The sequence below is a fragment of the Lethenteron reissneri genome, chromosome 30 (assembly GCF_015708825.2).
Source record: "Lethenteron reissneri isolate LAM-NWPU_2019-01 chromosome 30, ASM1570882v1, whole genome shotgun sequence".
Lineage (NCBI taxonomy): Eukaryota > Metazoa > Chordata > Hyperoartia > Petromyzontiformes > Petromyzontidae > Lethenteron > Lethenteron reissneri.
Genome location: NC_083808.1, coordinates 3,708,102 through 3,780,190, shown reverse-complemented (window position 1 = coordinate 3,780,190; position 72,089 = coordinate 3,708,102). Strand labels below are relative to the sequence as shown.

At 47.2% G+C, this 72,089-nt stretch overlaps 1 protein-coding gene across 4 annotated transcripts; it reads left to right on the top strand.

Moving 5' to 3' along the window:
• Window positions 1-15,006: 15,006 nt before the first annotated feature.
• Window positions 15,007-71,453, top strand: LOC133349419 (transcription cofactor vestigial-like protein 4). 4 transcript variants are annotated; one of them, XM_061562831.1, is made up of 6 exons: window positions 15,007-15,374; window positions 18,731-18,796; window positions 48,850-49,219; window positions 59,694-59,937; window positions 60,829-60,952; window positions 66,991-71,453. In XM_061562831.1, the coding sequence occupies exons 2-6, from the start codon at window positions 18,739-18,741 to the stop codon at window positions 67,467-67,469; spliced, it is 1,275 nt and encodes a 424-aa protein (XP_061418815.1). In that variant the 5' UTR covers window positions 15,007-15,374; window positions 18,731-18,738; the 3' UTR covers window positions 67,470-71,453. The 4 variants fall into 4 exon arrangements, with proteins under 4 accessions (XP_061418815.1, XP_061418814.1, XP_061418810.1 ...); XM_061562830.1 differs by having other exon boundaries at window positions 15,008-15,374; window positions 48,847-49,219; XM_061562826.1 differs by lacking the exons at window positions 15,007-15,374; window positions 18,731-18,796 and adding an exon at window positions 44,695-45,701 and having other exon boundaries at window positions 48,847-49,219.
• The last annotated feature ends 636 nt before the right edge of the window (window positions 71,454-72,089 follow it).

Here is a 72,089-nt window from a genome sequence, read left to right as displayed (position 1 = left end):
GAGAATTAAAAAATAAATGGAACGTTTCGCGGACAGGCTCTGGGTGGGTGGGTGTGGAGCGTGTGCGGAGATTGTTTATGCAAAGAAATCGCCGGAGCGGGGAGCGGGTTAAAAAATTAACCCGTAAAAACAAAGTTTTTCACTATAAATCCTTTATATGCGTGGCATCGGTTTTATTTTATTATTCATTTCTGTTTTACTTGAGTAAGAGTTTCATTTTTATCACATTGGTATTTTAAATTAAATATGAAATTTCTTTTTTTCCTAAAAAGTGGAAAATTTTGGAATTTTTTTCACGAAAATAAATTGTCACGCACAACGAGTCTGTGTTCAAAATGTCAGCTCGATTGGATCACGGGAAGTGGGTTAAAAACGACCGAAAAATTTGCACGGTCGTAAGCGCGCAAGCAAGCAAGTGAACTTAATATAAAGGATTTAAAAAGCCTCCCGACTCTGTCCGAACGAGCGAACCGAACATCAGCAAAGCTCTGCTGCGTGTGAACCTGCGTCTCTCTGCCGGGGAGGGAGGGGTGGGGTGCCTTTTCATCTCGATTCTGCTTTTCATATTTTGCTGGCCACCGAGCGCGTTTTGTTTGCATAGTTCGCACTTCGCGATGCGAGGACATCCGCAGCTGCGCCCTCCTAGCAGGACCGCGGCGCCACCTGTGCCCTTCTCTGTGGACGTTGAAGCCAGCTCAACATCATCCTCCTCCTCCTCCGGCACCTCCTCCTCCTCCTCCATCGCCGCCAGCCTCGTCGTGTCAACACGCGGCTCTCTCTTCGACATCTAAACATCCTCGACAAAAGTGCATTCCGAATAGCGATAAATTAAAGACGGCGAGGAGGGTCGCTGACACGTGCTTCCCGGGCAGCGTAGGCAAGAAGAGCAGTGGCAGCAGGAGCAGCATAAGCAGCAGCATCAGCAACATCGCTCTGTAAATTGCGTACAACGTTATGGGTCTACGTGCGTATATGTGGGGAGTGGTGGCGCATTGGTTAGCGCGCTGCGCTACGAACCCGGCGAACCGTGTTCGATTCCCTTTCACGGCCAACATCGGGGACGAGTGTCTGAACCGGTTCTGGGCCTCACCTAGGTTGACTCAGCCTTCATTCAAATGTTGCGAGGCAAAGGTGGCCAGGTGCGGTGCTGGCCACCCACCCACTTGATGGGTTGCACTTGCCCCAACAGTCTATTAAAGGCTATGCGGGGAATCTTTGTTTTTGTTATATATACGTGGGAGAGAGAAGCCCTTCAGGTGGGACAAGCCTTCTTCATCACAGTACTTTCTGTCAGTGTTAACCATGGTGAGACCAGGGTCGGATTACGTTTGGTGGCGTGTCCACGGCTGTTCGAGATATGAGAAGCCCTCCCTCGATTCAGCTCCTTCCTTCGGCCCATGCCCTAAGAGCCAACAACTGCATCGGCTATTTCAGTCGTGGCTTTTAAATGCGACATACGAATTGTAAAGCTGAATCGACGGTCAAGATGAACAAAACTCTGAGAATGTCGCCACGTAACTGGTGGTAATACACAGAGAGTGATGTCATAGGCTTTCATCACCCAATTATCAACAGATGATCTGTCGGATTAATCAGTGTTGCAGGCACATCCTTGCAACTCCCTAGGAACCAGATGGCTGTCACCAGGAGCCCTTTTCGAACTCATTCAAGGCGGCGGGGGGTGGATTGTTACATCGCAGGAGCGTGAGAGATGGTGGCTGCAGGGGGAGGTCTTCCTCCTGCAGTGGATAGACAAAGGGTTGCAGATAAACAACAATTACAAATCACACGCATTGATCAGTCATGAATAATGCCTGCAGACATGCTCCTCTACGCTGTGGGAGGCGATTAGATAGGTCATTGACGTCCCTTTAAATAGTCCACAATGACCTGTCCCCGAAGCACAATTATATTGTCTATAGAGACTGCTGTGAACAGACGAGGAATAAACGGAATGTGTGAAACTCCCAGAGCCGCTGTGCTGCTAGGTGACCAGCAGATGGCGGTAGAACAAGCGGGATCTTGAACCTGTCTGTACGGACCTACGAGTGTGATGATCGAGTTTTCTTCGGATATTCGGCAATTCCTCCGAAAACAATGAATTACTAAATGTGAGATTGGCCAAACATCCCATTGCGGGACCCTCCGGATTTTTATTATTTTATTATCAAACCCCGATGAAGCTTTCATGATAAATAACGCAGTCGAATACGACGTCGTACATAATGTATATTAAATGCACCACGATGTAATATTTAGCATACAATGTATATTACATGCATTCGAATCCGTTACGTAGCATACAAAGTGCAGGCTATTTTAAACGTGACGGTGTTGAGCAGCGCGCACATCTTTCTGAGCGTGCAACCCCCCCCGCTCCTGAATCCGCTTCAAACAAACACCGCTCGCAGATGTCACCGCCGAGCTGACGGCAGAAACAACTGTCGTGTTTACATGTCAACTCCTCCGCCGTGATCCCACCGGACACCAAGCCAGGCACCGGGGGGGGGGGGGGGTCCCTGGATGAAGTGGAAAGGCACCGGACCTCAACCCCTATCGCCACACCCCCCCCACCTCCTGAAAGGTGACCACGGGACAGGAAACAGCAGGTGGCCACTGGGATGCGGTCCCAGCGTGTGAGGTGACACGCTGCCTTACTCTCACAACTTTTTGACCGTCTCTTCAATTAAACGAAACTCTGTGTTACGTTTGCTGAACTTCTTTCGCACCGCACGTAGCCGACGGCGGTATACATCATACATGTATACATCATACATACATCATACATGTATACATCATACATACATACATCATGCATACATACATTATACATACATCATACATACATACATCATACAAACATCATTCATGCATCATACATCACACATACATCATACATACATCATACATGTATACATCATACATCACACATACATCATACATAAATCAATCATACATACATCATACATATATACATACATCATACATACATCATACATACATACATCATACATCACACATACATCATACATAAATACATCATACATACATCATACATGCATACATCATACATACATCATACATACATCATACATACATCATACATGCAGGATGCTGCTGTGGTGTAATGGTCAGCAGACTGGATTCGCAATCCGCGGGTCACTGGTTCTCTTCCGATCTCCTGGCGCGGCAGTTGTGTCTGCTGCTTCTTCTTCTTCCCACTTCATCTTTCGCCTGTGAACTCGCCAGTATAAACGGGAATACCAGTTGGGCGATCGGAAGACCCTGTGGTGGGGGCAAAGTGTGGGTAGTCCCATCTCTGCAAACGGATATCGTCAAAGAGTGCAGTCTGATGAAGTATGGACACATAACCTCCACGCCCCGCAGAACGTGAAGAGGGCCTCATCCAGCAGTAGATTGACAAAAAAACACTCTGTATAGTACTGTACATGTGTAAGACAAGTTTTTTTTTGTATTTCCATGTCTAGCTGTCCGCCTGATCATGCTAGTTGTAATTACTGGCGAAACATCGTACTCAGATTGTAAATGTTGTGGATTTGCTCTCCAATACACCGGTTTGCTGTACTAGTGAAGTGACGCATATTGAGTCACACCGGCGTTAAGCGCCAGCTACTGTAAGAATAGTGCAACTGTGCGTCTTAGAGCCTATCTCTGGCACCAGAGTGTGTATGGCACGGAAGGGGGCCCTAGAGGGCATGCTTCTGGTGAATGTCAGAGAGAGGGCAGTTGAGGACGTGGCAGTCTGGGTGAACCAGAGAGGGCACGTGACCAGGACAGGATAATGAGAGGGACACGTGGTGTATAGCCCAGAACCTTCAAGTAGGATCTAGAAGGAGGCGTGGCCGAGGGCGGAGCCAGACCAAGCTCAGGGGCATAAAAGGGAGGTCCCGAGAGCCGATCGAGGCTGTCTTCTGGAATCAACCCGTCGGTGCTACGTCTCTTCTTTCCTCGGTCTTCGGTCTTTACGCTCGGCATCGTGGGTCAGGCAGTGTGTTACTGACTGACCCGGTTATGTAGTTACCCCGTTGTGGTCGAGTTAACCTGTTGTACGTTCATGTAGTTACCCTGTTGGGGTGTGAGAATAAACATGTTGCCTCCAAGTTCCAGTGTGTGCCTGCGTGGAACCCACTACACGAGTAACGAATTGGCACGTTCTGTTTACGTGACAAACCTTACTAATTGGCTGTGTCGTGTGGTGGCGGATTTAACGACATTTATATTTACGAGATCTCACCCAAAAAAAACTTGTACTATGGATGATCTTGGTCGGGAAAGCCTACGAGTTAAACTGTATATGTAATTACATATACTGTATCACCATATCCTGACAATAACGTGAGGAATCTCACGTGAGGTTTTAGGGCAGTGAGTATTGTTTAAAATATGTTAATTTTACTAGGTATTTGTAGTGCCGGATTATCTTAGTAGCAAAAGTAGCTACATATGCTACGGGCCCCACACTTTCAAGGGCCCAGCGCTTTCAAGATATAAATTCCGGTTCAGTGATTCTGCACTTGCTCTATTACTATAGTACTATACTTACTTAAACATTTTTTTGAACGACTGGGTGTTTAATGTTAGCGATTTGTCGTATTATCTGGCTGTATAGCAAATTTTAAAAATACAATTACTTTACTATGCAAATAAAAATTGTCTTTTAATATTTACGTGTTTTATTTATTTATTTAGGGTCCCTTGATAACATGCTACAGGCCCCGCACTAGCTTCATCCGGCACTGGGCATTTGGTAGGTGGGGGGGGGGGCTACTGAAACGCACGGATCCTGGAGAAATCTAACGAGTGCGAGAGGAGAACGCTCAAAACTCAGCGGTAAACCAATTTGCTGTACTGCCACCTACCGGCACAGTACCATGCATGTAGAACTTCCTTAGCACCGTACGTAGCCAACCGCGCTAATCTCGATGCACAGCAGGTAATCAACCTGGCGATGCATTCCGGACTTGCTTGCCTTATCCATCCACCCTCTGGCCGCGTATACGGAGAAGCGCGTGTTGTCGCTCCACTGCTGGATGTGAGGGTCTTCCAGACGCCTCGTGTGATATTTTGACCATACTTCACCACGTTGGTCCAGTGAAGGTTGAGGGAGGAGTTGGGGGGGGAGTTCAGAACAATAGAGATGTTGTTGCACTGCTGGATGTGAGGGTATTCCAGACGCCTCGCGTGATATATTGACCATGCTTCACCACGTTGGTCCAGTGAAGGTTGAGGGAGGAGTGGGGGGGTCAGGACAATGGAGATGATGCTGCACTGCACCCCTCTACCAGCATCTATTTATAGCCACATCAATGAGCTATCTACTGTGTAGAGTTTGCATTATTAATGATCCGTTAAAACCCGCGATGTACGCGTTCATCTATTTGCGGCCCCCTTTTTCACTCCGTTGCTGGAGGAAGGCCTCTTTCCCGCAAGCACTTGACCTGCGTGGCGAAGTATGGTCAAAGAACCACCCACGACCCGCCTCGGGGTGGGGTGGTGCTCATCCAGCAGTGGATTAACAAAGGTCTTGTACAGGAATATTAACGCGGCACAATCAATAATTCTCAATGGTGTGTTGCATACACTACTTACATAACATACTGTCAGCCCGATATTGATTAATGCAGAAACTTAACACGTAGGCTTTCGCGACCCATATCAAGTTTCAAGTTCAAGTTTCAAGTTTATGTATTAGGCATAGCCCTGTGAGCCATCCGGCTCTTGAATCGGGTGCAACCGCAACAAAAAAAAAACAAAAACATGAACAAGAAAACATCTTAAAGTGACTATGTGCAAACAGAAAATCCAAGAAAAGACAGTCAAATATTGCAGAAATAGCACCGTACACCAATACGACCCATATCATCAATAATAGAGGTATTTAGGGTAAGATCGCTTAAATATGCGATCTAACCCCCAAAAACTCTATTATGAATGCAGAAACTGACTGTCGTCTCGTATCCAAGTCAAGTAAATGTTCGTCTTCTTGTTTCATTGTTATTATTATTCTGTGACTGTTTACATGGACAACAGAATCAGTTCTAGGCCCTAGTGGGGGTGACGAGTCGGAAAGGGCTTACATCGAGTCAAGAGGCTCTTAACAGCACAGCGACATCGAAAGCCAAAGAGAAGATGGTTTTGCGTTATCTTCACAACTGGTTCATGGGCCATAACAGAAATTGGTACCACATTAGGTGGAACATATTTAGCCGCAAGTATTTATTTACGTGGCTAATTATAGTTATTAATTTGATAACCAACGAATATCAAATGGTTATCACATACTCTTTGTTTTTTTCGGTAAAGTCACGTAGGTAAAAAATAAAATTAATTAAAAATGAAAACAACTCAATTAAATCACGACGTTTCGGGCGTCCGTCTTCAGGTGGGGACAACGCAGCGAAAGCACAACCGTTTAAGCAGCATCCCTTGGCATGCCAGGGGACGGCTGCCATGCCCACGGGTGAGGGATTTCAATAATCATCACCAATTCTAAAAACATTACGGAATTTAAGTTCCCCGTAGCCTTGAAATTCTGGTGTTCTGGAACTGTAGATAACTCAACAAACGTAAGCCTACTGTAGGTATCTTCTACCCGTTACGACTTCACAATGTATAATAGCTTATAACGCATGTTGCCAGCAATTACCGCCACGCGGTCGAAAGCACTAATGGATAAAATCAAATGTATTCGGAACAAATATTATTTCGTAAATGTGACCAGGAAAATCTTGAAAACGAAAATGAACAAAACAATCGTCATCACACGAGAAAATAAGATGAAACAAACGATAATCATCATATCACGATATTTTGCGCAAATAACGATACGATTCGTATCGTTATTGCGATATATCGTATCTCATTATTGTGGCAAAGCAACGACCAATGCTTTTGTGAACGAATGTTTGCCGTTTCAGTTTGTACCACCAGGTGTCACCGCAGCCTCGGATTTGAAAATATTTGAAAATTCATCGGAACATTTTTACTTCTGTGAACATGTATGATTTACACGATTGGAACCTCATTTGCCAGTAAAAATATGATAATTGTTTTTTTACCCTTCTATCTGGCAACAAAACTGACACCTTTTTTTACAAGGAGTCATGGTTACATAGACCACAATACCTGCAGTCATAATGCAAACAAAAAACATAACTCTGATAATGTGCATTGTCCTTGAAGTTGATTGTCTCGGGTGTGGACCAATCAACTTCAAGGACAGTGCACATGATCAGAGTTATGTTTTTTGTTTGCATTATGACTGCAGGTATTGTGGTCTATGTAAACATGACTCCTTGTAAAAAAGGTGTCAGTTTTGTTGCCAGATAGAAGGGTAAAAAACCAATTATCAATTAACATGTATGATGTTAATAATATGGGATTGTTTTGGGGTTAGATCGCGTGAATTTAAATGTGTCGTTAAACTCGTCACCACCCGACATAGCCAATCAGTGAGGTTTGTCACGTAAACAGAACATGCCAATTCGTTATCCCAAACATATCCACAGAATGTCTATTGGTTAGCTAACTCTGAATGGATTTAGACCGTCTGGGTCCCATTAGTCGAGCCAGGCTTATTAGATGCTGCTGGATTTACACCAAGCCTCACTGCTTACCAGACTCAGAGGGTGGGTCGAAGCCACTTCAGAGTTTACTTGCCAAAACAAATACTGCTGGCTAACAGTTATTCAAGAGTACGAATATAAATATTCGAAGACTAATATGCTGATGGACGAAAACGTGTTATTTTCGTGTAGAGAAGAACGACAACCTTAGAACTTAACGGCATCGCTATGTCGGATGGTGGAAGGTTTTACGACACGAAAAACGGTCAGATCAGCCAAATGGCCTCACCTCATATACATATGATGAATTAGAGCACGCATGCAGAACACATCAACTGTTGAGAATGGGCAAATTTGCACTCACGGAAAGTGGAGGACAATATTTAATAAATTGGTACCACATTAGGTCGTGATAATTATTTTATTATGTTTTATTTTTATTATTTTATTATTTCTATTCTACGTGACTTTACCGAAAGAACCAAGAGGATGAATCCCTGCAGTCACGAAAGCTTTAAATCGAAATCTTTAATAAGCGTAAGTAACCGAAGTAAAAGTACCACGATGGAGCATAGTGCACGTATCATCAGGTGACTCTTACAAAATAGGGGTTGCTGACAACAACGACCGCTAAACCGGTAACCGTTTTCACAACAGATTTCCGCTTCCAAAGGTCAAACAACGGCGACCGTTTTCAGCGGAATGACCGGCACGAAGGCGTCTATCGGCACGTGCTAAACCCTCAAACGGAACGGCGCCCTAAACCACCTCGTGGTACCCCCTCCCCCCACTTTATAAGTTAAAACAAAGACACAAAGATCCCCCGCTGAGTTAAAGCAGTTTAAACGGCGTCCACAACCCCGCAAGCTTCGCTAGAGGGAGCTCTTAGGGGCTAAGTTTGGTCCAATCTTCAACGTTGATCTGACGTCTTGGAAGAGGTGGGAGTATGGGGCCGTCCATAAATAACGTCACGCACCTAGGGGGGTGGGGGGGGGGTCAGACATTTGTGACGATGTGTGACGAGGGGGGGGGGGGTTTGAGAAATGTGACGTCACATCAAAATGCGCAACTTTAAATAAATATAGACAACACGTTCTACTTAATTAAATAGACTTTTTAATAAATGTTTTCTCCTACAACATCACAGTGCAGCGCCACATTAAATACGCACTACAATGACAATAGTTTAAAGCGATTTGAAGCATGTTTTTTTTTGGGGGGGGGGGGCAGAGCTTTGTGACGTCATATTTGAGGGGGGGTCTGACTTTTTGTGGCGCCCTGTGACGAGGAAGAGGGGGGGGGGGGTCAAAAATCGTCCAAAATCGCGTGACGTCATTTATGGACGGCCCCTACCCACATTTTTACCAATTGACGAACTACGGCGCACTCATTCAAACTGTTGGGTGGAACAGAGGCGGGAGGGAGGGAGGGGGATGATTTCAGAAACATGCCTCATTGTTTCAGCTGCCGTGCCAGGAGTTGGATCAAACCCGGGTCGCAATGGCAGCATGAGGCCCGCGCGTGTGCGCGTGTGCGTGTGTGTGTGCGTGTGTGTGTGTGTGGACTCTATCCGTTGCAACCACTTATGGAAAGCTCCCTTCGTTTCTCAATTTTAAAGGCTGAAACCGCTACGTTTATTGCCGGACATTCTTGTACGTGCAGCAAACCGGTAACCGTTTTTCTCTCTCTCACCATGACGTCGTGGTTACCGGTAATACAAAAAAGCTAATCGATGTTAACAATTCTAGATTTGAAGTTTTCGTGACTGCAAGGATTCATACTGTTTGGTTTTTTCGGTAAAGTGACGTAGGTAAAATTAGTTGTTTTCATTTTTTTTATTTTTTACCTACGTGACTTTACCGAAAAAACCAAAGAGTACGATGTTAACGCAAATGTAGTTTATCTGGTTAAATAAATACATTAAAGGAAAGTAATACTAATCTTGTGCTCGAGTCATATTGCAATGCAGCCATTTGTCAACACCAATCTACTACAATCATTACCGTAAAGTGCTTCACATGTATTCCATATAGTTGTAGATTCTCTGCAGTTAACATGAACAATGAGGTGGGTTATGATTCACCGCTCACCGTTACCTCGCAACGTTTTCGTCTGACGCCAATAGACCCTGTGGATATCACGAACATTATTATCGAGTTATGGATTGTTATGTGACTGCGTAGATGATAAGCCGCTGGGGAGTGGGGAGTGCCGGGTGTAACAATGGGGGTGCCTATGATTCACCGCGCACACAAACTTGTTTTCGCAATGCTGAACGACGTCTTTGGCCCCACGGTGCGACCACGCTGAAGGGAACTGCTAAATTGCCCTTCTCGAGAACACTTAGCAAGTTGAACCTGGGACATCCTTGGGGCGGGAAGGTCGAATTTGAACAGCGCGAGTAAACATCACACGCGTGTCCTCCCCACATGCACAGTGACACACCGGGCCGTTAGGTAATCACAACACAATGAAGACAGCACAGTTAGATGGGCATAGTGGCGACGAACCACCGTCGAAACGCCGCATAGATAAAAGAATGTGTTTATTTAGAGAGAGGCAGTTAGTCGTAGGCAGAAGGAAGGAACTCGTCACTATCGAGCCAGGACCTGAACAGAGACGGGGATTTGACAGCATTGACGGCTGGGGGAAGTTGTTTCAGACCAGGGGGTCAACAACCAATATCACAAGAAGAGACGCATTTTGCGAATAACGTCACCAAGTAGCCTTTGAAGAGACGCATGCGGCTCTGGAATAGCAGGCTGCCAACCTCTGCTCCAGACCATGGGCGCAGCATTGGAGAATGAGTGATGTGTAGAATATGTACTCATCGTTCAAGTCCATTTGACAACTTTACAAGGTTTGTGCATTTAGCCCTGTCCGTTTGTCTACGTGTCCCACTATCCTTTTGTCTGTGTCGCCCAATAGAAAGCTGGCGAGATATTAATGAGAGAGAGAAAAAAAAACGATCACCCAATTGATCAAAGAGTTCATACTCTTTGGTTTTTTCGGTAAAGTCACGTAGGTAAAAAATAAAATAAATGAAAACAACTCAGTTTAATCACGACGTTTCGGGCGCAACAAAAGCGTCCTTATTTTTTACCTACGTGACTTTACCGAAAAAACCAAAGAGTATGAATCCTTGCAGTCACGAAAGCTTCAAATCTAGAATTGATCAAAGAGTCACACACAAAAAAATTTGGCGAGAATAAAACCAGAGCTAAAAGGATCGCCCTGCCGGTCGAGGCGATGACCTCATTACGTGTGACATCTTGCGAATTCCCACGTGGTGAGACGACAGTACAGTCTATCACGGCCGTGCTTCTCGGGGGGTAACAGCATCGATAATAATCATAATTATTACAGACGCCGCAAGTACAAGTACGTGCTGAAAGCTTTCTATGCACAGAATCCATGGACATGCATTCGTTTTCTCTCTTGCCTGCTTGTTTTATCCATCCCATTAGCCATCGCATGTGTTGGGTAAGCAGTGCAAAGGAAACATAGCCACTGTATATGACTTTGTGACATCCCAAAGTCCACGAACGGGGACCTCAAACCAGCTTGGACTTGTTGTAGTGGTGGGTGTGTCAAGGGAGTTAACATAGGCAGCCTTTTTTTAACACCTCTAGAACTCCCATCACCTTCCAAATCTGCAGGATCTCGGAAGCTACGCAGGTTTGAGCCTGGGTAAAAACTTGGACAAGAGCCTGGCTGGGAATCCCACTTATTGTCGGCTTGGACTGCCAGGTGGCCAGTGGATGGAAGCACAGCAGATAATGATTGAACGTCCCTGTGCGCACTTTGAGTGCGATCTTCCTGTAAATGTAGATTTTCTCCAGATACTCCCATTTCTCTCCCACACGCAAAACACTCATTACTGGAAGTGGACAAATATCCTATTGCAGGACCTTCTTGAAAAATATTTTTAAGCCTCGGGAATTCCTGAACGAATGACATTATGAGTGTTACGAATCATGCATCACAGCACTTAAGATCGCAAAGCTGCCCAGCCAATCACAGATGTTTTTATTTATTATGTCATTAGCAATGAGTGAAACTACCTAATGGGTAATGTATTATGGATAATGTATTATTACTTTTTACAAGTGGGCATCATCTATCAGAGTCCTGGAATCCCGATACAAACGTCAAACAAATGATTACAGTGGTACTTTTAATTGATGCAATAAAAATTAAACGGTCATGTTGTGACGTTGGCAAACGTAACAGTTTTAATTTTTTTATCGATGTTTATATTCTCTTATCAGGTTGACTTTTTCCCGTGTGCTCTACTAAAGCGAGTTCCCTCTTTGAGAATGTACACGAAGATCTATTCTGTCATTCCACTGCTGGATGCGGGGGTCTACCCCGTGAGATAAAATGACCACCACCACGCTGATGATCAGTGCGGGGTTGTGGAAGGTGGCACTCTCAGAATAGATTAAGTTTGTACTTCTTTCCCACCGTACGTAGCCAACCGCGCACATCGGAGGTGCGGTGGAAGGGCACCAAACCAAACGTAAAACTATAACCCGTAAAAACAAAGTTTTTCACTATAAATCCTTTATATGCGTGGCGGCTAGAGTACTCTCGTCCTCTGGCTTGAGATGGCTGCCACCTATGGGTCAGATGATTGCCTGCCACCATTAAGCAATTGGTAATTAAATATAATTAATTTTTTCCTAAAAAGTGTAAAATTTTGGAAAAAAATTTTCACGAAAATAAATTATCACGCACAACGAGTCTGTGTGCAAAATGTCAGCTCGATTGGATCACGGGAAGTGGGTTAAAAAACGACCGAAAGATTTGCACGGTCGTAAGCGCGCAAGCAAGCAAGCAAGTGAACTTAATATAAAGGATTTAAAAAGCAGTTCTACATGGAGGTGGAAGCACAGAAGAACAGGACAACCGTGGCTGTTGGATCTCTGCAATGCACCAGCCATGTTTTCCCGCAGCCAACCGTGGCACGCAATCTGCCATGAAATGTCCGTGCCTTATTTCCATACAGAAGTTGACATCCGTCATGAATTAAAAAGCGTACACCATTGTTAAGAAAACAGGGACGAATGACTGATTGGAAAGATAGCAACTACTGAAGACTTATTCAAATACAAACCTGACCAACGAGATTGGACACTCGAGAAAAAAATGTGTTCATTTGAACTTTGGTGAAATGGCTGCAAAACGTGGTATGGATAAAATAAATTCAGTGGTTTTATTTTTATTTTAATAAGCCCAGTGACTTAGACAAACTATTTGGTGGTAATTCTGCGTTGGCAGTGGTGCACACTGCACAATTAACAACAAAAATCAACAGAATTGTCAATAATACCTTGGCCTTAAAAGGGAAATATATATCATAGGTGACGTTTCGGCCAATGGCCCTTCTTCTACGTGCTATGTAGGGTGAAGGGTTATTGCTGAAACTTCGACTGTTATATATTTTACTTCTGGTCTAAGTCCGTCGTGTTATTGACGAACGCGTTGTGTTTTTTGAGTAACTTACACGAGGGTTCCCAAAACCTAAATCGTATTTCTTTAGCTCCACCTGCTGGCTCCGTGTGTCGCTACCAACGAGTTGCTAATACAACACACACGTCGTGCTCGTTGCAACTGCCTGTGATTGCAGCAACCTCTCACGTGCAGCTTTCGTTTTAAAACCTCATTCATGGTCGTGGACGTTATCTGCACAACCTAATTGTGATCAATGGCGTGACTTGTGTGTTGGGCCACGCCTACCGTGAATCCCTCCCCTCCTCGCCCCGCCCCCTGTGAAAACAGACACTGTCCCGTGTCGCCTCTTCCTCGCTCATCTCATCTTTCCCCGTGTTTCAGTTCATTTTCCATCCCTCTCCTCTTGTTTCTCATTCTTTCTCCTCTCTCTCCCCTTTGACGATCCGTCTCCCCCCCCCACACACACTTTATAGCATTGACTCTACTCACCTTCCCGCTGGTGTCGTCACGGGTACAACGTTGCCAGTATTGTACGATATCTTCTCGTGGTATTGCTACGAAGTGGCAACCATAGGCTACCGCACATCCACCTCGCTCCTGCGCACGGACCGAGGTCATCGTCTCGCGTTGCGCAGCGTGACCTTGTTGATGAGAGTCTTCAGTTTTCATTTATTAGGTATATCCCTGTGAGCCATGCGGCTCTTGATTCGGGTGCAACCGCAACAAACAAAAAAGACTGAATGTCGAAACCAGTCAGGAGTTTGCTGGTGCTGAATCGATTCTGCCCAAATGTCACGCACCCCCACGCAGAAGGCTGCGATGTGTGATTAATACTCTTATATTTGTTTTACGTGGAGAGACAGTTCTATACGAAGGGAAATGTCTGATTATATATTCCATTTAAAGTGGGGGGCGGGTGGCATGAAACAACTTGGCGGGGCGTGGGGGACTGTTGACGGCCTTGTACGAACTTTAGTTTAAGACTCTATAAGGGTAGTAACATGGGCTGCTGTATGGGGCTGTTACTGTGGCCAGTGAGCTTCACCGATTGACCCACGACTGCAGGTCACAGCACGTAATTTTGTGCATCATCCCAGCTCGCACTGCCAGACTTTACGATCACCCCCACCCCATCGCCTCTCTACCCCCCTCCCCTCCAAAAAAGTATCTTACAACCTAATTGTTCAATGCAAGTAACATACGAACACTTCTCTATTTACAAAAACATTATTTTAAAAAACTCCCAACTCAACACATCCCTCAATAGCACCGTGGCCTTAAAGGTAAAATAAAATGTATAATAGGCGACGTTTCAGGCAATGTCCCATCTTCACAGCACATTTTTTTAAAATAGTGCCGTTTGTTGCTGACCGCTTGTTGTTTTTGTGGCTTATGCCACTTCAGTGCTCAGCAACCACGATATATTTAAACAACAACAAACAACAACTGCCATTCGCCACTAAGTGGCGGTGACGTCACCACGACGCTTGTGCCAGGCCATGTGCACCTCGAGGCCACGTGAAGTGTCGAAAGCCCGCTGGCAGGAGTTAACGGGGCAGACTAAGCAGGTGCCACGGGTCGACTGACCGAGATGACCGAGATGACTGGCTGATGCACCACCTGTGCCCCCTACTGTGCAAACTTGTTGTGCATTAGCCACCCGGCGCTCCGCTCGTTGTTGTGAGCGTCGCTCCTCCGCCCTCCGTTGTTGTTGGAGGGCGACTGCCTCCAACTTCCCAGTAGCGTCCTTCACGAGCCTCCTCCACAGAGGCCGATCTTGACACCGCTGGTGCCAGTCATCGGCAAGTCCACTCAGCTCCACACACACACACGCGCGCTGTGCGGCCACAGCCGAAACCCCACGCAGACAGCGAGGCTGATGTCACGCTCCGGTCCGCACTCGCATCATTATCATAATATATTCAGAGCGAGTGCTGCAGGGAATTTGCCAAAGTTCTTTGCATTTTTCGTCTCGTGTTTGAGCCGAGCCGCGCTGCATGCAGCAGAAGGCGGTGGGGTGGGGGGGGAGAGATTGTGTGCGTGGCTGTAACCGAGTACTGCATGACAGTCACACGCGCACACACACGCACGCGGCTCGCTTGCGCTGTTTGCTATAAAACTCACACAAAACCAACTCGAACCAAACAGCCTCCAAGTCGGGTAACCACATCGCCTCTACCAGTCAAAGTGTAACGATCGTGGAACGACTGACGAGTCGACGTTTGCCCGAATGCCGGTGGCCGCCGCCTAACTTGTTGTAAGTCGCGATCAGACTTGGCGACTCGCGGTGGCATGTCGTCGTCACCTGTGACAAGACGCGTTGCTGCACAGGTAAGTCGCGCGCAACACGTGGTGGGGTGGGTCGGTGAGCTGAGAGTTTGCGTTAATTGTTTTATATGTACATGTCGCGCCGAGCATTGAAATCGGTAAAGTTGTGCTTCGTGGGGTCGTCGGTTGTGGTTGACAGCTGTTGCGTAGTCCTTGAAGAAGGCTCTGTGCGTATTGCGTTCGTTACATCCTCGTCGTCGTTGTCAGTGGTGGCAGGCGTTCTGCTTTCTCTACGGAGCCAAATTGTTGTTTACAAGTATACATGCCGCGTATATATATACACACTGTATATAGATCCGTGCAGCAACGCTTTCTTTGCTGATGCACTTGACCGCAGTCGTAATAATATTGATGATAGACCGTGTAAAGCATGACATGAGAGGGGGAGCGGTGGCGCAGCGGTGAGCGCACCGCGTTCAGTTAGCCGGCAACCTGAGTTCGATTCCAGGCCACGGCGAACGTCAGTGGCGGTCCAGGATATCTGAATTGGGCCCGCGAATCCCACACCCCACCCCCGTTTCAACAACTCGTCCTGATGTGGTGAAGTATGGTCGACCAACAACCCCCAGGACGTGACCTTCAACAGCAGCAGTGGATTTCAATGTAGCGTCATGCGGGTGTTCATCCAGGATATATCCACTGCTGGATGAAGGCTTCTCCAAGACTTTGCCTTCTCTCACGATCCTGGGACGTCACAATCCGAGCTGGTAAAGCTGGCACGCGGACTGATGTCGTCCATCCGCTCCATCTCCCCGTTGAGAGGTTCTCATCCAGCGGTGGATCGAACACAAGGGGGCCAGTGGATTATAATGAGGATAACGTAAAGTGACTTAGTGCCGCGAACAAAAAAAGTTATTTGCTGCCTGCAGTTATCTTATCAGGTGCACTGTCCGATTATAGACTATGACTCATGTAGACCATGCTAAACATATAAGTCAACGTGTGTATGGCATATGCTGTAGACTTTTGAATATCCGTGCTAATAATGGGGAGAATGGATTATTCAAAATCGCGGTTAATCCAAAAAATTACATTAAACTCTGCCCCACGGTTGTAAAGGTATTGCAACTACTGTACTGTAGAGACGATCACGTAGATTTCGGATTCACGGGACAACATTTGTTCGGTTTAAGTACCGTGTGATGTGTATGAAACATTTCCAAGAATAACAATGTCTAACCAGTTTTAGATTCTTAATTTGGGCTTAAGGGAAACTCCACGAGTGATACATTCATATTAAAATCTCAGGGTGCGTGGTTAATCCGCAAATCGGATAAACCGCACACCGATAATTATAGAGTGGACTGTACTGTAAGTTCTGACTCCACACAATGTTTGACTCCACAAACTTAAAACCCCAAGAGACGTATCCGTAGGCGAAGTCTTTAATTCAATGGCTTATTAAAAACACGTCACTCAAAAAGCAACTGCTGAAAACAAAAGTCACCACTTAAAAAGTACAGAAGACACCATGGCACGTTGGAAATGGTGTTAGCTTGCAATGTGTCGTTTTCACACACCGAAGATTACAAACGAAAGTTCGCCAAATTAATACCGGCCAGATTAATAGCAAGTCAAAACGTCTGATGTGTCCTGTATTGTGCTATTAATGCTTTTTTTTTGCATCCTAGCTAATACTTGAATTGTATTCTACATTTGCCTAAAGAAAGTTTGTTTTAATCAGCGTGTAACATTACCTGCTGTGACACGCGTTAGAAATATGGACAACATGGTGCAAAAGCGGAAAATATTGCAAGAGAAAGCGTTGCGATTTTAAGGATGCTTGCATTGACATTGTAAGAGACACACGTGGATTCGTGAGTTGTGAAAAATAGAGACATCGTCTTGACCTCAGGTCGGCAAGGGTGATTCTTGGACAGAACACACTTCAACACCATCCATTATGCACCCCCCGTGAGGGAAACCAAATTGGGGAAGCCTCCATCCAGCAGTGGAGAAGGCGAGGGGCGCTAACGATAATAGAGTTTGTTTTGTGTGTTAGATCGCGTAAATATAAATGTGTCGTTAAAGCCGCCACCACCCGACACAGCCAAAGTATGGTTTGTCACGTAAATAAAACATGCCAGTACGTTACTAAATCAGCACACGGGTATATGTTGGAGAGTAGACACACAACATCACCAATTCGAGCACGACGTTTTGCCGCTAATTACTACCAGCTTCATTAGGCGACAGCCAGAGTTGTGGACAAATCCTCCTGTTTCCGTCTTAAGTAGAGGGTCTCTAGTGGCTGGAGGGATTCACATGAACCCTTAACATGCAACAAACACGAATTGAAAAACGCAATTGATTGTTAAACACGTGGTCTGAGATGCGCGTCGACCAACGTTAATCAACGTTCATCACGATGCATTGAGTTAAAGAGCCCAACGCTGCATCAGCTTCTATTCTGTGTTACATGCTGGCAGTAGTATCTGCATCAACATACGTAAATAAAGCATGCCCTCTTTCCTAATTCAACGTGCCAGGTGATATAAACAGCATATACCAGATGTATTGCACACGTGATTGCGGTCCCCTCTTCCTCCATAGACCTCGAATTCCCACTCCAAATGTGTTTGTAAAATTCACCCATTCTACAGCCCTCAGCTGTACAAAGAACTTGAGATTGCAAAAGTGATAATATTGGAAATTTGTATTTATTTATTTCAACCATGTTCAGAATGCAGTGGTGTTGACGTTACAATGGAGTTGAAATTACAACGGTGTTGAGATCGCAGTCGTGTTCAGATCTCAATCACGCTGAGATTGCAAAGGTGTTGATGTTGCAATCATGTGGAGATTGGGATGGCAATGGTTTTGAGATTTCAGTGGTGTTGAGATGGCATTCCTCTCTTCGGAAATATTGCTGAAACTGCACTTCGTTATTTAGACTCTCAGTGTGTGCTGTGTGTGTGGGGGGGACCTGGTCTTCACCCGAGGACGGCTGCTTGCGTTGTGGCCGAAACGTCGTGAGAATTATTTTATAATGTTTTACTTTATTATTTTATTATTTCCATTCTACGTGACTTTACCAAAAGAACCAAGAAGATGAGTGTGCTGGTTATCACGCTGCGCTGTACTACGAACCCCGCGAACCGAGTACGAGTCCTGCTAACGATCAAACCCCAGTGTAAACCAGTCCCAGGCCTCCCCTAGGTCAACTCAGCCTCAAATGGGTATCTGGTGTGGTGTATAAATGTCGCCACGAGGGAGACAAAGGCGGCCGGGCGTGGTGCTGACCACCAACAGTGGCACTTGAACCAACAGTGTGGCCAGGCTACACGTGGGATCTTTGTTGTGTTAACGTGTCAACGTGTGTTGTGCGTGTTTGGAACCTACGGCATGGACATTTGCAGTGAAGACAATGGAGTCTCCGCTGGATGTGCTGTCACGGGCTGCCTCCCTCGTCAACTCCAGAGCGAGTAAGTAAACATTCAACCAATAATTATTGAACTGCCTTGACAGTCCCACTTGCCGCCGTGGGCGGTCGTGAGTGTTATGTGTCCATAACTTCAATACGCTGCTCAAATGGGAGTGAGTCAAGACTGGATCCACGACTGATTCAGATGGCATTCGCCACCGACGTTATCAGTTGGAGATAATGTAACTGGGGTTGTCAGGTTCGTACCGCAGTGGGCTAACCATGGTGCCACAGCTCCGCGCCAATTAAAGATTACTCTGGGTCAATTAAACACACTCGCTCACTGTGCCACTTCAATGAAATGCCCTTTGTTCAACCAGGTGCGACAGCTTTTGAAATGCAATGTCCTCTTACACAAGGGGTGTCTTCTGTAACCATGGTAACTTTGGTGAAAAGAATATTCGGCCAATTACAGTCTTACACAAGTAATAGTCAGGAATGTTTAATAAATGTTCAATAAAGGAATACGGCCGTGGTGTAATTATTTGCACACTGGACTTGCAATCCAGAGGTCACTGATTCTCCTGGCATGGCAGTTGAAAAAATGGTGCAAGTTTCTCACATCCCTTGTGCCTTTGTCCACCCGGCAGCCGTGCATGGGTGCCCCACATTCACTCGATTAGCAGGTCATGTGCTAATTGGGGACATGCAATTTCTCCAAGACATCTGGCCAGTGTGGAAGAGTAGGCCAAACTACCCTCATGTGAGGCTCTCTAGAGCTTCCTGTCGTGTCAGGCAGTGGCATGAACAAACAATTGCAGGGCTGTACCTTTCAATTTACTTTGTGTTAAGTCGTATTGTCTCATTGCGGTGCTTATGTTCGCTGGCCTCACTGAGTCTTTTGTTGATGAATATTTCACATCCATATGGCGGTTGCCAATCTCTCAGCAGCAAAGATGATCACCGTTAAGTACCACAAAATGGTACTTGTTAAAATAAAAACTATATTTTTCTTCTTATAGTATCGGGTGTTTGACGAGCATGAAAGTGCAGGCCAAAAACAGTCTTTAAGAAGAGGGCTTGCGAGAGCTTCTAGTGGAGGCCCTTCCATCAGCAGTAGCATGGACAAGCAATTGCAGGACTACACATTTAAACAAGTATAACCCGTAAAAACAAAGTTTTTCACTCTAAATCCTTTATATGCGTGGCGGCTAGAGTCCTCTCGTTTTCTGGCTTGAGATGGCTGCTACCTATGGGTCAGATGATTGTCTGCCAGTATTAAGCAATTGGTAATTAAATATTTCATTTGATTTCCCTAACAGTGTAAAATTTTGGAATTTTTTTTTCACGAACATTAATTGTCTCGCACAACGAGTCTGTGTGCAAAATGTCAGCTCGATTGGATCACGGGAAGTGGGTTAAAAAAACGACCGAAAGATTTGCACGGTCGTAAGCAAGCAAGCACGCAAGCACGCAAGGAAGCAAGCAAGCGAACTTAATATAAAGGATTTAAAAATAAATGGTTGCATAGACATAGTGGGTCATTTTAACCAAAAGGCAGTGGCTCAGTTGCTAAAGCCAGTAAGCTTATAATGATGAGATTATGAGATTATGAGTGCCAGCGGTACAGTGTTTAGATCTACACTCTTTTGATCTGATCATGTGGTGTAAATTGGGACTGCTATCCAACTCTTGACTGAAACTATTCATATTTCCACGGATCGAATCAGTTTCAGTCGATCCAATTTATTTCTGTAATTGGATTGTCATGATTGATAACATTGCCAATTATTTTGCCACCACATTGACTGTTAAGAGAAGGATGTGTGGGTTTGGGCGGGACACATCTCTAGAATTGATGATGGCCGATGGTCTAGACTGAAAATGCAATTGCTCCCAGCAGGAAAGAATGCACCCAAGAGGGAGACATCACGATCAGGAGCTAGATGGATCGTTGCATGATAAGATCATGGTGGAATTGCGAAGACTTGAAGCAGTCCTTCCACGTGCCTACGTGCAAATAAAATTATGACTCCTGCAGCTATTATTTAAAATTCTATATGATCAGATACATAAAAAGTAAATCAGGATGGGATCTGATGTTGATCGGGTCATATTCTTATCCAATCAGCTCGATTCACCGAACCTCTGGCGATTTTTTGCTGCAAACATTTGGTCGATCAGACTCTGAATTCAACAGAAGGCCCTTCCGCGTTGTTTGAGGTCAAATCCCAGCCGCGGCTGAACGAGCACCATCTTTGACAACCGTCACCTGGTGCCTGCCCTATGAACATTATGGCTCCTGCCATAGAAATATGGATTTTTCTTTTTACACCAGAAGCAAGACCTACCAGACGGACATGAGCACCGCCTGATGTCATCTTTAGCGTGGGGCCACTTTTACTTTGAAGCAGTGGAAGTGAGCAGAGAGAGTTTGTGGCTGCAAAAGTTTTTTTAAATGAAAGTATTTGTGACGCCTGCATGTGTGTGTGTGTGTGCGGGGGAGCCACTGCGTAGTGTAGTAGGTAGCGCGCCGCGCTTCAAACACGGCAGCTCGAGTTCGATTGCCACTCACAGCCAACACCGGTGATGATAATCTGAACCGGTTCTGGGCTTCCCTTAGGTCGACTCAGCCTGAAATTAGTAGCTGGTGTGGTGGGTAAACATCACCACTCGGGAGACAAAGGCGGTCGGGCGTGGTGTTCGCCACCCACCCCCTCGCGTGCCGTGCCGGCCTTCATAGGTGCTCGCTAACAGCACTTGCCCCAACAGTCTCTTAAGGCTATACGGGGGGTCTTTGTCTTTTGTATTTGTCTTTTGGGAGCCACTGTAGCACACCTTGGAGACACACGATACTGCAGACAGCCACGCATGTGCGATGCGGAGCAGTGGAGCTGTCAAAACAAATAAAATCCACACGCAGCTCGCTTGCCTAATGCCGCCAGTCAGCTACCACCGTCGAACCTGGAGACCAGTTCCATACATTCCGGCGTCGTCCTCGTGAGCATGTAGCAGAGAAGGCGTTCCACCTTTAAGCGAGCAATTATCGTACCCGCCACACCAGCGAACGATCGTGAAAAAAACAGTAGTGACTTAATCCTGCTCGAATCAACGATTACTGTATCAGGGCTGGGTGGATTATGTGCATTGCCTAACCGTGTCATTCATGCTTTTGTGTTGGCTTAGGCTGCGCAAAGAGGGTGTCGTTTTAACACGCTTGTGTTCATCCTTCTCAAGTAAGTATTAACAATTGCATTAACTACAGTGCCGACTTTTTGTCCGGTACTCGAGCTAATGCAATTGTTAATAATAATCACGACAACGAATGTACCTCGTGTGGCCCTTCCTTCGACAGTCCACTGCTGGATGAGGGCCTCTCCATGCCCTGACCACACTCTGCCCCACTGGTCAGTGCGGGTTGGTGACGTTGACACGTTGGGAGCACAGAAGTACCGTACAACAATGGATGTCGCCACACTGCACACTGCTGCCCACCATGTAGCCCCGTAGCAGCCGAAAACCAACCACCTTTCATGCATGGACGTGGCCCACCCGAGCACTATCCAGGCTCACCTCTGCTTGAACCCTTAGATCGGCCGCATTCCGAGTGATTTGGTCAAAGGAAATAATTACATCTTCTTGGTTATTTCGGTAAAGTCACGTAGAATGGAAATAATAAAACATAATAAATAATAAAATAATTCTCACGACGTTTCGCCCACAACGCAAGCAGCCGTCCTCAGGTGGAGAGCAGGCCGAAACGTCGTGAGAATGATTTTATTATGTTTTATTTTTATTATTTTATTATTTCCATTCTACGTGACTTTACCGAAAGAACCAAGAAGATGAATCCCTGCAGTCACGAAAGCTTTGAATCGAGAAATAATTACAGTACGTAGTTCCAGTGTTAATACTAGCTGACAATCTTGTGTCAAACTACTGCTGGATGAAGGCCTCCTCACACTGTCTATATTTTTTTTTAACCATAATTCACCATTCAGGTTAGTGCATATTCGAGGATTCCCAGGAATTGTTCAGATAATCCCTCTCCCCCCCCCCATGATCGCTGTGGCTGGGAAATGCACTCGGTTCACACTCGAATTCATAGTGCAGTGTGCTAACCGCAGCACCGCATCTCCTGCTCTGTATTTCAGGAGAGAAATGTATAAAATCTGAGGAAGCTTTGCCTTTGAACTTTTTTTTTGCTCTGCAAGAGCCACCTGCTGACACTTTGAGATTACTGTCGCCCATTATTATCGACGTCTGCACGCAAAGCACTTCTCAACAAAGAACGTGTCGTGTTCTCTCTCCAAAAAAAGAGAGTGCAATAACTTGGCCGGAATGCCCAAGCATCGGTGCATTGCTGTCAATATTACTTTCATTTGCCTGCTGTCCTACGTGTGCAGCATATATATAGTTACATAAAATAAAGTTTATAAGACGTTTAAATAAGGCGATTATTGTAGAAAAGTGGAATTCTGTAAAAAGAAGAGACCTCGCCAGCCACCATTGCCCCTGGCTTTTCCCACCTCCCCAATTTTTGCTGCCACAAACGAAATCCTGGGTGACAGGTTTTTACAACACAGTGGCCTCCCGTCAGCTGCCAAATTACAGTACTCGTAATATTTTTTGGCACCGTTCCGAATGCCATGCAGGGTCCACAAGCAACGGCGTGTGTCGAATGCATTTGGGCCAATGCATTTGTCTCCACAAAGACTTTGGTCCAACCCAGGATGGGGTTGCCACTTGTCCAGTTTTTTTTCCCAGGATCGTCCTCCTATTGAAGTAGTTTTCCTGATACGTTACAAGTCTCGTTTTTTTTGTCAGTGGTAAAATAATGATACACCACTAAAGACGAGGCATTTACATACAGTTCTTCCTTCTTATGTTGTTTTGAGGTATTCTTATTGCCATAATATGTCCCACTTTTTTCGTACCCCAGAGGTGGCATTCCTAACCATGGACTCGTCATGGCCAGCAGGTGATGAAGGATTGTAGCTGTGTTATTGTGGGCCCTCTTTGGTGAGCTGGCAATAAGCCCGGTGAAGAAAAATGTGGTGCCCCAGTACATAACAATCTTGGCTGGGTGCCAACATCTCTTCCCATCCCCCATCACCATTATCAAGGAAAGCAACTTTGCCCAGGCCTAAGATTGTAGCCAAACTCAGCTTGTGAATTATTTTTTTATATTCAACGTTTTTATTCTGAATAAGACCAGAACGAATAAAATATGTAGAAATGGAATAGGTGTCCAATATATTTAATCTCGAAATTACATCGCGATGCACCCGAACCCTCCACAGAGTCGGTTTGATATTTTCTCACCAACCTTTCCCTTAAATAAGAAAAAAAACACATTATTTTACGCATTGTTGAACCCTCCTGAGCTTGGGGCCCCAGTACAGTTAGTTGTACCTCCCTTTCCACCCCCTGGCTGGCTGGCACCACACCAAGGTAGTCCTGGCACGGTGGGTAATCCAGGCCTAGCGTGAAGCAGAAAATCAATGGTAGTCTCGGAGGTTTATTTTTTTCCAAAGACTTATTTGACTTCTCAGCGTGACAAACAAAATAGCGGCAATGCAGTGGGGCCAATACGCCAACACGGCTCTCTGGAATTTGGCTCCTTTTGACTCGAAATGCTGTCCCTCTTACGCACACTGTTTGGAGAGCACACACATGCCCCGTAACAAAGCCACGGGGTTTGATTTTCATTTAAAGTGCAATCGGTCTTTCCACTTGACGACAACCCACATTGTGGCTATACAGTGAGTGGTTAGGTGTGCTGCGGAGGGATCGGGAAAAAAACACCGAGCACACGAATGTTGCCGCAGCAGTCACGCCGATCAGCGGTTAGTGCTTTTCCATCTGAATTCAGAAGTAACGTACGTTCAACCTCTTTTCGCACCGTACGTAGCCAACCGTGCTTATTGGAGGTGCGGGGAAGGACAAAAAAACTAAACACAAAAACTCACTTCTAGAGAAATGCGTTTTCAAGCCAGAGATGATTTAAAATTGCACACAGCTCTGGTGGCTTCCTAATATCTTAAGGATCTATCGAGTTTAGATGCGCTTATAAAGAGCGTCATCCGGTGCGGAATGAACTTTCTGTTGATCCGCGGGACTGTGTCAAGTTCACCCGCACAGCCGCGGTGGCTGATCGTCGCGTGGCCATCACCATCAGCCAGCCACTCGTGCACCAGGTGCCAATCCACGTGGTCCGTGGGAAGTCCTAGTGCGGTTTGCGATCGCCCCGCTACCGCCGAAAGTGCTGTTAGCGAGCACCTATCAAGGCCGGCACGGCACGCGAGGGGGTGGGTGGCCAACACCACGTCCGACCGCCTTTGTCTCCCCAGTGGTGATGTTTACACACCGCACCAGCTACTAATTTAAGTCACGTAGGTAAAAAATAAAATGAAAATTAATAAAAGTAATAATAGAAATACTGTTATTTTATATTTTATAAAATTATTTCATTTTATTTCTATTATTTTATTAATTTGTATTTTATTTTTTACCTACGTGACTTTTTCCGAAAAAACCTAAGAGTATGAATCCTTGCAGTCACGAAAGCTTCAAATCTAGAAATACTAATTCAAGGTTTAGTCGACCTAAGGGAAGCCCAGAACCGGTTGACACCGGTGTTGGCTGTGAGGTTTGGCCAGAGGAGCCTTTGGTTCGGATCTGCGCAGCCCACATTGGTGCTGCCACGTTTCCTCTGGAGTGATGTTCGATCCCAGAATATCTATTTTAATTAGACAGTACCAATCCGTACTGCCGCGCGTGGTGAGGCGTGACTGGCATGGCGTGTGGGAGGCCTCACTCCACCAATGGAATGAGAATGGCTGGAATAAAAACGTATAATTTGTTTTATTATATAGCAACCCACGCTGACCAACACAGCAGTATGGTTAAGTATGGATCTTCAAACAACCCCCATGACCGACATAGCGTGGGGAGGATTTCATCCAGCAATAGATTGACTAAGGGCATCACACCATGAGCATATTCTCCAGATGATACGATGCTCTGGAAAGTAAGAAGCACCCGGGGTCAATCAAGTTTCCTCCGATTCGCACGGTTGGCAATGTACGGTGCGAAAGAAGTTCAACATACATCAAAGTTATGAAAAGAATCTAGACGTGTACGCACACATACCGGATTATTGGACACACCTCCAAATCTTGCTTTAAAATTACAGGGGGGGGAAATTGCGATCGTAATCCTGAGACTTCCTGTATTGCGATCACGGAATTAAGTTGCGTACATGTACCATTACTCATGTGCTACTCATGTGGCCCATGCAAGTTTACCTATTATGTCAAGTACTTTTGAACACAAAGAATGGACGTAAGTCCCAGGGCGTGCTGTGTGTGTAGTTATTGTCTCGCGGGCCAATATCCACAACTTTACAGTACATTCCGCCGGTGAGCAATTGCGTTAGGGCTGGGCCAATTGGAACTGTAAGAAGGCGTTCTGTTAAGTGCTCATTGCGGTGATGTAATGATGACTTGTTTGTTGATCTGTGACCCGCGGTGAAGGGTACTGTAACGTATTACTGGGACCAGGTATGGGGGTAAGGAAGGATAGCATTGATTGACTTGCTGATTGAATGAGAATTTTCTTGACTTCTTAATTTCAAATTCATCCAGCATGCTGCGACATTTTGCTTGTAAACGGAGAAGCGATATTTTAGTAATGGTCCTTAATTTACCCAGGGGGGGAAAAAGGCGCATTGAGTCTCAAGAATCCTTTGCACGAGGGTTCTGGAATCAGTTGTTTGGCCAATTCCATTATTTGAGTGTTTAGTTTAGCGGTGAGGAATCGAGAGTACCCGGGAAAAAGCCACACAAGCCAGAGGTATAAGGGGCCGTCCATAAATGACGTCACGCACCTGGGGGGGGGGGGGGGGGGAGTCAGAAATGTGTGACGATTTGTGACGAGGGGGGGGGGTGAGAAATAATGACGTCACATCAAAATGCGCAACTTTAAATAAATATAAACAACACGTTCTACTTAATCAAATAGACGTTTTTTTATAAATGTTTTCTTCTACAACATCAGAGTGCAGCGCCACATTAAATACGAACTACAATGACAATAGTTTAAAGCAATTTGAAGCATGTTTTTTTTGGGGGGGGCCGAGAGCTTTGTGACGTCATATTTGAGGGGGGGTCTGACTTTTTGTGACGCCGTGTGACGAAGGGGGGGGGGGGGGGTCAAAAATCGTCCAAAATCGCGTGACGTCATTTATGGACGGCCCCTAACACGCTGATAGCCCCAAGTCTAACAACACCTGGTGAGGTGTTCCCAAGCACATCATCTCTTAGCCAAGCGTCAACGAAGGGCATCTGTGCCGTGTCCCGTGCTTAAACTGAAACAGAGCACCACCATACTGTAGTTCAATGTATTGCTGCACATATCGTAAAAGCGGGGTGTGTGCCAAGTTTGAGACAGACAAAAAAAAACCCGCCCCTGTAAAATCTTAAAACGCAACACATGTACGCGACTGCATGCTGATTTATATTAGGTACAGTATGGTGAATATGGGGTGGTGTTTGTTAACGCACTGTGCCTATTAGCCTGGGAAAAAAAGCTGAGTATTGATTCCTGGCAATGGCGAACGTCAGTGGCAAAAGTTACGTCTGAACTGGTCCCTGGAGCGTTCTTCCACAAACCCAGACTTACCGGGGTGGTGAAGTATAGTCAAATAACCCACCCCCTCCCCCCAATCTAAAGGGATGCCAGAGACCATCACCCACAAGTGCATTGACAACGGGCTGTAACTTAATATTAGTTTAACAGCAATAATAAGTGTAACAAAGAAATGTGTTCCTGGGTAGTAAGTGTTATTTTCAACTTGCTTATGCCTCAAAAGTACAGAAGATGGCTATTATTCCCCACAAACTTTGCTTTTGTAACCAGGACAGTGATTTTTTGAAATTTACCTATTTTCAATGAGTAAACGTGTGCATTTGTGTCATTCCTTCACGTAAAGTCCTGGTCACAAAAGCAAAATTTGTGGGGGGGGGGGGGGGGACAATAGCCATTTTCTATACTTTTGAGGCATACGCAATTAGAAAATAACACTTACTACCCAGGAACAAAAATCGTGTTACATATGATAATTAATGAGTACATTTGTGCCATTTTTTTTTTTGGCAGCAACACGCCGGGACCAATCCGCCGTGGTAAAACCCCCGAGTGTGTATATTTTCACAGCTCTTCATGAAGCGTACAGGGGAGGGAAGGAGGGGAGGAGTGGCGTGTGTGTGTGTCGGTGCGCCGTCGCCAAAAGTGCTCCGCTGTGTTTGAGAGAAGATCGACCTTTAGGCGCGCTAACGTTTCCCGAGCGCGGGCGTTGTTTTATGACCAAACATTCGACGAGACTGTTCGTTTTTTTTACATTTTCTGGCCGTCACGTCGCCGCCCCTCCCCGCCCGCGTGTGCGGTGCGTGCTCTCACGGCCCACTGGTAGCGGCGCGCGGTGGCTTTGTTCAACTCATGCGTGTGGGAGGCACCTTTTTGCGTGTGGGATCTTGAATCAGAATATTTGTTTTTCATTGGAGGAATCCGATGAGCTATGAAGCTCGCTTTTTCATAGATGTCAACTTGGAGCGGGTACGAACGTTACAACAACAACAAATACAAAAACACGATCAGGGACCTCCTCTACTTACGAACTAGTTAGGTTCCAGAGGTCTGTTCGTAAGTCGATTTGTTCCAACTGTATTGTTGATTCCAAATACGTTGTACGGCATGTACACCAAACACTGGGGGTGGCTTTGAAAGCTGTATAATCTCATGTAGATGTAGATGCCACTGGTTCTTTACGTTCTGCATATGTGGATGCCACTGGTTCTTCACGTTCTGCAGATGTGGATACCACTAACCTATTTTTCAGAAGCAGCCTGGTCACGGTGAAATGATTAGCACACTGGACGTGTCGTTTTGCTCATGTTTTCTCCATGTGCTGGCATTGCTGTAAATTGTTTTATCTGGTTTGCTTTTTGTAATCTTGGTGACCCACTAGTTGCTCTTGCAAAGGAAACTTTACCTTGCCTCTGAGTTCTCACCTGGTTAAAACAGAAAAAAAAATCTTGACTTGACTCCAACTTGCAATGCATAGCTTGATGGTTTGAATCAATCTCCTGGCATGGCTGTTGAAACAATGGGATACAAATCTTCCATGAGATCGGGAGGTGCGGGACGAGAGGAATGACGAGAATGGTCTCAAGGAGGATGATGTTTACACGAGCCCCAACTCACTGCCCCTGTTATGAATGTTTGTGTTTGCTGCCATGGGTTGCAGTCATGCATGACAAAGCATAACAATATGGATTCATTTAGTGCCTGATTGTGACCAAATCTCATGACGCCGTACAGAAACAGAGGGCATATTTACTTTCGCGAGAGGCGTAGGGAAAAAAAGGTCTCTGTTTGCATGGACGTCAATAGTGGCAGACGAGTTGATGTCATTGGCGGCTAGGGGAAGGGAGATAAATCCAATGGGGACAGCAGAAGAGAATGAGCGACCTCCCACTGAGCAAAGGTGGACTGGGGGCTTTGACAGAAAGCATTGGTAGCAGGAGTGGAGGATACGTGGAGATTAGAGTGAGATAATAGGGGAGAGGTAGGAGAGTGCGTGGAGATGAGTAGAGTGAGATCAGGGGAGAGGGGTAGGAGAGTGAGATGAGAGGGGAGATAGCAAGGAGGGGGGGGGTGAAGATACGGTCGAGTGAGATGAGGGGAGAAAGCTAGATTGATTCTTGAAAATTGGATAGGAAACCCAGTTGAGGAATTGGAGCCAGTTTAGAAGTTGAGGCTAATGATGACTGCGATCTGCTTGCTGTGGTACACGTATCCATAAAAAAAATACCGAGACTGCTTTTCAACACTTTGTTGCTGTGCGATGGAACTGATGCAAGTTTAAAGCAGCGTGATGGCGAGATATTACTTTACCGTACAGTAATTGGCAATAGGTGAATGCATCATGCAGATTCTCAGGATTGGTCTCCCAAGTGACCGTGTATAAATATACCCCAATGATAAATGGAGCTGAAGTGGAAAGAATGGGTCACGTATACTGAAAGGGCCTTGTTGTATCGGCCACTGGGAATTATCGAGTAAACGGTACGCACAGCCCCGCCAGTGCAGCCGTCATGCCACCTAAATTATAGCCAATTATGAGCCAACGCCTTGTTTAGTTCCTCATTAACGAGAGGCACAGCGATCGCAGATTGACGGTGATGTCATATGGAAATGGCTCTGGGAATGCCCAGACACCACAAGCTTAAAGGTGTTGTTTTACGTGCTGACGACTTCTATCCATAGAGCGAAGAGGCCGACATTTGAAATAAATAAACCGAAAAAAAGATAAAGGCGCGGCCCTGCAATTACCTGCTCTTTCCACTGTTGCAGCAGGGCCTTCACTAGAGGGAGCTCTAGATAGCCGCTCTAGAGGCGATTTTGCCTACTGGCCAGACGTGAGGTGGAAGCATACACACGTTACCCCACCACACACAACCTTGCCTGATGTACACCATTTATAATAATACTGCTGCGTGGTCAGAGTTGGTGGTGTGGCAGGGGTGGTAGTGGGCCGAGCGCGGGCGAGACGAGAGATTAAAGAAATATGACCCCCATTGCCTCTCTCCTGCCATGCCGGGGAAGATCGAACCGAATCGGTGAGCACTCGATCGCAAATCCAGAGCTGCGATGACCATCACACCACACACTGTGTGTCCCACAAGATCAACAACCGCAAAGCACCGTGCGGTGTGTCAATGCGCACGCGGCAGTGGCTGGCTGGTGGCTGGTGTTGGTCGCGTTATTAATCACCGTGTAGAATGAAGGAGCAGTTGGGGGGTGGCGATGCCCGCTGCTCTACGAGCTCACAGTTAGTGTTGCTACGCCATCCGTAAGCTTCCCAAAGCCCCGTCTAACGAGCCATTAAGATAGAATGCCAGTGGCGCACACACTCAATTAAGGATCTTATTTACGGACCCCACCTAACGCAACGTCGCCACTTCCAGCCGGCGGCGGCGGCGCGACACGCGGGGGCGAGAATTCTGGGCCAGCGTTAAAATGATGTGGTGACAAGAGCTGTTTAATTCGCAATGCCCCCCCCCCCCCCCGAGTTGCTATGGGAGCCTGGACACATTCCCAAAGGTTTGTGATGTGCGACTCGTCCCACCCACCACGCCACCACTTTACTTTGTCATCCAACCGCTCCAGTCTGTGTTTGTTGTTGCTGTCGCCGTTAATCGCACGTGACCTTTGCTTCATTGCAGAGAGGCGCAGTCGCTATCAACAATTTACACAGGTGCCAGTGAGCACGACACGCCAACGCACACGCAAGATTGCTTCGATTCCTCCTGCACCACGGGAGGTTTCAATGTCATCTACACTGCATGCGGCATTTGCTACGTGGCAGACTTTTCATCGACTGCCTGTATCCGGGACCTCCGATTAGCACGGTTGGATACGTACGGCGTGAAAGAAGTTCAACATACATTCGTGGCTGTTACAGCTTCGAAATAAAATGCACGGCCCTCTTGTTAAGCCAGTCGCTCGATGAATGGGGTTTCTCCATGACCCGCCAGTTATTGGGGGTTCATTTAAACATATTTCACCTTGCTGCTCAGTGTGGATTGGTGAAGGGAGGGCAGCATCGGCACATGAGCATAGAAATACAGTACAACAATGGGAGTCTCCCAAAACGGCTGATCAAAGTACACCTTTTTAAAATTAAATATGCAATTTATAGCCGCTCGTCAAATCCACTGCTGGATTAAAGACCTCCCCATGCCACGTCGATCGTGGAGATTGTGTGATGATATTTCAACGCGGCTGTCGCTTGGACCAATTACAAAGGGCGGTGGCCCACGACCGCTTGAGATATCGCCTCTGATGTTGGCTCTGGTGGGAAGCTTAATTCAAGTGACCGGGTTCATAGTGCAGTGCACTAACCATTGCGCCACTGGTTCCATCCCACGCACTGTTTTACTGCGCAGCAAAATTGGGAACACGTGCATGCGAAAGCACTTAATGTGAACCACGTGGACAACAGTCTCGTAGAGTTAGTGTCACTCGAGAGAAAGATGCAGGTTTGTGACCATTGTAATAGATTTACGCTGTGCTGTGGAGTAGATAGAGGACAAATATGTAATAGGCGACGTTTCAGGCAGTGGCCCTTCGACATAGAAGACAGATAGACCAGAGAGATTGCGGGCATGATAGTTGGAGACTGCACTAAACACCATGGGGCGCTGATAGAACTTTAGCCTCATATCTATCTCTCCAGCGGAGTGTTTCTCAACTCCAGTGCGCGTGACCCCCCCCCCTCCACGGTTCAGCTTTCCGTGGTTACCAACCATCAGGTGCGTGTAGTGTGTGCAGAGGCTTACGTTGCACGTGAACATACAAGTTGGTGATCATGAAAAGGGTGACGGTGGAGGGTCGGGGAGAGTTGAGCCGCACTGGGCCAGAAGGCCTTTCTTATTTTGGATCGCTGTCTAGATTTCCATTACACATAGCTCGGGTTGTTTAATAGCCATGTTTATAAAAAATAAATGTCCCTGCTTTTGTTCCATGCAGCCTCTGTAAACCCTCGCTCCGCCATGTAGCATGCGTGCTACCGCAACGGCTGTTACGGCCGGGTCGCCATTGACAAAGCAGCTTCTCAGTTGATTGAGTGGACCTTACACCGAAATAAATGGACCGCTTTACCGACTTACTTTCTCAGGTGGGGTTTTCACACAAGCCAGGGTAGAGCAAACTCAGTAATGTATACTAAAGCGAACGTATTATCTGTTAAATGAAGCTGATAAAATTCAATAAAAAAAATGACGATAGCATAGCAATGGGTAAATTAGGGACCGTGGGAAACTCACGCAGTAATGGACTGATGAGGGCATGCTGATGTCAAAGGTCACTTGTGGAAGATGCCTTTGACAAGACGAATCGCCTACGAGCAGATCACCTTAAATGCACCCATGGTGACAAGATCTCAGACGCTAAGTGGGGCTTGACCTTGGTTAGTACTTGGATGGGTGACCAGGTGTTGAACGCAATGCTGCAATGAGGTGGCCAGGAGATGGCAATGAAGCCATGGCTTCTTGGGTCTGTGTAGAGCTTCGTGCCCCCTCCTATATGGGGGTGCACCTATTGGGGTTCTCTGTTTTCTTTTCACATGAAGCCAAACACTCATTATATCATTGGCCAAACATACCAGTGAAGTAAAGGAGTCTCAATAAGGATTTCCTGAGTTGATAATTATTCTCAAACAATACGCTGTCAGTCAATCCCTTCAGGGGGGAAATGTATTGAAAAAGCCGAATCAATATTCAGGAAATATAGGGAAAATACGCATTTTGTCTATATTTTTAATAATTTATTTCAGGAATTAAAGAGTCATTTTAGCTGCAACTCTCCACCAACAACGGAGTAAAAGGCGGTCCGATTATCTTGTGTCTGTTATCTCGACGGTTTTTCCCCACCCCCACGGCCCGCAACAGATCCACCCGTGTACCATATAAAAAGCTGCGCCCGTATTGCTCACACGCTGTTATCTATTCCTTCGCTGTTGAGTCATCTGGGGGGAAATCCCCCACCCCCTCCTCATGCCATAATTACGTACACGTGATTTACTGCACGCCACACACACCCTTCACATCATCCTGTGGATTGTTCTCAGCTGGAACGGACTTTGGATAGAGGGTACGGATATTGTAACCAATTCATCGGACCACACGCCGTTAGCCAACCCATTGGGGGCAGTATGCGCATCTTATGGTTTGGCCGATTGAAGAAGGATTGAAGCTCTTCAGGGTGAAATGGTGGCACCAGTGTTTGGCTCAGTTCATGAATACTGAGACCTGAGTTCGATTTATACGCGTGACTTACATTAATTTTAAGTTATTGCTGAAACGGCACCACCACCACCACCGTTTCACCAACCCAAATTGAACGGCGTGATGAAGTATGCTCAAAGAGCCCCCCAAGAGCAACACGATGTGGAGAGGCATTCACCGCACAGTGGATTGTGAGCAATTGTGGTGCTCAGTGGCACCTCCCCTCGTATTTGTGGATTTTCTCCAGACTCGCCGGCCTCTTCCCACAAGCCCCAACACTCGTCAATGGTGTTGGCCAAATATGCCGATGTCACGGCATCCTATGGAAAAAGAAAAATCATTGTAGTGTGGCTTTCATGGGTAAATGTTTGGTATCGCGGTATTATTTAACAGTGTTATTAACACTAATAACATACTTAAATTTCGATGTAAAGATTTCGTGAATGCAGGGATTCATATTCTTGGTTCTTTCGGTAAAGTCACGTAGAAGGGAAATAATAAAATAATAAAAATAAAACATAATAAAATACAATTCTCACGACGTTTCAGCCACAACGCAAGTTCGAGGAGGCTGCTTGCGTTGTGGCCGAAACGTCGTGAGAATTTTATTTATTGTTTTATTTTTATTATTGTTTTATTTTTATTATTTTATTTATTGTTTTATTTTTATTATTTTATTATTTCCCTTCTGCGTGACTTTACCGAAAGAACCAAGAATAATAACATACTTAGTTTTTAAAAAATATTTTAATGTCAATATATAATATGTTTATTGAATATTAACACTACTCCATAAGCTGATATGATGGGCAGAAAATTTGGTTTGCTCCCAAGAAGGGACATTGCCATGCAAATTCCACTGCAAAAGTGATTGAAAGCACTTTGGTGCCTACACTGCTGGATGAAGACCTCCTCATGTCGTGCCGGTCATTGGTATTGTTTGACCATACTTCACCAAGCTGGTCAGCTTCGCCAAAGCAGGTGTGGGAGGTCAGGACCGGTTCAGATATCGCTCACCATTGATGGGCGTCAACGGTAATGACCATGCCAATACTGCGTAATTGTTCAGTTATGAAAACTGCCATCGTAATTAGTACAGCTCTGACAATTAGCCTCCCATGCTCAGTAGCGAACCTGTGAAGTTTACTGGTACAGTAAATTGACATTTGTGTAAACAGCGCTTCGGCCAGCAGTTGCCGAGAGCTTCAAATGAAACGGGAACAAAAACATGAACGAGCGTGGCCATTGGCAGTGCAATCTTGCGGGCACAATTTTCCAGAGGAGCTCCGATGCGAGTTTCGAGTAGCTCCTTACGCATTCGTGAGGTTCGCCGCCAGCAATTGTTGAGTTGACCCAGTTTTATGAAGTTTTACGCACGAAGCCAAAGCTCGTTGCTGGGTGTGTGTCGGATCAAAGAAGCGATGCTGTCAGTAAGTAATGTGGCAGTGGACTTGTGTGGGGCGGGTTAGTCGTAGGGGTGTGTGTGTGAAGAGTTGAAAGGACAGTGTATACATGATCAGAGTTATGTTTTTTGTTTGCATTATGACTGCAGGTATTGTGGACTATGCAAACATGACTCCTCGTAAAAAATGTGTCAGTTTTGTTGCCAGATAAAAGGGTAAAAAAACAATTATCAAGAGTTGGAAACTTGGGGGACATGAGTGTTGCGTGGAAGAGTGTGGAGGGGTGGTGCAGCGGTTAGCGCTACGAACCCGGTGACCCGAGTTCTATTCCCGCTCACGGCCAACATCAGTGACGAGTATCTGAAACCGATCTTCCCCTAGGTCGACTCAGCCTCAAATGAGTACCCGGTGCGATGCGTAATACATCGCCACTGGGGGGGAGATAAAGGCGGTCGGCCTTCATAGGCGCTGCTACTCGCCAACAGCACTTCGTGCCCTAACAGTTTGTCGCAGGCTTATACGGGGGGTGGGGGGGGGGTCTTTTTTGGTGTCTTTTGGAGTTGGAGAGACTCGGGGGGCATTGTGAGTGCGCGCGTGAGATTCAGAATGCACCTTCATGGTGTGGCTCGCTGACAGCACTTTGTGCCCCAAACAGTCTCTCAAGGCTATCCGGGATCTTTAGTCTTTGAGTGCACAAGGCACACGGGCAGGTATCATGTCGGGGCTGGTGTACGTATGGGGAGGTTGGGGGGGGGGGTTCTTCATGTGCTGCGGGTTGCCAGGCCACTCATTGCCGTACTGTACGTACATCCTGTTCCACTCGGGGGCTTGCCGAGGAAAGGGGTGACATCATTCGACCCAGCCCCTCTTGTTGGCTCATTGGAGCAAGACATGCGAATTGCGGGCTTTAAATTGGTTAAAGCTGTGTAGGGGTTGCGTGCTTTTTTTAAAAAGTCTCCCATGCGTTAGAACTCATCGGCGATCTTGGGAGCGGCGTGGTAGTCGGGGAGTTTTGCGTAATAATAACTAAGTCGAGTGTCTGTGTTCGACATTGACACGTAAATCCGTCAAAAAAAAGTCCGATTGCCTTCAACATCCCTTGCGTATTATCTTCAACGTATCGTGTGGCACGCACACGCGCTAACAACCGTAGGCAAGGTTTTCAAAATACTTTAACCCATGCCCAATGTGGGATGTTTCTGATCAGCTCTTGCTGAAATGTGTTGTTAACCCCACGACGGATTTGCTTCTTTAATTCCGGCCTAATTCCCCGGAGTGTTAATCATCAAACTTTGAACCGCACGTGCGATCATAGATGCGGCCGTTGCTAACGTGGCTTTGGGGTCAAAAGTCGCACGTGTGCCCCGTGTGGGGAACTTCTCTCGCACCGTACGTAGCCAACCGCGCTCGTCGAAGTGCTGACACAGCACTTGCCTGCAATCGTTTATTTGGTGATGCTCCTGCTGCATTGACAGTGGTGCATGAGCACCAATTAAAACAAAACATGTAAACATTCATCAAGAACACCCCGACCTTAAGAAAACATAAAGTACGTGAAGTTTCGAGCGATGGCCCTTCGTGGCAACATACAATGAGGATAGGGGTTGGTCATGTACTAACATACTAATTAGCAGCGTCTTTGCCACGCCACTGTTATATGTATGGGTTGTTTGACCTGAGCTAACCACACGTGACCATTGCAGGTTGGTTGATATCACCCACCCCTATCTGTGCCCATGACAATATATTCGCCACTGATGTAGCCATGGCCCGAGAATTGGAACCCAGGTGGCTGGGTTCATAGTAAAGGTTGCCGCCTGACCGGGTTTGACCCCAATACAGTTGTGTGGGAATTTGCATCAGTGTTCAGGTGTTTTCCCCCTCCCCCCTCCACATTTATAAACATGCGTTAAGGATCAGGGGTCGGTAACCAAAATAACAAGAAGAGCATTTTTTTTCAAATTCGGTAAAAAAAAAAACAACTCAACATTTCACGAGCCGCAATGCATGTGAACACGAGACGGTGATTGCCCTCAATAGGTAACGCAGCAGGATGCTGGCCACTTAAAGAGCCGCTTGCCGACCCCTGATTTAGAGTATTTGGCCGCTATAAATTCCCACACAAACCACGTGGTTGAGCTATCATTTGCGGCGAGGTCACTTCTGAAAAAGAAGCTAATAGCTAAGTGGGCTTTACCTGGTAAAATAAACATAGATTTTTAGGGGGGGGTGATTTTCTTGCCTTTCCTATACTTTGCACTCCCATCATTTTTTCATATTGTTTGTTGTTCTTGTAACATTCTGACCCACCCCTACTGGACATCTGTGAAGAAGAGCTTAATAGCTCATCGGATTCCTCCACTATAGACGAAGATTCTGATTCTGTACTGAGATGTGGTCCTGGTATTGTGCTGAACTTTTTGACAGTAGACTGCACAGTTTTGATACAGCTAGGCTGAGTACAATATATGAGTTTGGTCTGTGGAAAAGATGGCAAACCATAATACGATTGCTCCAGTAGCAGGGTACAAGGCAATGCAATGCATTTTACATTATACCCTGATGTTTGAATAATATCAAGGTATGATTGTCAGCGATGTTTTACGGAGCTCTAGAAGTTATCATTATTATTATCATGGCAAAAATATTGGCTCACATGACCTGAAGAGGAGATAATGACGTTTCATGCTTAATCTTGAGTGGTGTGTTAATACGTAACTGACATATGAATGGGACTTTTAATGTCCTGATAAGGGCTTTCAGATTTCCAAGGGGCAGCTGCCCCAAAAAGAAGATACTTCTGGGAAAAGGAGGACCAGTGGCAACCGCAGATCCACAATGTGATCTTGCTGCTAAGATTCAGAATACACTGTGCAACTTCGGTCGTGTGTGTATACGGGAGTTGCGTTCTGTATGGGTTGAATACAAAGTGTTCATTCAGAACAACAACTCAGCAGGTTGTGACAAATACAAATTAAAGTGTGTGCATAAGTTGGCCTGTTGTAAATGCTTTACTGAGTTTGTTATTATTGTTGGAAACACGCGGTGACGTAAAAACACATTAACGAACATAAACAAATGACCGTATGGTAATTTGTATGGCGGGAGAATATAATATATGCCTTGTATAATTACCATATTATATCTTTTGATATATTGCTTTGCTGCATTTGGAAATATTTTACAGAAAGTGCTGTTGCACGTGCCTTTATTAAGAGCTTGACGATGCATTGCTTGAAATGTGTTATTAAACTCGCAGTGTGTGCATCGACTCATGCGTGAGGAAATAAATTATTTTCAAGTTCTGCATGGTGTATGAAATTAGCGCCAGTGGACCATGCAGCCACAAGAGACACAGTTGATTAAAAAACGGATTAAAAAAAAGTAATCGGTGACCTACCGAGTACATAAGTAAACATTATTTAGTGGTACTGCTTTGGCAGTGGTGCACAAGTACAAATCATAACTCAACACTTTCGTTAAGAACACTGTGGCCTTAACAATCAAAATATTATCGGCGACATTTCGAGTAATGGCCCTTATTCACAGCACATGCAGAAGGGCATTGCCGTTTAATTGATGTGTTCTTTTCTTTTAAGGCTGCATATGTAGTAATCTGCAACCTTTAGATTACAAATGCATATCTTAATGACATTGGTCATTCCTAAACTCTAATCCAACTCGGGTTGCTGCTGAGGTACCGTACAAAAAATAATTTCAGGTCATATCGTATAAAGTAGAACATCTCATTATACCATAAAAGCAGAGAACTTCATGTAAACGTATTGCTTTTATTGGTGTGTACCGTACAGTATTGTTGTGATACGGATAAAAGCCGGGACATTTAATCTCCCCGGGAAGACTTGCACATTTCCCAGCACAGAAGATGACGATGTTGGGAAAACCAGAACACGTGGCAGTGCTACTCATAACCTTTAGATTTTAAATGCATGTTTTTTTTCAAACTTTGGTCATTACAAACCAGAGGTCGCAAACGGGTTTTGATTCCTTACCCGTACCCGGCCGCACCAGAGTCGCAAATGGGAACCCGTACCCGTACCCGGCCGGGTACGGGTAACCCGTTCCCTACCCGTACCCGTACCCTACTCACCAGTGACTCACGGCCTACCCGTACCCGTACCCGGCCGCACCAGGGTCGCAAACGGCTACCCGTACCCGGCCGGGTACGGGTAGCCGAGTATTGGGTAGGGTACGGGTACCCGGTTGCGACCTCTGTTACAATACAAAACTAACCAACAACTCAAAATTAAGTGGGCCACTGGTAGATTACCAACTCGAGAGAATGCCGCGTATGCGAACTTAGTGGGGAGTCACACCTGATGGTCTGGTTCACCCCGTGAGCCCAAGTGGCCCCCTTGCGTTGGTCTTGGATCATCAAATCTCTCCACAAGCCTCTCCGCTTCCGCTATCAAACCCCATAAATCCACGACGGCAATCTGACGACCTCAGTGCGGCAGCACCGCCACCGGTGAGAAGGGCTATTTTTTTTCTTAGGTTGATACAGCTATCGTGCTGTGACGGTTCCACCTGAAGACGTAAGCTTGTGTTGCCTCCGAAACGTCGTGATCTTTATTTTATTTTACTTTTATTAATTAAAATTTTTTACCTACGTGACTTTCCCGAAAAACCCTAAGAATATGAATCCTTGCAGTCACGAAAGCTTCAAATCTAGAATTAAGGGCTATTGTATACCAGTGTTGTAAGGCCGCGCTCATTACACACAAAGCGCTTGCCACAAGTGAACCACGATACCTTGCTGATCCTCGTCAAGGAGCATAAACCATCATCACGTGAACTCCGGTCACCCTCGCAGAATCGGCTTTTGGCTGGCCATCGAACAAAGACGTTCACTGCGTCGCACGCTTTCAGATGTGCTTCTGCGGCCGTCTGGAACGCTCTTCCTTCCGATATTAGGAAGCCACCAGAGCTATGCACTTTAAAATCGAGATTGAAAGCAATTTTTTTTAAAGCTGCTTTGTGTATTCAGTTTGTTGTCCTTCCCCCGCACGCCCGATTAAATAGCATGGTTGGCTACGCACGGTGCAAACGAAGTTCAACATATATACGTATGTAAAATTAAGAATAGCCCAGTGTGTGACTTGCAGTCACCAATCTCAAACCACGGACCATGTAGTAAAACCACTGCCCGCTTCGATCACTCCCCAGCAGCATCGCAGATATTCACCATGAGGCTACTCCTGAAGCTGCCCATTGGCTCAATCACCAACCTGAACAGGAACGTAGAAACGTGAATTCGCTACCACACGAAAGGCAGCAATCTGGATATTTTTACGTTCAAGTCAGTCAAGTAGATTTGTGAAATGTCAGCTGAAACTTCTTATGTTTTCCCAAGCACGTGCGTGCTTTCATATCGTCTCTTACCGATAGGGGTCACAGGAAGAACAAAAACATGTGGTGTGCTTGTATTTTTTTGTTCCACAAGGTGGCTGCATCGTACAGTTTTGATGCGGGTCTGAGAAGTCACCCTAATTCCCTACGTGGGCTCCCAGCTCTGGTGTTGCGCACATCAAAGGCATTGTCAAGGTTAGGGGAATGAATTCGGTGGCGGGTGTTGAACGGCAATTGTGCGCCTCTATTAATAAAGGAGGCCTGTTGAATGAGAAAGCACACCACTCACCCCTGAACTCATTATGGCAATTTGTGTCAAATCGTATGTGTGGTCACATATGTAAAAGATATACTCTACATAATACATATATACATTCTAATTCGTATAGAATTAATGTTGGATGAAAAAACTACAGCTATGTTTGTCGTGATATTTTATACCGTCTTATTTAATACGGCGCAGCATTTTGTTACGCGTAATTATTTAAAAGATACAATCTAAAAAAAAATACGTTTACCGATAATGTTGACTTTTAGCATCCTTGGTCCAAGTATAACGGGCGCTCTTACACATTGCCGCATCGACGGTGCAGGTGCAATCCTGTGGATTATTGAAACGCTAAAAGGTCACCCAAACACCAATGACCAAGAGTTCAAAGTAGAACGGTAGGCGTGAGCTTTGTAGTTGGAAATGAGGTGGATTCATTTTGAATGCAAACAAAACTTGGGAGATTCTGCCCTGCCTTTAATAAACGGTTTATTCACAGGGAAACATGGGCAAATGTTTAATGCCTTTCAGATGTGCTTGCAAGTCCTTTGAACATGGCAAGTGTTGTTCCACGCTCAACACAAAGCGCTCGTTTTTTTTTCGAAACTGACGGAACTTTAGTTTTCTCTGTAGAAAATGAACTATATTGTTTGCAGATGCTCCAATTACGGCCTTGCGTTTCAGCTTCTAATGACTCGGTACACATTTGAAAGTAATTTTGTGTCATTGCGCGTTTATTGAGAAGCGGATTTTTGTTTGTTTAGGAAATTGTTTTGTGCTCCAGAGGAAGGGAAAAAAAACTGTAAAAAATAATTTTACTTCACTCGTTATGATTTCACGAATTGTATCATATAGCGTTGGTTGTGGGACTGGTTCGAAGTGGTTTATATATAGCCTATTCCTAATGAACTAATAGGTGCGTGTTTAGCTGGAGGGTTTCTGCTTGATTTTTCTGACATGAAGGCAAAAAGATCGATGGGAATTTTTTTTTTCATATCATCGTTCTAATGATGACCTTTATGCACACTACATTTGAACAAAGCGTTAACCGAATTCTTACTAACTTGGCAACTCTTGCCGCTGCACAAACAGAGGCATATTGCCACCTTAATAGGAGTAAAATGTCCTTGGGCTCACGCGCACACCGTTTTGCGAGCACATCACACCTCCTCTCTTGTTTTTGCATTGGCTGCCAGTCAAGCAAAAGAGGATCCTCTTGCTGCTGCTGCTGCTGGCCTGCAAGTCTCGCGATGGGTTAGCCCAGGGGTCGGCAACCAAAATAACAAGAAGAGCCATTTCTTTCCAATTCGGTACAAAATTCAGTATTTCAAGAGCCGCAATGCATCTGAGTACATACTGTACATATCGTCAAGAAGCAGCCCGTAAAGAGCCGCATGCGGCTCCGGAGCCATAGGTTGCCGACCCCTGGGTTAGCCGCAGAATATTCGCAGCAACTGATCCATTTTTAGACTCCAACAATCTCCCTGAGATCTTCGAATCGCCTTCTTCTCAGCACTCCGAGGCCAAGGCTCCGTACCTGGGGTGATCCGGCTTTTGCCAGTGCAGCTCCCAGATTATGGAATGTTTTGCCTTTGCTAATAACATTCAGAATCCGTTAATATATTTAAGTCTGTCGTGAAAACTCGCCTTTTTAATTGGTCTTTAACCCCTGCCTAGTTCTGGCCGTTTACCCTGCAGGTTATGTTTATTTCCTGCCTTCCACACACGGTGACGCATTGGGATCTACGGCTGAAATGCACTTTAAAACAAACGTTAAATAATAATAATTGTTATTAAATCGCTAGACGAGACGACGGTCGATGGACGACCGCACGGGTGACGGATTTGAAGCCAAAGGAGAGAAGCGGGAACAAGTTTACGTCCGCTGCCAGGAGATGGAGCCGAGATTCGTTCATGCGCCGGAGTGAGCTCTGGACTGTGAGGGATGATGACGGAGTGGGCAGGCCTTCATCCAGCAGTGGATAGGCAAGGGCCGATGATGATGACATGGCATAGAGTTGTTTCAGCTTTATTTTGTTTAACCACGTGGGAGACTCAAGAAACCAGGATGAAGTCTCAAGTGCAAGAGTAGCGGACTTGGGCCACCAAAATAGCAAAAGCAAAATAACAAATAGTAAAAAAAAAAGTCTAAGCAATGAAGCAAATAGAAACCAGAAGAAGCACAATATGCCAGGGGGACGAACTCCAAATAACAACAAATGACCAATGGCCTCGCCAAGTAGTGCCCATGCACACCTGCAGCAGAACAGTGCGAGGTAATCCTGGTTGCGTAATGCGATAGAAGACGCCACAGCGGCGTGGCAGCGCAGTGGGCAATTGCACATTCCTCTCGCTCGGGCGCATTTGGAATAACGCGTTTGGAATACCAGGAATTGCCGGCGTACTTGGAAGGCCAGAGTTTGCGGGGTAGGGTTAGTTGGTTTTGGTGGGTGGTGGTGTTGGTGAGCGGGTCTACAGGGTGGGGTAGGGGGGGTGTTTGTCATTCAGCCTAACCCCCTTGCCATTTTCTCCACTCCTCTGACTCTCACTCCCCACCCCGCCCCGCAGTTTCCCAAACCTCATTTTTTTCGAGAAAGGCTCTCCCTTTCTGGCCATCCAAGCATTCATTAGCTTGCTCTTAAAGAAGACCTGTTTGTATGTCTGCAGAGAGGGATGACATCATGGTTTTGTTCTAGCTTTGTGTTAAGTGTCTCTTGTTCATTTTTAGATCAACGAGGGGAGGGGGGGTAAGTGGTTGTCTACTGCATTCTCTGGCGTGGAACTTGAGTTTTCGTGCAGCCTATCGGAGCCTGCCCCGTCTGTTCACCACATGTCATATCTATTCTCCGAACGGGTGAATCCCGTCTCGTTACCTGCCATGCCCCTTTTCTCTGATGCCTCGAAGATGCACTGCAATGGGGACGCACGGTTTAAATCAATAGCAAGCGACAATGACGAAGATGACGACGATGATATGCGTGGACGAATCTAACATAGGTCATTAAACTCCGCAAAGTGTCAGAATCAGAATATCCATTTCTCCTGGAGGAATCTGACGAGCTATTAAGCTCTTTTTCACAGATGTCAAACAAAAGTATTGGTAGCAAAATGTGTTCCGTTCATCATCCTCAAGTGGAAATGATATCTCCAAGTAATCCCAGGAAATAAAACATTATCTCGGGGTTGTGCTCTGAACCTGCGAAGCTTCTAATTGTAACTTGTTTTTGGTGGAGGGGGGGGGGCTCAGAAACACCCAAGGTGTGAGGACGCTGCACGTGTGACATGCGTCGGTATGGTGAGCGGTGGCGCAGCGGTTAGCGCACTACGCTACGAGGCTGGCGACCCGAGTTCGATTTCCGCTCACAGACAACAACACCAGTTATGATTATCCGAACCAGTCCTGGACCGTTCCAAGGTCGACTCAGCCTCAAATGAGTACCTGGAGTGATGTGTAAAAATCATCGCCATTCGGGAGACAAAGGCAGCCGGGCGTGGTGCTGGCCACCCACTCCACTCCCTCCCCTCGTGTGCCTTAATAGGTGCTCGCTTACAGCACCTGCTCCGACAGCCTGCTAAAGCACTGTTCCTCATTGCAACGCCCACGGGCCCACTGATGTGGTCCCGCGGTGGCCTTGAGTGCTGCCCCCGACAATACACAACATGTACGAAACATCGTCATCGTGCTGTTCAACCCCGAATGGTTTCAACATGGTGTGGCAAACCCTCACACAATGATTGCTGTCTCATCGGCAAAAGTGTCCTGCCCGCCCGCCCTTCTGAAATTTAGTGAAGAACAACTTCGCTAAAGGCAATATATGAGAGTGATGGATCTTTGTCTTGGTATCCTTAAGAGAGGCGTGTGTGGAGGGGGGTGGATGCAGAGAGCTGCATCGTGGGGAGCGGTGGTGCAGTGGTTAGCGCGCTGCGCTATGAACCTAGCGACCCGGGTTCGATTCCCGCTCACGGCCAACACCAGTGACGATTATCTGAACCGGTCCTGGGCCTCCCCTAGGTCGACTCGGCCTGAAATGAGTACCTGGTATGGTGTGTAAACATCGCCACTGGGGAGACAAAGGCGGTCGGGCGTGGTGCTGGCCACCCACCCCCTCGTGTACCGTTCCGGCCTTCATAGGTGCTCGCTAACGGCACTTGCCCCTACAGTTTGTTAAGGCTTTGCGGGGGATCTTTATCTTTATGCAGAGAGCTGCCCGTGTCACCCCCCCCCCACTCCCTTTCGCTCAGCCAATCACGCGCGCGCTCCTCGAGTCGCACGGAATAGCCCAAAAATCTCAACGCAGCCGCTCCTCCGCTCTCTCAATGCCCGATGCTTCTTCCACCCACACGGCAGCTGGAAAGAGGCGCAGTGAGACTGCAACGACCGGGGAAGATACTTGCATGACCAGGGAGCGGGTGGGTCGAGGGGGGTCACTAATGCAGTGGTAGTGCAACAAGGCTCTTAACGAAGACGATAACAGAGGGAGGGAGGGGTTCGGTGGTTAACTCGGCTTCTACAAAAGAAATCGTGGGGAAAAAAAAAAGTTTGATATTTTCTCCGTGGTCTTTGAATTGAAAATATTTTTTTGGCAGGCGGGTTGGGGGGGGCACCGGCATCTCACTCCATTCTCGGGCTGTTGTCGACATGGGGGAGGGGGGGCGGTGACGGCTGTGAAGAGTGAACAACAGTGCGCGGCCACCGCTCTTCACGAGGCTCCCCTCGTACCGGGGCTGGCGATTGGCCACGCTTTCAAATCTCCCGAACAGCGTTCGATTTTTTTGTTCACGCGCGCGTGTGTGCGGTGTGTGTGTGTTGGAGGCGGAGGGGGGGCGGTGTGAAAGCAGCGGTAGTAAGACTGGAGATTGGTGGCAGTTGTAGCCACGCAGATAGGGGAGTCGAGTGGCCGGGGACGGCCGCTCACCTGCCAGGTGACACGCTGGCGCACCTCCAGGACATGCGCTGCCTCTTTGAGGCGGCGCGCTGCACCGCCAAACTGCCCGCCAGCCTCGGCGACATGGACATCTTGACTCTGCTCGACACGATCAAGAATGGGAAGTTTGCCCTGCTCGGGTGCTCAGGTGAGGGTGTTTGTTTGCTGCTGTTGTTGGTGATGTTGTTGGGGAGCGGTGGTGCAGCGGTTAACGCGCTGCGCTTTGAACACGGCGACCCGAGTTCTATCCCCGTTCACGACCACCAGTTATGATTTTCTGAACCGGTCCTGGAACGCTCCAAGGTCGACTCAGCCTCAAATGAGTACCTGGTGTGGTGTGTAAACATCGCCACTCGGGAGACAAAGGCAGCCGGGCGTGGTGCTGGTCACCCACCCACTCGTGTGCTGTTCCGGCCTTAATGGGTGCTCGCTAACAGCACTTGCCCCAGCAGTCTGTTAAGGCTATACGGGGGATCTTTGTCTTGCTGTTGTTGCTTGGGAACAGTTCGGATAGACCGCGTCTCTCGACTCCCCCTGCTCATCCCCTCGTTATGAACCTCGGGTCAGTAATGCGTGATGATACGGTTTTTGCTATCACATGTGGACAACTTGATTTGGGCAGTAATCGGCGCCCCCTGCAATAGGCAATGGACGGACATTGCGGATATAATAAGACCTGTACAGGCTGGTCCAGATGTATTGTGACCCCGAATGAAATGACCCGGAATATTTTTTTTTAAACCTTTGCATATTCATTTATGTTTGGAGTTTTTAGATAATTAAATGGGGGGGGGGGGGGGGATGGGGGGCGTCACAAGACATCTGGACCACCCTGCACGTCCCACCCACAGCGCCGTGGAAGTCATCCGCGAATTTTGCCCCACTCGTTTATAGAGGAGAATCGCAGATGAATAACGCGGCTACGAGGATGGACTTGCCGTGCCACGTCGCTTGCGCGCGCGCAATGAAATCGTCGTTAATCGGACGCCGCGCTGCATTGCGGGACGGGAGAAACCACGGATGATCGGGAGTTTTCACGCTCGCTGAGAGTGACGGGTAACAGGGTAGCGGATAAACGGAGTGCAACTGAATGTGACGAAGCTTGCGTATCATGGGCCGACGCACACGAGCAGGCCCCCGTGTTTACTGCCAATTGTTCCAGCAACTTTCCGCAAACCGTGCACCACTGATGGAAATGAAAATGCGATGCAGTCATTTGCACCCCGAGTAAACCCGTCAGCCACCCACACGTGACGGACAGCACACCGCCATGGTCCCGTGATCAACCAAGTGTGTGGCCTTTTGATGTAGTTTGCGTTCAAAGTGTGGCCACAGGCTACGGTTTGCCAGTGGATATCAACGCTTATTAGAAGTTTCTGGGGTTTTTTTTCTCGTAAAGGTTTCATTCTTTGAAGCGCCGTGTTGAAGATGTTCCCTTTTGATGAATAAAACAATACATTGTACAGTAACGTGCGTGCTTGTGTGTGTGCGCCTGAGAAAAAAAAATAGTGAATTCGTGTCAAGTTTATTGAGTGTCATGGCTAATTACGCTGATGCGTGTTGTTACGGTGAAATTTGCTAATTGGAGGTAATTGGCGCGGCTCTGTACCCCTTGGGAAGGGGGATAAGGGATGATGTTGATGATGGTATGAGATTCCAAGAACACAGGATGAGATGTTACTATCCTTTGTGCAAGCACTTCCAAGAGTTCATGAACAGTGAGCCTGGTGAAATTTGGGGAGCGCATCGTCAGTAGTGAACCTTTGGTAAGGTGGAGAGGCACATCAAAGAGTTCTAAGGAGTGGTGGACACGTTGATGAATCTTTTAGACAATGTGGAGATGCAGGCCGATGCCGCCCCCCCCACCCCCCCCCCCTTCAAAAGCCAGCCACAGGTGGTGGCAAGCTTGCCCGAGGACAGGAAGGTCTGCCGATCAAAGACAGGAGGCTGTGCTGCACTGTGGCTTTGAAAACCCTTCTGGTCTGCGGATGAGTGTGGGCGGATTGGCTGCACATTAAAGGTTGCTTTCAGTGGCCTCAAATATATATATATTTCTAATGTTACGGAAAATTGCAGTTATGCGAGTTGCCGTCGTCCAAAAGAGGACATTTCACCATTGTGTTGGCAAAAATTACGCAGCTCTGAGCGACCACGGAATGGAAATTTAGAATGCAAGCAACGTCGTTTAAAGGGTTCCACATATGGTGACTATCTAATAATCATGATAATGAGTTCCGTGATGACGGACTCACAATGCGAGTCTTGAGATGATGAAGCTGGTTTTGATGCGTTTCATCCTTGCGCACCACTGCCAATGCAGGCCGTTAATGTGTTCATTAATGATGCAGCTGCGGACACTGCCGCAGTCTTAACGGTTAACACACTGGACTTGCAATTTACACGTTAATGGTTGGATCTCCCTGCGTGGCAGTTAGAGCAATGGGCAGATTTTTGTCGCGAAATCCCCGTGTCTCTGTCCGCCCAGCGGTGTAAATGGATACACCACTTTTTTGGTTCTTTCGGTAAAGTCAATAATACAATAATAAAAATAAAACAATATTTTATTGTGTTTTATTTTTATTATTTTATTATTTCCCTTCTACGTAACTTTACCGAAAGACCCAAAAAGATGAATCCCTGCAGTCACGAAAGCTTTAAATCGAAAATGGGTACACCACCGTTACGTTCATCTGCAGGTCGGATGTGTGGGTACTGCCACTTCATCCAAGACGTCTGTCCAGCTTTCAAGACTCGGCCAGATACCCACGAGAGGGGGCTCCCTCGAGTGCAGACCCATCTGCCCAGCAGTGCTATGAGCACGCTCTTGCAGGGCTGCGCGTTTACCTTGCGACGTCACTTGTCACTTGCCCTCGAGTCGTACGCGGGCGTTGCGTGCGACTTGCGTGGCGTTTCGCCGCTCGCTCGGGAAACCACACGTGCTCACGCCGGCCACGCGTTGCATTTGACTGCGTTGTTGTGTTGGTGTGGTCTGGGACTGTTCTTGCTGTTGTTTTGCTGTTCTTGCCGAAGCTTGGAAATTGGTGTACTCATGCAATTTGAACTTACATACTGTATCTATTTTGCGTATGTATTTTTAGTGATTTGCTTTACTTTTCCTATACGTTGCCCTCCTATCGTCTTTTGTATCATTTGTTGTAACTTTCTGTCCAGGGTCTCACCCCCTCCCCTCCCCCTTCGCAGGACATTGTGAAAAATAGCTTCATAGCTCATCCGATTTGAACCAGGGTAAAATACAAATTTCTTATTCCGATTCCGTTTGCACCCTCTGCCAGCAGGTCCACCGTTGCCCCTCCAGCGGAATGGCATCGCTATGCCCTCCCGTCCCGAGCTACCCCGCTGCGGTGACGGCGGCGGCGGCGGCGGTGGCGGCGATGGGATCAGGACGCGCCCTCCTCCGGTGGAGGTGGACGAGGAGGAAGTGCAAGCGCAGCCGCTGGCGCTCACCATGCACAACAAGCCCGCGGCGCCGTCCTCCGCTCCCGTGCCCATGGTGACGTCCCCTACCGGGGGAGGCCCTCCGGCGAGCCCCGGCAAGCGCAAGTTCACCAGGCCGCAGGCAGACGGCGTCTCGCAGCAGGGCAGCGTGGAGAGCGAGGACGAGGAGGACCCCGCCACCAAGGCCAGCCGCCTCATGCCACTCAACCTGTGAGTAGTAGCATGGCTGGGCCGTGTTTGGACATGGACAGGCTCAGGGCTGCCTGGATAGTCGGGGGCGGGGGGCAAAAGGGGAATGTTGTCCCTGGTCTCACACTATAAAGAGGGCACCACAATGAGCCTGTTGTTGGTTTTTTTTGGTGGCGAATAATGAATGAGGCCCCCACGTGGCACTCTGCCATGGGCCTCCCAGCCCTGGGCCTTCAGGAACCTCTGGGTGGCCCTCAGTGTTGGGGGGGGGGGGGTAACTTTGTAGTGGTTCCAATGCTGGTTTAATAGATTTGAATGCTGGCTGTGGTATATTAGAATGATTCTGTGAAAACCCACATGAACACCAGTGGCAATTAGTTTGTAAATGTGTCCTAAGGCTTCCCCTAAAGGTCATTATGCACTCGGATAATTTTCCGACAATCGTTACTGGCAATCTTCACCGGCAACAGTTTTTCTAGGCAGAGCTCGCATTGCGCCGTTCCATATCACTCCAAGTTTGACGTAGAACAGGCTTGAATGTGGCCAGCAATTGTTGCCCTATAATTCTCTTAGTTTAGGCTTATGGCTATGATGACTTAGTTAACTTTTTATTTTATTTACCAGGTAAGGCCCACTGAGCTATATAGCTTTTTTTCAGAAGCGACCTCGCCACAAATGATAGCTCAACGAAGTGGCTTATCATCACGTGGAAATATATAGCAGCCAGATACTCTAAACGCATGTTTCTAAATGGGTATGAAGAAGATACTTTTTTTCTATTCATATGTATTCCGGTTGTGGGTTCATGTCACCCACTCCTGTCGCCACTAGAGGCGCTACCTTTTACTGTCATGTCACTGAAAGATCTTGAATCAAATTGTAACACCAAAGAATTACTAGGGTGGGGGCAGGGAGGGATGAGATGTGGAGGAAAAAATCCACACGACCACGGAAAGAGAGAACATGCAAACTCCAAACATACAGCAGGCGTCAGGGTTGGGATCGAACCCACGATCTCCTGCATACCAGGCGAGGTCGTGAACATCTCGCCACCGTGGTTAGCTGCTAGCTGTGTGCTAAACATTGGCACAAGAGAGGCAAAGCCAGCTGGGCTACGCAATGGAACGCAACAGAATTTGGGTTTATAAAGCGTATAAACACAGCGGCTGGATCTCACACGTGTGCGCTTTGATGGTTTCGCGATTTGCTTGCGAACGGCGTTTGTTCCACTTGTCTCATCAGGCTAGATGGGAGATATTTGTATTGACAATGCTGTGATTCATTTGTTACTACCCAATGTATACAATAATAATAATAAAATAATAGCTTTTTATGATTGTATCCAACATGATGAATTAAGTTTAACACGTAGGCTTTCGCGACCAATATTATTCATAACGTTGATTATGAATGATGAATTAACCATAATTCATCATGTTGGCAGATGCGGGTTGGTGACATGGTGGGGGGGGGGGTTCAGGAATGATTCAGGTATCACTTGCCACTGATGTTAGCCATGGACAGCAATTGAACTCAGGTTCACAGGTTACATACATAGCCATGTGCGCTAATCACCTCCCCACTGCCGCTCGTTACGATTTCACGTGTGATCTATAAGTCAGTGATTTATTTCACATTAATGCGGCCGTAATGAAAGGGGCAGAGAGGGAAGAATCAATTAGCTCAATACCTTGGGTGACTTTAAGCGAGGAATTTTAAACAGCTCAGCCACGCTAAGAGTCCACGCAATATCAGTAGCCAGAGCAATGCGGCGCTTCAGTGTGTCCAGTGTCGAATGGCATTGGCCAGGGATTCCTCACATAACTCTTGTCTAAACGCCTCTTCAGTGTCAACACTGCGAGGTGCCCAGGCACACGATGACGTCTTCCTGGGCGAGTGCGTTTGTTTGGCAGGTTCGGCTAAATACGCTGTTGCTGCTGTGTGCATGTTCAGATCTACTTCTGAATGAGTGCTAACAGTTCTGAATATTGTTGGTACGTCACGCGTTCTAAAAATGTGCGCACAAAGACACACATAGACAAAGACCCCCGTATAGCTTTAAAAGACTGTTGGGGCAAGTGCTGTTAGTGAAGGCTGGCATGGCACATGAGGGGGTGGTTGGCCAGCACCACGTCCGGCTCCCTTTGTCTCCCCAGTGGCGATGTTTACACACCGCACCTGGTACCCATTAAGGCTGAGTCGACCTAGGGAATGCCCATAACCGATTCAGGTAATCGTCACTGGTGTTGGCCATGAACGGGAATCGGACTCGGGTCGCCTGGTTCGTAGCGCAGCACGCTAACCAATACACTACTGCTCCCCACAGACACACACATGCACATACTGCTCCCAGGTACATAAAGCACAAGCGTGAATTTCATAGTTTGCTAAGGAAGGCTGCTTTGGTGTAATGGTTAGAAGCACACTCCCGACTTGAAATCCCAGAGGCAGCCAGTTCAACCTCCCGTCTTGGAAGATGAAACAATGGTGCAAGTTTCTAAAATCCCTCCCCTGCTTCTGTCCACCCAGCAGCAGGCATGGACACACCACAGTCGATATGCAGGTAGCGTCTGGTGGGGTAAAGTGTGGGCACTCACAATTCCTGCCAAGACGCGTGGCAAGCATGAAGAGTAGGCCCCAGAATACCCTCGATAGGGGCTCTCTAATGGCAGGAGTGGCATGAACAAGCAATCGCAGGGCTGCACCTTTGCCTCGGGTCAAGTCAAAGTGGTTGCCCCTGCGATGACACCTTTGGGGGCGATGCTCCTGTCCCTCCATTGGCCACCCTGAGACTTTCTTGTTGAATGTCTTATTCCTTTGACGGTGGCCGGACCACCGCCGTTTTAAATTCAACAAAGTCTTACTAAAATATGTATTTCAAACAGTACCAGTTTATATTTGTTGCAGCGAATCAATTGCACCCCCCCCCCCCACCCGTGACCTCACACATTCCACGTGCGTACGTGCGAGTGCGGGTGAGTGTGCGCAAACGTTGCTCAGTGCGGTGCCGTGTCTTGAGTGCCAGTTTCTCGCCGCAGAAACGTAACGGCGTGCTGCCTGCCTTCCACGCGAGGTCCAGCAAAAATATTCTGAGTAGCCATCGGCCGCTCGGCGAAACGCTACACTGTATCTTACCGCAAAGCGCTCGCCGGTTCTGTGCAGGTTGAGAGGAGCTGTGAGAGTTCGGTAAAACATGGTGTGAGTGTTGACACAATCATTCATAGCTGTGCGTTACTCATAAGATTGGGCGGTGGTGTGAGCGATGTCTGAGCTGGTCCCAAGTTCCCCGATCGCCAAACCCGCGATGACCCAGCGTGGTGACGTACGGCGCACCGAAACGGCGTGGGAAAGCCTTCGTCCAGCAGTGCATTGACAAACTACCAATTTCTACGCGATAGAGGAGCGGTGGTGCAGCGGTTAGCGCGCCTCGCTGGTTACCCGGTGGCCCGGCTTATGATCGCCGGCCAGGGCTAAACATCAGTGATACATGAAGTAGTCTTAAGTCAGGGCTTCGCCTCACCCTCACTTCGCCAACCGGCAATGGCCAACGTTATGAAGTATGGTCAATCAATCCCCGCGACCGACCGGGCCATGGGGTGGCCCCGCAGTGGACCGCAGAAGGCCCGCAGATTTTAAATTGCGACCCGCCGGTAGTGGACGTAAATGCGCCAGCATTTTTACTTTCTTGCAATCTCTCGGCGCGAACGCCGGTGAGAGTGAGCAGCGGACGACTTTCACGAGGCTCCTTTTCCGCGACAATATTGCGCCTAACAAAATGCACGACTGTCGCATTCACAAACCATATTCCGTGATAATTAATTTCGAACGGAGCTGCACAAATCGGAGCGTTTGTAAAGAGCTCTCCGTTGTCAAGGCTGCTGCAAAGCCACATTTGCATGTACGCGCGGTTAGCTGCCTGTGTGCGTTAGTGCGCGAGCAAAGAGTTTGCGCGCGTGTGTGTATACGTGTGTGTACGCGAGCGTATGTGTGCGTGTGGTGCGAGTAAAGACACATGTGCTTGGAGGGAGGCCCGGGTTTGGCTTGTGGCCCACAACAAACAAGGCCCCGTTGAGGCTGACATTAGAGAGCTCCTTCCTCATGAACACCTTTTACATTTCAACAAGTTTATGGGCCACACGGTGGCAAGTTTGGCCGGTCACGATTTGGATTTATCGAACAACAGCGCCGCAGTTGCCATGGTAAAAAGGAAATTATTTATTTTCTTGGTCTCTAACAAAAATTGTATAAAGTTTATTTTATGACCGTATTTGTGCCTCTATTTTTTTTACTTTTTTTAACCATGGCATCAAGTTCTGTTTTACTGCTCGGCCGATTTTGGTTTTAGACATTCAGTGGAATGGAAAAATGTTGAGTAGTAAAGGCTTCTTTGTTTATGGGTCGTTGAATGCTCAGCCACACAGGTGATTGGGTCATTGTGGTTTGATTGGTAACTTAAGTTACATTTTCTAAAGGGTTTTAATAACGGTTTTGTTAACACATTCGTCAATAACACTGTGGCCTTTGTAGGAAAATATAATCGCCAACGTTTCAAGCAGTGGCCCCTCTTCATAGCACCAAAGTCCCATTGCCCAGAACGCCACCTATTATATATTTTTCTTTTGAGGCCACGGTTTTTATTGACGAACATGTTGAACTTTTTTGCCGATTGTATTTGTGCACCGCTGCCGATACATCATCACCATATAATATATATGTTTTAATGTTACTTGCAACTGTTTACCCAGGAAAGCGAGTCTCAAGATTATTTTTTGAAGGGTCCTGCATTGGGACGTTTGGCCAGGTATCATGAATGACTGCTTGGCTTGATGTGGCAAGAAACTGGAAAATCCGCAAAGAACCAACGCTCAACACTCCCACCTCCGGGCAATTTGAAGACTTAATCACAAATAGCTTTCTAAATGTTTGTGTCTGAAAACACTGCATATCGTTGAAATGGAATAATAATACAAAACGTTAGTGTGACGTGGGTTCCTGGACCGCATTGGGAACCGTGGGGGGGGGGGGGGGGGTTATGGTGTGGTGTGGTCAAATTTTGTTTGGATCGTCCGTGGAGCTTCAGCGTAGCTATTATTTTGAAACGTGAGTCACCTAAAGTGTACATAGTTTCCAACACACGGCTACTCACAGGTCTGGCACAACCCGAAGTGAAATAGTGTTTTATTTATTTATGGGGGGGGGGGGTTGGTTTTCCTCCTCCCATATTATATTTTCCTGTCAATGCGCTGACAGACCGCTAAGTGACTCAACCTTTTAACAACGTTGAGCATTTTGCGAAGATTAAAATGTCGCCAAAGCTGCGCATTGAGCTGACTGATACGACAACACAGGCGTTTGATTTATTTTTGCAAAGAAAATAATTCTTTTAGTCCGTTTTTTTATTTTAAAACGTCAGCTTCGTGTTTTTTTTTATGACGAATGAACACGTTTCTGAAGTGGAACAACATCTAAACCGTTAAACGGCTGTACCTTGTCAGAGCACGCAGATGATGGGAGTTTAATCCAATCCACGTGTACGTCTCGTCTTGCGCTAAAAAAGAAGACGACAAATTGCCTTTCCTGGAGGATGAATGAATTGGCCCGCATAAATGAGTGCGTGTATGAAATGTCCATTAGAGGCCGTGCATCATATGGCCTACTAACTGCCGCCCGGGGAAAGCGGCGCCGTTGCTAAAAAACAAACGCGGAGTGGCCAAGGCAATGCTGATTGTTCACATTCGTCGGGGATCATGAACACGTGCGGCGAAACTTTGCCGCGTCCGTTGACGCGAGATGGCGATTTGGCTTGTCGCGGTGGCTGCGCTCAAGGGACTTGGCAGCATCTGCGCAAATGAAAACCCCGATTCGGCGTTTACCTGAACTCCAAGCAGAATTCATCGCAGCGAGCCGTGACAGTTGTTCCACTGGTAACCAATGTCTGGGATGTAATTTTTCTTTGTTGGCCTTAGGGTCTCCCAGCATCTCCAGCCAAAGCGATGCCGTGGCCCGTTTAAATGTGATCTGCACCGTTCGTTCCGCCGGCGATTACGCTTTTTCCTGCCGTGCGTCATCTGTACGTGCTTTGTGAGAAGCGGCTTAATGCCGGGTTGTCTAACGACGACACATCGGTACGCCCATCGATCGATACTGATTCATAAGCTAAGGATGCTTGCATCGATTAATAAAACTATTTTTTATTTTACCAGGTAAGGCCGGCTAAGCTATGTAGCTCTTTTTCAGAAGAGACCTGGCCACAAATGATAGCTCAACAAAGTGGCTCATCACGTGGAAATGTATAGCAGCCAAATACTCTAAACACATGTTTCTAAATGGGTATGAATAAGAGACGTTTTTTTTCTATTCGTGTGTGATCTGTGGGTTCATGTCACCCACTCCTGTAGCCACTGGAGGCGCTACCTTTCAATGGCATGTCAGTGAAAGATCTTGATTGTTGAATCAAATTGTGACACCAAAGAATTACTCGGGGGCGGGGAGGGGTGAGATCATTATACTCCATGTGGTCCATGCGTCCAGACCAGATGATTCACTTGTGGGTATCACCTGAGGTGGTACCACGTTGTGGGGTATCCTTATAGAAGAGCCGCTTTGCTCACTGGGTCCTTACCAGGTGAAACACAGCTTCGAGTGGTTCCAAGTTCTCTCTGTGGCCAACGACAGTGAATTACGTGACAACCATTTTACTCGCTCGTGTTATATTTGCCACTTTAGTTGGGTACCAAACGTCTGCTCTGGCCCAATGGACGATAGTCGCAATGTAGGAGAGGTCCTTCAGACTTAGTGCATTACTTTGGACCATTAAAAGTAAATTAAACAAATTATACAAATAACTACGGAGCTCACTCAAGTGCCCTTGGGAATTACTGTCATCGTTGCCAAAAAGATGAACCCCCCCCCCCCCCCGCAGTGAGAATTACAGCAAGTCACGGAGTACACTTATTTATGTAATTCTAACTGCAACGCACCCAGCACTGAAAACAGATGCCGCTAACTCAATTAGGTTTTCGCGTTTCATTTACTTCTGCGAGCCCATGTGGTTTTGTTTTCGCCACTTAACGTTGGTGCTGTGTACAGTAAGTGCATGCGCATGGCACCATTCCTGAAGATGGGAGCCAGAAAGGTGCACACACACACTTTTGCATTTTTTTTTCAACGCCGTTAACGTTTAATTAAACGCATTAACTATTACTTCGGTACATGCTTCCGTGGTACTCATTGCCGGTCACCGGTGCTTTGGAGCCTGTGCTCGTAATTTTTATACAGGAAAAAAAATCTATTTCCGTTCAGCTTTTAACGGGAAATGGTAAGTACTTTGTAAGTAATTTGTCCATTCAGTAATCGAGCTACAGCCCAATGAGGTTCCATCATCACCACCTTCACATAGGATATATGTTGCATTTGCTGACATGCAGAAAATTACTCGCAGAGCATTAACAAAGTGGTGCAGTGTCCTTTGTATTTTTTTTTACTTACCCTTATTGACACACGTGGTCTAGAGACGTGGAACCCATGGTACCAGGAGTTGATGGTATGAGGCTTGACTATGCAAGTCACTGTTACTGCGATGAATTGTTCTCTTAATTGTACACAGCTGTCGTAAAAAGAAGAGAAAAACTCCCCCCACCCCACCCCAATCGGAGACTGTGAAATCCTTTTCCACGCGCCCTCCTCCGTGGCACTTTCTTGCGGAGTTATGACCGCCGAAACGATCAAGGCCAAATTAATGAACTGGCAAATAAAGCCACTGAATTAGTGGCACGTTTTAGAGCTTTACAAATTAGCCCAATTTCCTCCCTCCCCACCACCACCCCCCTTCCAAATTGGCTGTTGCCCCTGAAAAACCGGTGACCCACCGTGACCCGTAATTCTGTAACATAATCTCTCGTTACTTTCACTGGAGGGGCTTACGTGCCTCATTTCGTGAAAAAAAAGTAAATAGTCGGGTAAACCCGATTTATAAGTCGACGAATCAATGAAGTGGATGAATTAAACATGTGCCCGATGTGAGCGTGGGCAATGCAAGGCTCCTGGCAAAAATATGTACGCATTTTGCCAGCTTCATAACAAAAAGGGGGCTTTGTCTGCATTCACTGAGGTGTAATGTTGGAATCGTGTTATCTTACCGTTTCCCAAGTGAACATGCTGGGTTCTTTTTTTTTTTTACAAAATGCAATCACGTTGTGTTTATCAATGGTGTTTTGTAACCTGGGTTGTGTTCATTTTTTTTGTTCAAATGAAAATTTATCCCAGCTTTAGTTTAACGTGCGTGTTGTTGTTTTTTTTTAAAGTGCAAAACATCTGACGATACATTTAACTCATTTTAAATCGTTTACCATTGATCACATTTAAATAATTCCGGTAAACGGAAGCATCAAAGGGCAATTTCGCATCGGCATTGCAGCGGAAAGCTGTTGTTTATATGACGCGGCAGTCCCTTATTAAGCGAAAAAGTTACGTTTGTAAATTTCGCACGAAGTGAGAATTTCTCTCGTGGCCGATTTACGCGGCAGCCCGTGGTGTGACGTGCCATGAACGGCACTAACCCCCAGAGGTGTGGACTCGAGTCATGTGACTTGGACTCGAGTCAGACTCGAGTCATGAATTTGATGACTTCAGACTCGACTTGGACTTGCATAACAATGACTTTGTCCCACCTCTGAGGTGTGGACTCGAGTCATGTGACTTGGACTCGAGTCAGACTCGAGTCATGAATTTGATGACTTCAGACTCGACTTGGACTTGCATAACAATGACTTTGTCCCACCTCTGCTAACCCCCCCCCCTCAACTCCTCCGCCTCCTCCACGGAGTTCCCCAGTGCTCCCGGTCACTTCTCGTGCCTCATCGGCGCTTGGCACCGCGCCCAATGGGGGCGGCAGTGTCGTGGGAAACGCCATTTTGGAGTGGCGCTAAAAAAATACAAAAAATGTGTCTCTCTTCCCAACTTCGCACTGCTCCCTCTCGTCCTCCCCTCTCAGTCCCTCGGGTCTCACGCCCCCATACTTCGCCAATATTAGCTCCACTGCCCGGTCGCCCACTACTCCTGCTCAAACCCACCCACCCACTAAACAACAACGACTTACATTTATGGGCCTAAAACGTAAGAAACGTCCCACCAACCCAGTCCGCTGCTTTTACCCCAAAAAGCCAGCGGATTGTCCGCTGTGTCGTAGAGCGGGGTTCCTCTTGTCATGCACGTCAAGTGTGTCCCCCGTGTGCTCCTTTCAGCATGCATGGGAATGGATATGTGGGGGAGCCGGCCTTTTCAAAACAAGTTCACCGCTTGCAAGGATTTTTTTTGTCTTTATGGACGGTTCACATGTACAGTTTGTCCTCGCATTTGGCTTATGTTTAGGAAAGGTCAAGCGTGCGTGTGTGTGTGCGTTTATCTTTGTTGGTGTGTATGTACGTGCGTCAGAATGTATATGTTTTTAAAAGTTGACGGTTGCTGTTTAAATATGCCCGGCTCATATTTTATATAATTAGTTTGTTTGCTTTACTTTTTATTTATGCAGCCTTTGATGAATGGGAGATCCGAAGTTTTAATAGTAGTAATTATTTGCCCTCCGTCTTAATACAGTATTTGTTGACATTTATTTGTGTTTATATATAAGACTTGTTTATTCACTCTTTGGCAATCAATTATCTTTTAAACTTGTGGGTTCAGGGGTCGCGTACGATCCCATGCATTACGTCTGCCGTATACGAATCGAGCGTAATCATTCCTCTCACGCACAAATGGTTACGTGTATCGTGAATTTATTTAATCAACTCATCGTTGCGCGCCCAAGACACATATCAAACACTTTCATGCCATCACATTCGCAGTGCGCGTAGCGTGGGTTGGCATTGAAATAGGGCTCCCTAGTACCATTTCCATCCTCTTGGTAACCACCTGGGCCTGTTCTTCCCGTGGAACCCGGTGCAGTTTCACCGCCTGTACACTCAGTGACTATGCCTATGGCATCTCCATGCCGTTGTAGGTGGCTGTCGTCAGTACAGCACGGCAAGTTGTACTAAATGACGCCTTTTCACGAAACAGTTTTTACTGCACTAAATCGCACAAGATTGTAAAAAAAAAAAACTAATGCCAGTCAGTTCTATAAAGGGGTAGTTGCAATCCTGAACAATACCGTGTTATGAAAAAAACAGAAATCGAATTTATTATATATAATATCTAGTAAAGCACAGTCCACAATAACACGAGATGAGTATGCAGGCTGAAGTAAGACCGAGGCGCGTGGGTAGCATCAAGAAGTATCCAGCAGAATCCCGCCTTACATGATGCTGCACCGAGGCAGCCGTACAACCTCCTACTCGCGCGACTTAGTTCTGATCCAATTCGCATCCGCCTTATAAAAATATGTCCAGTGCGCGTTGTGGAAACACGCGTGACAAGAGAACAGACAGCGCACCCGAGTTAAAAGAAACACAAAAACGATCGCTAACGGCCCGGCGCCCCCACCCGACCTTTCCGGCAGGAGCAAGTCGGCGAGCGTGGACTACATCCGCGAGCGGGAAAAGGCGCGAGGACACAGCCCGCTGGTGCGCAGCGCGTCCCTGCCGCCGCGCCACCTGCCCGGCGCGTACCGTTACGCCGGGGCCTCGAGCAGCCCGGCGCTCGCCGTGTCGCCCAACCCGGGACCCTCCAGCCCGGGCGAGGCGGCCCGCTCCGGGGCGCCGTTCCTCCGCGCGGGCACCCTCCCCGCCTTCCTGCTGCAGCAGGTAGGCGCGTGTTCGCTGCCACGCTGCGATATTTAGTTACGAATTATACACCGGTCCCACCTGATGACGGAGACTTGTGTTGCCTCCGAAACGTCGTGATTTTATTGTTTCATTTTTATAAATTTTAATTTTATTTTTTACCTACGTGACTTTACCGAAAGAACTAAGAGTATGAATCCTTGCAGTCACGAAAGCTTCAAATCTAGATGCAATACATTTTCCTACAATCAGCAACTTTGTTGAGCCATCGTTTGTGATAGCCAGGTCTCTTCTGTAAAATAGCTATTTAGTCCAGTGGGCCTTACCTGGTAAAATAGAAATATCTTCTTGGTTCTTTCGGTAAAGTCATAGAAATAGTTGTTAAAGTTTAATAGTTAGTTATAGTATGCTTGTTTTGATTATTGGTAAAGATTCGATTCACAAATTACAGTTGTTTCTTTTATGCTCTTGCCTGCATTCAGAATGTATCACTTGTCGAAGCATATAAGACTTGATTCTTGCATGCATGATTGAATGTCTGTTGGGAGCATAAAAAGGAATATCAATTCATGAGTCAATCCTTGTTTCTAGATGCATGAGGTTTGGTGCGTTGGCTAGGGCACTGTACTCCGAACACAGGCAACCTGAGTTTCGTTTCCAGGTCTCGGCTAGCATCAGTGGCCATAGTGATGATATCTGAACCAGTGCCGTGTGTGTCCCCGCCCCTCCTACCACCTTCAGCAACAGCCAGCGTGGCTAAGCATGTTCAAACGATCAACATGGCCGACTCGATACCGTGAGGCCTTCAACCCAGAAGCGGATTGACGTCGGGCTGTTAACAACCACCGCTGTGTATTGCATGCGTCGGTGATGAAGAGACCTACGCTGACGTTATTTCCATCTCGCTCGCAGATGAGGCCGTCCGTCATCACCTGCGCCCCGGGCGCGTCGACGCACCGCAGCAACGGGCGCCACGTTTCCAGGCCGATCTCCGCCTCCAATGGGCTGAGCGTGAGCCACCGCCGAGAGCCCAGTGGTGAGATGCGTGTGCCCGTGCACTCCCGTCTTGGAGACGTTCGGTTTTCTCTCTTCCGTGCCAAAGCCTTCGTCTATAACCGCAAACAATTATTGCTGCTGCTGTTCGAAGCGAAATCCTGGCTGTGGCACCCAGTTCTCTACTTCGCTGCGCTTGATAGAATTCAGCGTAAAGCAGTCGGATTGACTGATGATCCAGCAATCACTGAATTAGCAACTCCTATTCGCACGATTGGCTACGTACAGTGCGAACGAAGCTCAACATACACACATACAGAATTGACTACAATCACCCGCTCGGTTGCCGGCGGTCAGTCGCCCCCTCATAACACTATTGCTACAACCATGGTTACTATTTACGTGAACTACGCTCGTTGATTCCTCCACCCGTGTTGATGACTCCTACCAGACATTCACCGTTTCATCTCATCCATCCTGTGTTCAACCACGACAACACTTCTTTGCTGACCCGCCCATACGGGACGTTTGTGAAATAGAGCTTCATAGCTCATCGCATTCCTCCTCCAGTTTAAATCAAGATTCTGATCCCGACTTCGCTTTCTGCTTTTTTCCTCGCACCGTGCTCGACTTTGGAATTCCCTCCCCATCCGTCTCTTTCCCCAAGTTCTCACCACCGTTGCTCAATTCACGCGGCGACACGTCAACCCTTACCTAGTGCGCACATTCAACTGCGCCATTTGTTTCCGGCCGCTTAGGCCTCTTGGTGCCTTCGGCCCCGTGCTCAGCAAATGTGCTGAAAAATAAGCAAATAAAGCCCCAGAATGAATGGGGGGCGGGGGGCAGGCGGGGGGAGGGGGAGGTCACACGTTCTCATTCGTGCTCCTGTCTCTCGTGTCAAACTGCCGCCTATTCGAGTTCATTTCCATATTCTGCGCGTGACCCAGCGGAGAGGCAGCGCTAATCGGGAGGGCACACAAATTCATCTCGTGGGAAGGGAGGGAGAAAAAAAAGCCGTGATCTCCAACATGTAGATTTGCTGCAGGCCGTCGCGCGGCGTAATTGAATAACCTCGCGGGCGATTGAATATGGGTAAGGTTAATGCCGAGGCACATCCGGCCAGTGTGTAAACTCCCAAGTGGTCTTCCCAATAATTGGCGCGGCATGCGCTCTACGCAAGTTGTTAGGCTTATTTATTTATTTATTCGGCATGTTTTTAATTTGATGTAATCTGAAAGCGGCACCGCACCCATCTGCGTGTCTGAATCTGTCCAGGGCACCCTATAATTGTTGTACGTGTGGAAAACAAAAATCAATTGACCTCGGCTGGGAAAGGGCTTCCTTTAATTTTGTTGTGGGAGGGCACTTCCTTCCTGCCTTTGAGCTGGAAAAAAATTGCAACGAAGCTTCTCACAGCATTTCTACAAACATTCGGCATGGATCTGGGAGCTGGGAAAACTACACAGCTTGCTCTTACGCTGGCGTGAGACCAAAGTGGCATCATACAAAATTCACAAGATTGATTGTCTTTGTGCAAGTTAGGTTTTACTGATTGCTAAAAATAAGAACAATAACGGTGTAACTCTGCAATTACTTGCTGACGCCACTGCCGCTGAAAGGCCTTCCTCTGGAGGGAGCTCTAGAAAGCCCCTCCAGAGGGTATTTGGCCTACTCTTCCATCTTGGAAGTGGTGGGAGTGCCCACACTTTACGCCACCACACGCGACCTGCCGATCGACAGGGGTGGACAGAGGTGGGGATCATTCATTCAACGTCGGTCACAGACGGCCTCCGGTTTAGTACAATTGAAATCCATCCTGTGCCGGGCCCGTAGGAGGCCTGGGAGTGGAGATATTGGATCTCGTCCTGGAGGTAGCCCAAGGCAAGGTTGGACACAGCCAGCCACAATGTCAGTGTAGGCGAGGCTCAGGGCACTTTGGGGACCCGCAAGGCTCCCCGGAAGAGGGAGAAGTAGGAGGGGCCCTGAGGAAGACGTGGAGTGCTCGGATGAAGAGCTCCCACCCCCAAGAGAGTCACTGGTGTGCCCAGAGAGGATGGAGAATGCTCTTTCTCGGATGAGCCAAGCGCGGAAGAAGAGTCTTTCGCAAAGGCTCTTCCTGCCAGGGGACGCAAAGATGCTGAAGATGGGGGCCTATTGGATGGCCTCGGGGTGAAATCCCCGGGCCCCCTTCATCGGAGAGGATGCTCCATATCTCATCGGATTCCTCCTGGAGTCTAGATAAAGATTCTGATTCTGATAAGGGCAAGAAGCCACCTGTTTTTGTAAAAGCCGGTGGCCTCCAGGTTTGCGGGTGTGCCCATGGACCAGCACGTGCTGGATATGGTGAGAGCACGTGTGGGTTAAACCAGCTCCGGATTTCACGGTCCCCGAATCGGCGGAGTAGCCGTACGCGCTCGCAGGAGATCAGAAGGAAGCCCTGAAGGTGCTTCCACTGGTGGATGCTGCAGTGGTGAGCCGAATTATGCTACGACAAGCCTTCGGTCACAGCCAGGTTCGTCAACCTAGGCCTGGACAATGGGGTGCAGGATTTTCTGTTGAAGTCCAGGCGTTGGATATCTGGTTATGGCATGAGGCTTCTTCCTTGAGAGATCAAAGGCCCGGAGGAAGGCAGGGGCAGCTGCTGGTGCTGCATGGGGCAGCAAAGCAGATGGGAGAACTGCATCTTAAGCAGACAGGGGTTGGCTTCCTAGGTGCGGGAATGCTCGGGTGGAGAGGTATCAACTCCACTCGAAGAGCCACAGCGGGCCGGCAGGGCAGGAGATCCTCGAGCAGATGTGTGCAAAGCAGGAGTGTGGACCTCCCGGCAAACATTCTCGAGACACTGTAGGTGGGACACGTTGGTGTTCGAAGAGGGCAGGTTTGGGAGAGCTACCCTCTGAGCAGCCGTGCCTCTTAGAAGGGAAGTCCCGGCGTCGCGGTTCTAGCGGGGAAGCGAGAAAAATATATTTCCCCACCTCCGGCTAAGCTCTGTTGCGGCGTCAATTGCACCAAGCTGGAACGAGTTGGTGACCCAGCTGTGAAAACCGGGCTGAACGTGAGAGTATCAACAACCCTTGTGTTAGAAACTTGCCCATTTATATCTTGACTTGAAGCTTTCGTGACTGCAGGAATTCCTATTCTTTGGGTCGTTCGGTAAAGTCACGTAGATTGGTTAGACATTTCGATCGCAACGCAAGCGGTCGTCATCAGCCTGATGTTATTTTTGTTATTTTCTTTGAACGTGATATCGCCCATCCATCTCAACTGCCGCATCGAAAATCAAACCGGCGACCTCTCGGATTGCCAGGCCGGTGTGCTCGCCATTACACTTTATAGGGCAGCATCAATTAACGTTGTTCACGACGCTTGATTGACACCGCAGCGCTACCCTGTGCTCCAGTGCAAGTATTGTTTACAATCTTGGGTTGCGTCCCGGCCCCTGGATGTCGTTTCTTGCCGTGGTGGCCAAAGGCGGTCTTGTTTATTGGGAGAGCGTCAGGAAACGTAAGCTCCTCCGCGATCTTGTTTTGATGTTGCGTTCACCTCTCTTGCCGATTTACTCCCCACAAAAAATCCAGATGTTCCAAAAACAAAGCCGTCTCTATGACTTCTTGGTTAGTCAGCGTGCATGTGGGATCCATTTGTTAATAAGCCAACAGCTCCCCTGTGTGCCAGGGTGATAAAAACAAAATCCATCCAATGCAGCTCAATTCCTTAAAGGGGCAAGGCACGGTGGAAATAAAGGAGCCCTTCATGAGCACCAGCACAAGGAAACCTGGAGTGGAGTATTTAATCGTTTTGAGACGCTGGCACGGACGATTGGTTAGCGCCACTGGGGTTCGCAATACAAAGGTTGTTGGTTCGATTTCCTGGCATGACAGTTGAAAGAATGGGGCACATTTCTTAAATCCCACACGCGCACTCTGTCCACCCAACAGTGTAAGTGGGTTGACACCACATTTAGTAGATCGGCAGATCGCCATGTGGTGAATTAAAGTGTGGGTAGTTCCACCTCTTTTAAGGCTGCTGGCCAGCGTGGTAGAAGAGGCCAAAACTCTTCTGGAAGGGGCTTTCCAGAGCGCTCTGGAGTGGAGGCCCTTCTGTACGTATCTATGGATATTGAACTTTTTTCGTACCATACGTAGCCAACCACGCTAAATGGAGGTGCGTCGGGAAGGACAACAAACTAAACACGAAAGGCAGTTCTCAAGAAATGAGTTTTGAATCTGGATTTAAAAGTGCTCAGCTCCAGTGGCTTCGATTGATTTCTGTCCACGGCTAGCACCGGCTGTGGCATGAGAAAGGACTTTCAGGGCTGAACTTTTGCACCTTTACCTATTAATAGTTTTGGGGGCTGCATTTGGATCTGTAGCCTTCGAGACATGTTTATGTATAAGCACAAAGGGACAAATTCGGTTTTGTTTGTTTAAACCAGCCAGAGTAATATGCCGCATACTTGCACATTTGTGCGTTGCTTTGAAGTCTGTATTAATGTGGCCAAGAGACACGTCCTCCGCGGAGATGGAGTGATGATATCGGCCCATTTGCTCGCTGCTGCATGGCAGGTTCACGAGGGATGTAGACAGCTCGGAACAGCCTTCATCCAGCAATCGATTGAGCATGGCTGATGATAATGACGAGGAGGATGAATGCGAATGCAAATAGATTGTCTATTTTGTCGCATTGACAGTCGGCGCAGAAACGCCCGACCAAATCTTAACTATTCTCTTTGTTGCCAAGCAACCAACAACTCCCACATGCATTTGCGAGCATGCACAGTTTACAATCGGGCTTGCCAGGATCTGCCGTCTTCTCCTCGTGTGAGAACAAAATAATCACAATAGTATGGGCCCATGAAAACACGACCAGAGCCAGGCAAGTTTGGGAGCAAATGCATTCAGCCTGGAGGCACCCAATGTTTTTTTTTTTAAACATCCCAATGAAAACCCATCAGCTGTTGGCCACAGTGTGTTTTATACCGCGGGAAGGATTTAACAGTATAAATGACAGTACTCCGAGATATCGCCAAGCTGTAGGAAATTATGTTACAGGAATTATTTCGTTCCCCTTTGCCAACAACCGCTTGGCAATGGACGGACGAGCCGGCAGGAGAAAGAAGCCGCGTGTGGGACACGTCAAAGCCGCTGTTCTGTTGGAGAGTTGCGCCTCGCAGCAATCTGTCTCGCGATATGGGATTCTCGACAGGGTTGGCAGCGCTCCACTCAACAACAACATCCTTGGCTTGTGTATCTTGTGCGTGATATGTCTTACTTGGCCCGTACGAATGCATTACGACTTCCTGAGATATAACAAAATAATACGCTGAAAGTAAAGGGCACAAATGCAAAATTCATTGGGGCTCTAAACTTGACAGGTCATTACACATCATGACCGTGAAACACGGGCCAGAGATGATTTTAACTGAGCGTGACTATAATGACTGCTGCCAACAAAATCTATTTGTGCAATTAATCTTTATTTTGCTATATAACTTAAAAGCTTGTCGACCCAAAGTTGTTGTCGTGAGATTATGAACGGCCTATGAAAATAAGTCTGTCTGGTTTCCTGAGGTATCGTAGCACAGAGCCACATCACCAAGATATCTTGGGCTAAAATCTGGCCACCCACCCAAGTTCAAGGCATTAGTCCCGTCAGCAATAAATGCTCCAAGAACTAATTTTCAATTTAGTTTCCACGAAATTTGACAAGATTTTAACTACGACAATGCAGCGAATATTTGCAGGGTAATACAGCGGATGTGCCCCGAGCGTGGATAAACATGTCCGCTGAAGGGTCTAGTCAGTGAGGGTTCATGAAGGTGGAGGCAAGATAGACGTGGGAGCACACAAGTACAGTACAACAATGGGTTTTTTCCACACTGCGCTCAGGTGCCCACATTGTCGCCCCGCACCCTATCACACCTGCTACTCACGGTGTCGACCCATCCGAGCACTGTCCAAGCTCTACCCTCCGGGTCATTTGATTATCGCCAGTCGGGAAGCAAACTCACAACGGCGCACTGCTCCGGCTGCCACTCAACCGCGCCTCTCCGCCTCCCCCCTCCTCTCTCTCTCGCGGCAGCGTCCATGAGCTCGGACCCCGTGGTGGAGGAGCACTTCCGCCGCAGTCTGGGCCGCGACTACCGGGATCCGGCGGCCACGGTGACGGCAGTGGCGGCGGCCGGGGCGGCGTCGTGCCGTCCCGGCGACCCGACATCGGCCTCCAACCGCGTGTCGGTCACGGGCTCAGTGGACGATCACTTCATGCGAGCGCTGGGCGACACGTGGCTGCGGCTGCGCTCGCCGGGCAGCGGCAGCTCCGGCGACGACCGGAGTCCTCACCCGGCGTCGCCGCCGTTCCCCTTCTCGCCGCCGCTAACGCCGTCCGCGGCGGCGGCGGCCGCGGCGTCATCCCCACCGCCGCCGCCGCTGCTGCTGCTGCCGCCGCCTGCGGTTCGGTCCGAGTCCGGCGTTCGGGCCTACGGGGGGCAGACGGCGGCGGTATCGGTGTCGCCGCACCGTTCCAGCCACAGGGCGCCCTCTCCCCGCGTGCTGCTGTGAAGACCGCAACAACGAAATTCAAACGATGACAATAAAGAAACGGCCGTTCCGTCAGCGTTAAAGTCCCGGCAGGGGCATGAACTGTTGACCGAGTCCCCAGTGCACCGTGGGCCGTGTTCTCGGACTCCGTGGTACCGCACGTTTCTTCTCGTTATTTCCCTCGTTTCAGTTTTCTAAGTTTCCTTCCCGAGTTTGAAAATCACTCCCCGGCGAAACGCGCATGGAGGCCACCCGCACCGCATGAATAAAACGCTGCCACGGTCGGAATCTTAAATCCATGGAAATGTCTTTAAATCTGTCCTCCACTCACGCTCACCTTCCTTCACCGCTGACTCGCTTGTGGGAGATCGATGCGATTGGCGGAATTAGTTTTTTTTGATACTGGAACTTTTTTTTTTACATTCTGTACTCTCAAGTAAATAATTCTCTGGAATACTCGAGCACTCTATTATTTTTATGAAAATTGTCTGCAAGTTTCTTTTAGTTTTTGTATACATCCTGTTATGTTCAAGAGAGATTTGGATCTTTACGACCGAGACTTTTTTTCGTGGCGATGTTTAAAAATGTTTAAAAAGATGTTTAAAAACGTTAAATTTGATCGTCACACGATTTGAGTAAACAAAACGAAAACTACAACAGCAGTGGTCAAGTTTGAGCTTCAGAGGTGATTAAACGGCTTAAGAATATTTAATCATCCATTATGAAGAAAAAAAACCAAATCCGTTTTCATTACGGCTGTGCTTCGCAGCTCTCCGATGTGTTTTTGGGTCATACTGCCCGTTTGTTCCATTGCTGAAGAAGCTCTCAGCACGTGGCAGCAAAACGTCCGACACCAGTCCGAACAATGCGTGCGGCTCAAACCTGACAACGCACCGGAGAGTTGCACCATTTTTTGTTTAATTTGTTGTCAAAGGGATGCCTGAAAGAAACGCCGTTTGTACTGCCATCATAAAACGTGTGGTGGCCAATTGCCATCAGACCTCGTTGAGGTTTCGGAACTCTGTACATTTCATTGCATTAAGTGCGTGCTTGTGCTTTGGGTACTTTTGCACTAAAATAAGGTGGAGGTAAGTTATTAATGAGGACGTCTGTCGCATTTCAGAATGTTGTGTACTGCTTATACTGTCAGTTTGGATTGAATTGACGATGCTGGAATTGGTAACCGGCGGGAACTTCCAGTGTCTCACCTTGGCGTCTGGTGTTTGACACAGGTTAAAGTGCGTACTGCCATATACAGACTTTTAAACGAACCAAAACATATACATACGAGCCGATATTAGAACTAGAGCTGGGCGACCCAACTATTTCAATGATCCGCTACTCAATCACTGAAACAGTTGAGGAGAAGAAAAATGGTCACCTCCGGTCCATCAATGCCCCGCTGGACGGAAAGGTGACAGGCAAGGGGACTTTACGATGCCACCATTATTTTGTGGAGGGTCGCCATCTTTTCAAGGGGCCCCGGGTAAATTCGTCGATTATATTTTCGAGTCGATTAATTGGCCAAATTGACTTTGCGTCCCAGCTCCAGTTGTACGAACTCTATTGAAACTTCACTTCCAGCCTTCACTCCAAGTATTAGAAAGGGTAAAGATGTGGTCCATCATCCATCCAGTCCTCCGTTGGCACTGCCCCAACCCCGTGTCCAGATATTTCATCAGAATTTGGATGCCGCTTTTCAACTTTGCCGTTTTAACGCGCAGTGCGTGGATGTCAATTGATCTTTAAAATGACACACCCCCCGCCACCCCCTTTCTTCCTGGAAAGGTCACGCAAAGTAACTGAGGACTTCTTCCATTAGTCCCATTTTCATAGGCTTTAGGTTTGGTGTCGCGATATTGTCGTTATCTGTACCGTATTACACTTTTTATATATATATACCTACGTATTAATTTTCAAACTAATAGACAAACGTGAATGTGAGGCTGGAACGCGATCAAATAATGCTTCCGCCAGATTATCTCATTCATGCAGCCGTTTTTTTTATATATTTTGGGACCATTTTGTAAAAAAACGAACATTCCAACATCTGGGCCTCGCGATGCCGCAAGGACGGCCAAGCAGAGCTGCAGCCTTTGTCCCCGAAGCTTGAATGCATTTAATAGGCTGGATTTACCTACAGTTGCCCTTCGGTAACTTTTAATCCGTAAATCATTTATAGCATTTGTAAAATCGTTACGACTAGGCTGGTGACCAGCGTGTGGAGTTGATTTCCAAGTCTTGCGTTCCTGCTATGGACGCTTTTTACTTTCAGTCGAAATGTCATCGGTTCGGCTTCTGCTGTTTGACAACTGCAGGCATTTTAAAATAAATAATAATGTATGTGTTTTTTTGTTTGTTTGTTAAAGCAGCCTTGTAAACCTCTGGTCCTCGATGGGACCTCCAAGATCTTTTCGTTTTTGCGGCTGTTGTTGGGTTTGGGATAGCGGGCGCCTAGCATGGTTATTGTTGTTGGAATAATGGCTCTGTGTGGGCCGGGTTTGAGTTTGGTTAAGTTGGGGGGTGGGGCGCTGGATGGGTGTAATGGGTACAAATAATTAAAATAAAGAGCGGGGTGGGGGGCAAAATGTTGAACATTTCAAAAAAATACGAGGGGCTAAAAAGTTATGGTTTACATGGGCACAGCCACGTGTGTGTGCCTGGTTGCTGTCTCTTACAAATGTGCTGAATCCCATGCAACCCTTAGCTAATGCTGGACATGACGAAGCATTACTTAAACGTAAAGTTTTTATATAAATATACAAGTTTATATTGTTATCATAATTTGTTTTGTGGATTCATACCGAGGCACATGTAGTTTATTTTTTATTTTTAGACTTTAAAAAAGTATGGCTGTTTTTTTTAATCGCAAAAAAGAGAACTGTTATGAGAGAGTTGACTCTTTCTTGGTTGTCGGTCTTAATTGTACCCTTGGGGCAGTTATTCCTGAGTGCAGGAACAACAGAGAAAACTGGCTCATGGTCTACAGCTCGTGTAAAAAAACGCACGCTCGTATGCGATTCCTCCGTTCGTCGTCACAGCTCTTTTCCCACTTGCACAACCGAGCCGTGCTGCGGATGTGCCGAGCAAGCGCGGCGTGGTTCCGGGGAGCACGGGCTTTGCTTTTCCACTGCACAAAGCTGAGCCGTGCCGCTGACGCCGCTTACGATTCGTGATGCTAGGACGCATCCAGGTGACGTCGTGTCAACAGTTGTACCGACCGATGTCACGCGCGCTCGCACCGGTCATTAGCACCGCCCCAAACGTGGCTTGGCCCTGAGCCAGATTCAGATGTCTTGTGAGGCCACCGTAGCACGGTTTGGGTCTGTCCTGGCTCGGTGGAAAACCACCCGTCACCGTTCTGGCCCCCCGTGCTGGCATGTCTCGGATGAGCAAAGCGGAAGAGGGGAACTAGTTTAGCTTTTCAAGGGCAGCGAAATAGATTTGATTGAAATGTTGAGAGGTGCCCTGACAACACGCTTTCTTTGAAATAGTAATTGAGATGCAAATTCTGCCTTTCTTGATTATTGCTGTCGCTTTGTTAAGGGAGGGGTGTTGGTGGCAAAGGGTGCCTATTTTTGCCGATACATTTAATTTTTTACACAACGTAATTCTGGGGGGTTGGGGGGGGGGGGATCGAAATTGCATGTGACCTGCACATTTTCAAATATTCAAATAAAGCTCTGTGTGCGAGCGAGCGAACGCGGGTGATGCATCTGCTCGAAAAAAATCCAGACGACTCCACAAAGGGGGCACATGTCATAATTTCACATTGGGGCTCAATGGAGCCAGATTAGATATAAATGGGGAAAAAAATATATATAAATTTATTTTTGCCGGTTGCAGAAAAGCCTGGGTGCATTTACAATCACGTTAGCAAGGAAGCGCTACTCTAATGCTTGAATGTCTTCGGTCTTCATTGCGATTCGTTTTATTTTTTTACAAAATGTTGCTTTTTTTTAGTGCTTTGTACATGCAGGCATTATGAACAATAAAGCTCGGATACAAAGGTAACCCTGGTGCGGCACTCTGTGTGTGCGAGTGGAATTGCTGGGATGGTGTTGAGACCAGCGCACGCCTTCTTGAAACGCGTTCTCAATCAGTCTCTTTGCTGTGGTGGCTCTTTCAATTCAGGTGCGATGTTTACGAGTGGAAAAGTTGCAGGCAACGCAAAGTGAAGTCCACGATGTTCTTCATGCATGCTGATTCACAAATGGAAAAGTGTATGAAAGGTCAACACATTAGGGAAAGTACCCTTCTTGAGAGAAATGTTAATTTATCGATACTATTTATAAACCCTTCTTGAGAGAAATGTTAATTTATCGATACTATTTATAAACTACAGCCTTTTGTTAATCCACTGCTGAATGACCACACTTCACCATCGTAGAGGTCCGTGCAGGTTGCTGAAGGTGTGGTCCAAGACTGTCGGATGTCGCTCACCACTGACGTTAGCTGTGACTGGAAATCCAACTCAAGTTGGCCAGGTTCATCGTGCAGTGTGCTAACCACTGTGCCCAACGCTCCACCATGGAGAAACACGAGCCCATCTAGGGATGTCTCTGTTGCGAGAGAATGTTTGACGACGACGATGCTAATGACTGCGGTGAATTGTCACCCTCAATAATGCCTGTACACCAC

Coding starts and splice junctions, on each gene's coding strand:
- LOC133349419 (XM_061562826.1), top strand. CDS start 45,578: ATGCGCTGCCTCTTTGAGGCGGCGCGCTGCACCGCCAAACTGCCCGCC. Junction 45,702..48,846: donor TGCCCTGCTCGGGTGCTCAG/GTGAGGGTGTTT, acceptor ACCCTCTGCCAG/CAGGTCCACCGTTGCCCCTC. Junction 60,953..66,990: donor CCACCGCCGAGAGCCCAGTG/GTGAGATGCGTG, acceptor CTCTCGCGGCAG/CGTCCATGAGCTCGGACCCC.